General features: G+C 36.3%; 3 protein-coding genes across 3 annotated transcripts; 1 reads left to right on the forward strand and 2 right to left on the reverse strand.

Moving 5' to 3' along the window:
• Positions 1-13,672: 13,672 nt before the first annotated feature.
• On the forward strand, positions 13,673-22,857 carry LOC110719048 (probable pectate lyase 12). The gene is made up of 6 exons (XM_021897961.1): positions 13,673-14,064; positions 17,814-18,123; positions 18,674-19,063; positions 19,162-19,353; positions 21,485-21,687; positions 22,195-22,857. Exons 1-6 carry the CDS (start codon positions 13,934-13,936, stop codon positions 22,388-22,390), a joined length of 1,422 nt encoding a protein of 473 aa, XP_021753653.1. The 5' UTR covers positions 13,673-13,933; the 3' UTR covers positions 22,391-22,857.
• Positions 22,858-33,203: 10,346 nt separating this feature from the next.
• On the reverse strand, positions 33,204-36,244 carry LOC110719036 (transcription factor MYB27-like). Its single transcript, XM_021897949.1, has 3 exons — positions 36,077-36,244; positions 35,632-35,761; positions 33,204-35,247 (listed from the first exon to the last, which is right to left on the reverse strand). The coding sequence occupies exons 1-3, from the start codon at positions 36,189-36,191 to the stop codon at positions 34,644-34,646; spliced, it is 849 nt and encodes a 282-aa protein (XP_021753641.1). The 5' UTR covers positions 36,192-36,244; the 3' UTR covers positions 33,204-34,643.
• Positions 36,245-42,999: 6,755 nt separating this feature from the next.
• On the reverse strand, positions 43,000-48,916 carry LOC110719049. Its single transcript, XM_021897962.1, has 4 exons — positions 48,573-48,916; positions 48,324-48,434; positions 44,642-44,710; positions 43,000-43,341 (listed from the first exon to the last, which is right to left on the reverse strand). The coding sequence occupies exons 1-4, from the start codon at positions 48,717-48,719 to the stop codon at positions 43,291-43,293; spliced, it is 378 nt and encodes a 125-aa protein (XP_021753654.1). The 5' UTR covers positions 48,720-48,916; the 3' UTR covers positions 43,000-43,290.
• Positions 48,917-72,089: the final 23,173 nt, after the last annotated feature.

The raw sequence follows: 72,089 nt of genomic DNA on the forward strand, positions 1-72,089 counted from the left end.
ATATTGGTTGAATATTAATGCACAAATAAATCTATTATTGGCGATCACTTGAATTATAATCAAATTAACCCTAAATAAGATTATTAATCATCTCATTAAGCGTGATTACAAGTACCTATTCCCTTTAAACATGCATAAAAGGTGTGATCATGAAAAAAATAATAAATATCATCAAGCAACATAATAATAATCATTAAAATAATCATTATAAAATAATCATAATAAACAAAATAATAATCATCATAAAATTATAATTATAAAAACAATTATAAAAATAATCATAAATCATGTTAAAGCATAATAATAGCAAGATCCTAGGCATGATACTAACAAGATTAATAACAAACCCTAGCATGTCACTAAAAATCAAATCTTTAACCCTAACATGATACTAACAATCATAAATATTAGGAAGAACATAAAAGGCATCATACTTTTAATCATATTTGGTATTAAAGTTACCCTAGACATGATACTAGGAATATCATAATAACAACCTAAACATGATTTCTATATCATAACATCAATAAATCAATTAAAGTACTTACTTTGATGCCTCGTACCTCTTTCTAATAACAAAAATGCACACGTTAGTAACTTCAAGGAAAATAATAAACAAACAATTAAATTAAATAATTGAAATAAAGATTTGGGACCAAACCCTCAGAAATTAAAACCTTTCACGTCTAGGGCGAAGGCAACATCGAATATGACTAGGTGTATCTAGATCTAATGAATGCGGAATTTTGTATTTGAGAGAAGCTAGTTTAGAGAAGAGAGAGAGAGAGAATAATCAAGAGAATCTTGATGAGAGTTGGTGAAAACTGGTTATCCAAAATAGAGTTTTTAGCGCGTTATTTATAAAGAAAATCAGCCAAAAAGATAAAATATCAAAACAGAGTCTGGCGCACACAAAATTGAATTAGCGCCAACGCTGGCTATTGGCGCCAGACGCCAACATTAGCGCCAGGCGCCAATGCTAGCGCTAGGCGCCAAGCGTAACGTCAAGCGCTACAACTGGCGTTCGGCGCTGATTCATAAAATCACGTGTTTTCTTAAAATCTGATAAAAATTGCCGTACAGGAGGATAAAATCGTATTTCCCTCAAAAATGCTCTTTGATTTAAATTAAAACTCTGAAAAGTCAACAAAAGTCAATTTATCAATGCTAATTGAATTAGGAATGAAAAGAACCTTCTAGAAGAATCTAGAAGACTAAAACCATTTCTTATTTCATTAGGAATGATAAATCTATATTATTCCCTCCCCTGGATCATTGGGCCACATATAAGGCTCAAATCGGGCCCAGTTTAGTAACATGGCCATAACTTCCTCAATATTTATCGGAATTGGGCTTATAATATATCGTTGGAAAGCTCTTGTCAAGCCCCATCCAAATACACTACTATTGGACCCATATCATGGAACAACCAAACTATATTGGCTGTTTCCTTAAAAATAAGTTTTCAAAAACAGAGAGAAGAGAAAAGAAATTAAAACTATGCGCAACACTAAACTTTCCACACTTTCACTTCATTCGATTATGATTCAACGCAAAAGGTACTCATCACTAGGTTTGGTTTTGGGGAGACACAAATGGGTGTCTACACATGCCAGTAGCTCTGAAACTGACAAGGATCCGGTCTACACTATAGCAGGCGGGTTATCATGTGGTGGCCCAACTATCCAGGGCACCAAGCGCCATCTTTGAAAGATGGACAATGATGATGATGAGCAGGCATCAGCTAGCTCCACTTTCCCAGATGTTTTGATCACTGAGAAAGACAGGGGCAGCGTTCGTCGACCGCATGATGACCCGGTTGTCATTGAATGTAAGGTCGCCAATCAGCTGGTTGGGCAAATTCTTATTGATACCAGCAGCTCATTAGACATCATCAGTTAGAGGTGCTTGTAGAAGCTAAAGTATAAGCCCAGCAACATGCACCCGGTAAACCACCCCCTAGTTGGCTTAGGAGAGGGGATGGTGTACCCAGTCGGTAGGACAGATCTACCCATCCAGCTGGGAGAGAAAGGAGAAGGACGACACCTGATCATCAAGTTCTTGGTATTTGAGGAGCTGACCGGCTATAACATTATTTTAGGGCGGCCGAATCTCAACGAGGCCAAGGCAGTAATCATTCCTTCTCTCATGTTGATCAAGTATGAGAAGGATGACAGTTCTGTTCGTTCCTTATATGGGGATCAAAATACGGCCCGGGAGTGTTATCTCACAACCGTTAAGTCAATTGTGGCCTCAGACGGCCAAGGACAGGAACCAATAGCCCTTAACAATGTCAAGGACATCAACCCACCCCCACCAGTGGCCGGAAAGAAAAGAAACGCTTATCAACTGGTGGAGGTGAAGAAAGAGAAAAAATAGCAATCACTGACCGGTGAACGGTCAGATGAGCTTCGTCTCCAGCCAGCTGGTGAATATATTGATATACCTCTATATGATAGCCGTCCAGAGCGTAATATTAAGGTTGAGACGGCTTCTTATGCTAAGTTGGGTGCGGATTTGCATCTATTGCTGAAAGAATTCAAAGACATTTTTGCCTTTGAAGTGGAAGAGATGCCAAGCATCAGCCCGGATCTCATTGTCCACAAACTCGCCGTGGATCCAAAAAAGAAGCCCACCCGGCAAAAGAAAAGAAATCACGACGAGGAAAGAAGTCAGATGGCAGCTGCCGAAGTAAAAAAAGCTACTGGATGCTGGGTTCATTCGGCCATGTAATTTCCCCAACTAGGTGGCGAACGTTGTGCTTTAAAAGAAGCCGAATGGTACTTGGCGTATGTATGTTGATTACACAGACCTCAACAAGGCATGTCCAAAGAACAGTTATCCGCTTCCAAAGATCGACAATCTAGTCGACTCTACACCCGGTCATGCCTTGATGAGTTTTTTGGATGCCTATTCTGGCTTCCATCAGATACCCCTGTGGAAAAAAGATCAAGAGAAGATGGCCTTCGTCACGGATCAGGGGTTATTTTGCTATACTGTGATATCGTTTGGCTTGAAGAATGCGCCGACTACATTCCAACTGATGATTAATACAATCTTCATTAATCAAATTGGGCGGAATGTAGATGCGTACATTAATGACATGATAGACAAATCCAAGTAGCAGACGGATCACCTTGCTGATCTCCGAGAAACCTTCACCACACTCAGGCGGCATAAGGTTATGTTAAATCCTAAGAAATGCGTCTTTGGTGTTGAGTCTGGGAAGTTTCTCGGATTCCTGATTGATCAAAGGGGGATAAAGGCTAACCTTGAGAAGTTACAGGCGGTGATTGACATGAAGTCACCCCGCACTGTTAAGGAAGTACATAGACTAACCGGTTGCCTGGCAGCATTGGGGAGATTCCTCAGCCGGTCAAGTGACAAATGCCTTTACTTCTTCCAAGCAATCAGGAAGAAGACTAGATTTGAGTAGGGGATGATGATGAGGCGGCCTTTCATAAGTTGAAAGAACACTTGCACTCTTTGCCAAGGCTTGTTATCCCTCTGCCCAAAGAGACGTTATACATGTACCTAGCCGTCTCAGACCATGCTCTCAGTGCTGTTCTCCTTGCTGAGAGAGACGGCATCCAGCTCCCGGTCTATTTCATTAGCCATGTGCTAAAAAATGCTGAACTGCGGTACCCCATGGTTAAAAATTTTGGCCTTTGCTCTATATATGGCATTAAAGAAGCTAAACCCTTATTTTCTGGCACATCCGGTTGTAATCTACACCGATCAGCCCCTCAAGCGGCCAATTTCCACCTTGGAGTCATCTGGCAAAATGTTGAAATGACCTATTGAAATGCAAAGTCTTGAAATCACTTACGAACCAAGAAAGGAAGTGAAAGGTCAGGCGTTTTTTGACTTCATTGTCGAAATAACACGACCGATTCCTCCGGATAACATTGATCAGGTTTGGAAGCTGTATGTAGACGGGAGCTCGACAAAAAACGGTTGTGGTGCAGGAATTATATATGAGTCTCCTGAGGCGGACAAATTTGAATATGCACTACGGTTTAAGTTTCAGGCCTCAAATAACGAGGCGGCATACGAAGCCCTACTAGCCTGAATCCGCATGTGTAAGGCGGCAGGGGAAACAAAGATTGACACCTATTCTGATTCACAGTTGGTCGTAAGCCAGTATGAAGGAAAATATGAAGCAACTCATCCGGCTATGATCAAATACCTTCAAGCAGTCATAGAAGAGGCCGGGGCACTTGAAGAATTTTGTCTAAGTCAGGTGCCCAGGTCAGACAACAACCAGGCGGATGCATATTCCAAATTGGCATCTTTCGCCTGCTGTGATACGCCTCGGTTAGTCTTCTGGGAAATTCTAAAAAAAGAATTATATATGAAGAACCCATTGGAATCCCGGACCAAAGCTCTACCTGGATGGACAACATCTGAGCATATTTAACAGATGGTACGCTCCCTGATTCACTACAGGAGGCAGCCATCATAAAGAAGCGAACAGCAAACTTCGAGATGAGAACGGAGAGCTCTTCAAGGCTGGTTTCCTTAAACCTTTATTGAAGTGTGTTACCCCAGAAAAGGGGAAGGAAGTTCTCGAAGAGCTGCATGCAGGATACTGCGCCTCCATATAGGCGGCAGATCACTAGCCGTCAGATCTAGGCGACATTATTTTTGGCCTACCCTTGAGGCAGATGTTAGAGGTTTGGAAAACTTATCCGTTGCCCGGCTACTGATTTGACTACAATCCACAGCCTAGTCCCGTTTGCTAGGCATGGACATTCTAGGTCCTTATACGCCTACACCAGGCGGAAAACGCTATATTCTGGTGGCTGTGGATTACTTCACCAAGTGGGTGCAGGCAGAGGCGGTCAAGAACATCAAGATAAAGGATTTCATCTCTTTCATATGGAAGAACATCATCACCCGGTTTGGGGTACCTATATCTATAGTGTTATATAATGGCCCTCAGTTTGAAACGCCTCACCTCAAGACCTGGTTAGGAGATCAAGGGATCTCACATTGTTTTGCATCAGTCAGCCGCCCCCAAGCAAATGACCAAGTTGAAGCCTTCAACAAACTCATCTCAGATGGCATCAAAAAGAAAATTGAAAGAGCCGGTGGCTTATAGGCAGAGGAATTCATTCATGTCCTGTGGGGCATCCGGACAATTGCCAAAGGGGCAACCGGCGAAATCCCATTTCTCATGGTATACGGTGCTGAAGTCGTCTTGCCTATCGAATATTACGAGCCGACTCTTAGAGTCATGTTTTACGAAGAAGAGGCCAATTAGGAGGCCATGCGGCTAGCATTGGACTCCCTCCTGGAACGCAGGGGCAATGCTGCCTTGCATCATGAGATATACTGTCTGAGAATGACGAGAGTCTACAACAAGAAAGTGCACAAGCGCCCTTTGAAAGTTGGCGACTTTGTGTTACGAAAAATGGAGCCAACCGGTAGGGCAAATGAGCTAGGAAAGCTGACTCCTAATTGGGAAGGCCCCTACCGAATCTATGAAGAAGTTAGGGATGGCACCTACCGCCTGGAAACTCCAAACAGAAGACGCCTGCCCAGGACTTGGAATGTAGATAACTTAAAAAAGTACTACTTCTGAGAATTGTGAATTTTGTGTAAACAAGAAGTCTATTAATGAAATATTGCTTTTTGTTTTCAATTATATTGTTCTTTTTAAATTCTACTCCGCCTGGGTAACACTCAGACGGATCATCTATTGAAACGGCTAAGTTTGAAACTTAGTAGCAAAATTTAACGTCCTAGTGACATGTGGCTCCGACCAAATAAAACTAGTCACAAAAAGGCTTAGTAACTATACAACCGGTCTCGACCGAGACGAGAGGCCAATGGCCGGATGGTTGTTTATTTTACAAATTGCCTGTTCTAATATGGACAATGGCGTCCAGCGACACTTCTCTGGGTGCAATCGTCGCAAAGAGCAGCCTATCTGTTTGCTCTACGTACCTATGTAGACGGCAAAGATTTAACGACCAAATTGGTCAACTTATAGCCGTATGACCAGAACAGTCTAAAGAACGATCAAGTTCTCGAAACACCGGATGTCCTAGAACATCAACCGGTGATAATGGAGTTCTTAGGTTTTTCATTCCAAAATTGCACATTCTCCCATTGGGGAAAAAAGAGTTGTGTAATGGCTATTTAACCGTCTTGAAAAAGACATGAGGCCAATGGCTGGATGGTTATATATTTTAATAAATTCGCCGGCTCTAATGTGAAATATGGTGTCCGGCGGCACCCCTCCGGGTGAAATCGTCACATAAAGCACTCTATCGTTTGCTTTACGTAAGCCTGGAGGCGGCAAAAATTAATTTGGAACGAAATTAACCGCACAACCGTCCAGGGGCAAGAGCAGCCGGATTACTATTTGGCGCATGCTTTTCATAAGTTAGGAAAAATATCAAAAATATGTAGACTTGCAGTATATACGCAAAATTCAATTCAAAAATTAAAATCCAAACACAAATGCAAATATGTATAAAAACCGACTGAGTCGGAATATTTCATCAAATTAAAATTAAAATTGGCATGAAGGCAAAACAAGATTGTTAACCGCAAACACATCTGGTGCTGAGAGAAAATAAGAGTAATGTTACCCGACCCTATAGTTGGTAAAGTACAAAGATACTCGGCCTACAAGCCGGAAAAGAAAATAAATGGCATACTACCGTAGAAGTTGGAATGGCTTACTCAAGGTTATGGGGGTAGTTGCTGCTCCGGATGGTCCTGACCGGCAGGGAGGGCTCTTGATTGATCTTTAGCCGCTTGAGACTGGGTGTCTTGGTTTTTTTGGCACTCCGCCGGCTCCTCCTCATCATCTAAGACCTCATATCCCAGCTCAGCAGCCCAGTCTTTAAAGCGAGACGGAGCTGCCTCTCCCATAACTTGAACATCATACACCGTAGTGGCGTAATCATACCGAAGTTTGTACACTTCATAGTCTATGTCTGGATAGAGGATCCCCCAGGCTATCTTCAGGCGGGCCGCATTGTCCTGCTCATTCTCCTCCACCAGCCGGCTTTGCTCCTTAGCAATCTCATCCTGCTGCTGGTTCCTCAGGTCGACCAGCTCCACCCCCAACCGGGAAACGTCCACCCGGAGCTTTGAGTTCTCCTTATCAGCGTCCTTCAATTCCTTTAGATCAGATTGAGCATTCTTCAGTTTTAGCTCAATGTCATTGGCCCGGTTGTTGGCAGCATCGTTAGCAGCCGTCAGATTCCGGATCAGCTCCTCCTATTTCAACTATGCAGCTTCAATCTTTAATTCAGACATATAATTAGCATATTCAGTAGAGTTGAGGTTTTGAGTGACCCTCCATTTGGCGTCATTTACCTCTTCTTGTTTCCGCTTGAAGGGGCCCCGGAGCCCATCCATTCTCATCATAACCTAGAAAGGGACATCCGGAATATGAAACACTTAATAAAAGCAGAAGAAAAAATATCAGTGGAGAGTTGAGTTTAATTTACCTCCCCTAGATGGCCCATTATCTGTTTAAAATCCACTACCTGCAGATCAGGCACGGAGTTCTTCTCAGACTTGGTGAGGGTCCTCAGCATCCGTTTTGCAAACCCAGGAAGATCTGGCTTGTCGGATGTAAGATCTGCACCATAAGAAATACTTGGTGAGAGGGATGCAGCGTAGTTGGCACTCATTTGTTGCCGGCTGCTGACTAAACCTCTCGAAGGGTCGACCTTAGTCTTGACTCGCATAAAGTCAAGTGGCCAAGGAAGTTCAATCCTATTCTTACCTTGGGTTTGAGGTTGGGGTTTTGAGGCATCCTCCTGCTCAGTCGTTGTAACACCGGCTGCAACATTGGGTGGCTGGCCACCCTTCGATGCCGTACAGGCATCCGGCGCTTTCTTCCCCGAACTCTCTAAGCTTTCACTCAGCACCTTCATAACGGAGGGTGTTTTGACGCCGGTCGTAGGACGATCCGGATTGGCAAAGGAAGTTGACTGAGAAGGGTTCTTCTTCGCGACCTTGGCAGCCGGAGATTTATTCAGCTCATCTCCCTGTCTTTTGATAAGTTTGGAGATGGAGCGGGAACACTTTTGTTGGCACCCTGCAAAGGGAAGATCAAAAAGTTACCAGCCGGAAAAAACACTTAGAAGAAATTGAAAGAATATAAGACAGGTCAGGCGGTCATACCCCGCCTTTCTTGGCCTCTTTGGCTTCAACGGCTGCGCTTTTGGAAAGCAGGCTCTCCTTGCGTAGTTGAACAGCAGATTTGGCCGGGGTTTTCTCCAGGTCTACCATTCTCAAGGCGTCGGCTGCAAGGGGCAAACGGGAAGTTAGTCAAAACAATAAAAAGTTGGAAGTATAAAAACAAAGACGGCAACATTGTCGGATGCAAAGTGGATCTACCCTTGGGAAACATGGTGCTTAACCCGCAAGCAGACAGGAATCTTTCATCCTTGAAAAAGTCCGGATGAGGGATCTAGTTCTTTGGCACGATAATCTGAGTCCCATCCCCCAAGGGCTTAGTTGTGGTTTTGAAATAATCCGGGTCCATTATTTGCTCCTGGGCTCTAGAAGAGATTGCAAGAAGAGCACATTTTCTGCCCAGGAGAGCCGGTTCTTTATTATACCGGCGTAGTGTTCGGTTGTGTTTCAGTGTGGGAGAGGAGATCAAATAAAACTTCTCCTTCCACCCGGACCATTTGGACACCTTGTCCAAAGTCATTTGGTATTACGGCAAGGTGGTGAGAGTATACCACGCCCCATGACCGCCTGGGGCCTTGCTAAGATAATGCATATGAGCAAAGGCAGAAAAGTTGGGGTCTATATTCTGGAGCTCGCAGGCGGCAATATAACTCAATATATTCACCCACGAGTTTGGAGTGAGCTGCCAGACGCCCAGATCGTATCCCTTGAGGATTTTCCTTATTCTAGTATGGAAGGGGAACCGGAGGCTGGCTTCTATTACCGCCTCAAAGCAAACGAAGTAGTTGTCTGCATTTTCAATGTCATTCTCCCTGGCCATGACTGCATCCCTAGGCGAGACAATATCAAAGGGGTGTTTTTCCTTGAAGCCTTGAAGCCACCCTTCAACAAGGATGTATCACCTGGAAGCATCCTTATCTTCTTCGGGTCAGGGTTAGCAGAGGTCTTAGCCGGCTGCTGGTAGTCAGCCGCAAAATCGTCTAGATTGGAGCCAGATGCTTCGGCCCCCGAATTTCGGCGGAATCGTTGTCGCCTGCCTCCTCCCCTGATCCGTGAGAGGAGGCAGCCTCTTCACCGCCTACCTCCCTCACGCTTGAACTATCTGAGGATGAGGGAGCCTCATCCTTGGAACCACTCCTCTCCTCGAATTCCTCTTGTTCCCCATCCGGAACAACCTCATCCGCGGGCACTTCCCTAGCGTGCCGAATTCTTAGCTTAATAGTCGTTTTCTTAACTCTAGCCATTATGTCCTGCACAGACATAGAGAGGGAGGAATTCGAGGATGAGCACAGCAGTTCTGAAAGTCCAGAAAAGCACCCCTGTTCTAGATTCAGCCGTACCGGGAGACCGGCTGAATGTCCAAGGCAGTGCCGAGTGTGTGGATTGAGAGTTCATTTTTATTTTTAAAGACTGTGTATACAAACGGAACAAGAATGTATACAGATAAAAAAAGAAGAAAAAGTTGAAAGAGGGTACAGGCGGTTACCTTACTTTGATTATGAATTTTCTGAAAACTACAATAGACGTTGACCGGGTATTGTAATTGAGCACTCGGAAATCTTGAAAAATCTGATGCAGACGAATCAGAGTATCTATCTCTAAGAATCTCTCTTTCTCTCTCTAGAAAATCAAAATGATTGAAATAGTGAGAGGAGGAAGGGGGGTAAAACTCTATTTATAGAGGAGTGAAACGGAGGTATCCCCGTCACACCCCAGAAGGTGAATAGACGTAATTACTGTTCACCACTCACAGGGGGACGCGTGTCACAGGCGTCACGTGGCCCGCCACGTCACCCCTATGAGGGGCAAATGTTTAGGGTAAAAATACCCTAGACATGTGGACCAATGAGAGAGGCCCACGTGTCAAGCTCTGGCAGGCCACCATAGGCCACTCACCAGCTGACACATGGCAACCTCAGAGAATAATCAGAGTTGCGGCCTTCAAGGGCCCAATTCCCGAGAAATCCGCACTTTGCGGCGCAACCCATAAAATCTAGGTCAGGGTGACCTAGAGAGGGGCACATCAATGACCCTATAAATAGGGAGATATTCCCCCATTTTGGTTACACATTCAGTCATTTATTATACTTACTTTCTCTCTCATCAGAGAAAACTTGATCTCGGTGTCCGAGAAGATCCCATTTAATTTTCCGTCCATTTATCTCTTTTCAAGTTACTAACTTGATCTTCGGAGGTGGAGCTCCAACAACCCGGAGTCTCCGTTGCTTTTGCAGGTACAACTCAACCAGGCCAATCTTTGTGACGTAACTCTCCTAAGGGATAAAAACACCCAAAACACCATCTTTGTCTCATTTTTTCAAAACAATATCACCTTTTCGACTTATGAAAACAATCCTACCTTCATACCCTATATTCTCAAAAGAGGGTGAAAGCTGTAAAGTCTAATAAGAGAAGTAAAAATAGAGGAAAAGTAAATAAAAGAGAAAAAAAACACTTAGGGATGGAGTTAATTGGAGGAGAAACCGTAGGAGTGGGTCCCACAAACAACACAATTGAACGGAATTAGTTAATGGGAAGTGCTAGAAAAACTTTTGTCATCTTATGGGTAATTGTTCACAAATTTTTTAAAATAGGAGAAATTGGAGAAAATAATAAAATATGGAGATAATGCGGTTGGTGGAAGAACAAAAAAATTGTAAAAAACTAAAAGTAGTGTTGAGAATTGAAGGAGAGAGAATAGGGATTAATATTATTGAGTTCATTTGGTGAGAGAAATTAATTAAATACTAGATGAGTTCCGTGCAATACACAGATTTCTTTGAAATATAGAGTATATATTTTTGTATTCTTACGTATTAGAAAAATTATTGAGACATAACCATTAGCTGTAAATGCTACTTTTATAAAATTAATTTTGAAGAAGAACAAACCGAATGTGAAAATTTAAGCATATACATAAAAGTTAGATTTTTAATATACGATTTTAATTAAGCAAATAAAAAATTATTTTAAACTTGTAATATTTAAAGAAAAATAGAAAAAAAAATATGTACATCAAAGTATTTTGTTTGATGAAGTATAAGGTAAAGATGTATTAGATACCAATAGTGGGTGATAGAAGAAAAATAAATAAATTAAAGAGTATAGATAAATTGAGAGGAGGAAAAATTAAATTTGAAATTTGAAACCAAAGAAAATATAATGATGTCACATTTTTATATAGGCGGGAAAATTTTCTTATAAAGTTGCCACATGTTCAATATGATGTCAGCAGTTGTTCCTTTAATTTATTTATACATTGTAAAAGCTTTCCAAATAAGTAAATGAAACAAGTGTTTAAAAACGGCCGAAAAAAAAATTGGAGCAGGTCTTTAAAAATGAAAGGAGTACAAAACAACCTATTTTTGAGGTAATTTTTTTACAAATTTTCAAATTAAAAAAAAAATACAAAAACACAAAAGAAAACAAAGCTGAACGACCAAAATCCGTTTTCAGTTTGAAAAGTTGACAATCAGACCCCCCTAATCCCAGCCAAAAAAGCTCAGAAAAGTGACACATCAGCTGCAGTTATGAGCACCCAATAAGCAGGCACACTTGTCTTTCTTTACTACATAGTACATACTACATAATCTCATTCTGTTACCTTACAAATACCCAAAAAAATAATAATATTCGGAACACCAAAAACTAAAGAAGAAAATACCAAAATACATTAAAGAACCTTCTCAAAAAAAGCCTTTTGGTTTTAAATATCCTTGTTAATTTATCTTAAATTCATTGATCTATTTTGTAGTTAGCTTTTAAAAAAAAAAATCTATTTTGTAGTTATACACTTTAACACTTACTTCCTTTGTTTCTTTTTAGTTGACATGTTTCTTTAATCACGTTTATCAATGCATTTATTCAATTATTAAAATATTTAATTATCGATAAGTAAAAATTATAAAAAGTTCATATTTTGAAATTATGCAAAATGACGGATCGAACAGGATCTCACGTGACTATATTTTTCATTACGTATAAAGCACAAAACACGATCAAAGAGACGTGTGTGAATAGTGCTAAAGTCAAAACGTATCAACTAAATAAAAACGGAGGTAGTATATCTAAACTAATGCCATCCCTATGTAAAAGTCCCTTCATTTTTTTCCTACCGTGTATTCAAATACAGAATTTAAAAATATATATAACTAGTGAATAATGTGTGTAGGTGTGGAAAATAATATAACATACAAAAGAGAATGTGGAAGGGTTATTAAGTGTTACACTAAATAAATTTGACCCGTATTTTAATAAGTGTTACACACTTACACTTTCTTTTTGACAAAAAACTACATTTGAATATTATATCTTTCTTCTTTTATGATCCCCACATAAACCTACTACTACTTTTTTATTATTATTATTATAATATCTTTCATCTCACATTCATTATTTTTTTATTAAACTCCCTACTATTTTTCTTTTATAATTTTTTAGTACCCCAACTACCCTACTTACCTCTTATTTTATTTAATCAATTAAATTGTCTAAAAATATGTGCTGGTAATACTGTAATACTTATTAAAACACGGAGGGAGTACTATTTTGTTCTTGAATATCTTATATGCTTTGTATTAAATCATATCTTAGGGTATTACAAAGTGAATATGGGGCTGAAGACATAATATAGTCTAAGGGCCTGTTTTGATTGACTAAACTAAGTTGAGCTGAACTGAACTGAACTGAACTGAACTTATTAGAGATGAAATGAACTAAACTTATAAGAGCTGAATTGAACTAAACTGAACTGGATATTTTATGAGAGAAGGAAATTAAGAATTGAGCTGAAAATAATCTGAAGAGAACAGACCCTAAGACTCTAAGGTGTATATCAAAAAAAAAACTTCCTCTATTTTTTTAGTTGCATCACTTTGTAAATTGTGGATTTCTAGACAATTTTTAAAGATGAGAGAACAGAGAGAATAAAAAAAAATAGACCCATATGATAGAAGTGAGAAAGAGATAGTTTATTACTTATAAAAAGGAAACTAATGCAACTAATTTGAAACTTCCGATTCAGACGATGCAATAAAAAAATGAAGGAAGTACATAAAGTAAAGTGAATAGAAAAAATAAAAAATAGTTGGGGGAAGACTAAAATGAAAGTGTTTAAAAAGAGAGGGTAAGATATTGTTCATTTCACCTTATTTTTGTTAAACTCAAATTATTTTAACTAAGGGCCTGTTCTGTTACGTTGAAATTCAGTTCAGTTCAATTCAGTTCGGCTCAATTCAGTTCAATTCAGTTCAGTTCAATTCAGTTCAGTTCAGTTTCAGTTCAGTTCAGCTTAGCTCAGCTCAGCTGAGTTCAGTCAATGAGAACATATCCTAAACTGAAATTTTTTAGCACCACTTACAAAAAAATGTTGAGAACATATAATAATAATAATAATAATAATAATAATAATAATAATAAAAGGATAATTATTTAAGAAATCCGATAATTCACCATGATATCAACAAAATCGAGGGGGAGGACCAAACAGTCAAAGTATCACTATCCTCCATAATTCTAAATCCTCTCTTTTTTCACAGTTATTCCTCTTTCACTATGTAAAAAAGGTTCAAATTATAAATCATTATAAATCCTAGCACATTATCACATCACACTCCCAAAGTGTAGCCTCACTCTCACTCACTCACTCCTCACTAGAGGATAGCAAAAAGAAAATAATGTACCTTCTTCAACTATAGTAGCCTTAATCCACCATTACATTTCACATTAAACCCGATTACCCGGCCCGTTCATTTCTAATAGAAATATGGTTCAAAGAAGGTACATTGTTCAAATATTGGCTCTATGTTCATTATTTACACTAGGTCTGGGCCAATACAACTTCACTATTCCGGGACAGCACCCGGACCCGGAAGCCGTTGCCCGAGAAGTTCATAGGTAAGAGTATCATTTGACATTCTTCAACATTATTTTACGAGCATAACATCTTTTGTTAAGAATAAATCGAGTTATTATTGGCTATATTGTTGAATTCTACTCCGTAAGATACATTGCCCACCTATATATATGCAAAAGTAGTTTTAGCATATAAGGGGCATTTTCTTATCATTTTTATAAAAAACTGCTTTCCTAATCTTTTTTAATAAGGTTGTTGTGTATTCATTCTACGTACATTTTATGAATATTGATTGTTATCCCATTTTTAAGGTATTTTGGTTATTTCTTTGTTCATGTGTTGGTAAAAGATAGTCTTGGTTAGTTATATGTTAGTATCTTTACCAAAGAATACCCTGATTAGTAGTGTTCTACTTTATTCCTTAGTTTACGATCAAGTATATGTTTTTCATTTTGATATTTGAAATAAAAATGAACTCTGTAATAATAATGTACTATATAAACCAATGTTATATCAGAGCTATAATTTTTAACCTCCATCTATAATAAAACATATAACTTTGGTTTGTACAAATTTAAAAGTAGTGTCTAATGTCTAGTGTGCAATGTAAATTAAAAAGTTACTAAAATTGTGGGGATAGATAGAAAGATAAAGTTTCTTTAAAAAAAGAAAATTGAAACTTTTTAGAATATACATTTGGGTATATATTTGATACAAAGATATTAAAAAAATGCACAGCCTTACAAAGAAAAGTTGTGCCAATTACTAATTAAAGAGATTAGATTACATATGTCCAAAAAAAAAAAAAAAAAAAAAAGAAAGAGAGAGAGACTAGTAATCTGTACAATTTAAAGTTTATATGCGATATTAAACTTCATGCATTTTATTAATGGCTCACCAAAATCTAAAAGTAATTTTACTCGGTAGAACATTGGTAAAAAAAAAACTAAAAAAACACTAAGGGTCTGTTCTCATACGATTATTTTCAATTTAGTTCAGTTCAGCTTCTCATTTCTTTCTCTTATAAAATATTCATTTCATTTCAGCTCTAATAAGTTCAGATCAATTCAATTCAGTTCAGCTCATTTCAGTCAATGAGAACATGCCCTAAGACTAGGTTCACTTCACCCTAAAAAATAAGCAGAGTATTTAGTAAAAATAATTGTACGGAATAGTTAAGTAAAAATAAGTTTAGTTCATTAACAACAATTTTAGTTCAGTTAAAATCAATAACTTAAAAAAAAATATATATAAAAATAAAAAAATAATAATAATAGAGAATCACTAAAAATAATTTCAAAATATTTTTAGTTCACTATAAATAATTTTAGTTCAATAAACTTAATTTAAGTTCAACAAACATAAATTTAGTTTAGCAAAAATAAGGTGAAATGAAAAGGGCCTAAATATAGAAAAAAAAAATTAAGAAAATTCAAGAAAAACTAAAAAAAAAAAACTTCATTTCAACAAAAATAAGTTGAATACATGGGGAAAAAAAAAGTTAGTACCAACAAGGATTAATATTACTCGTATAATTAAGTTAAACATAAATAAGTGGAGGAAAATATAATGTTAATCAATTTGCAAACAAATTCCAGATACAAGTATATGGTTTTCTGCTTTATTTGAGATATTTATTTTAATGCTACATTGCTACGTACGTACTTCGTATGTCACTTTAACTTTTAGCTTTGGGTTATGTTTAGGATAATAGAATAGTGTTAACTGACCTCTTTATGAGATTATGGATTAATGAATCATACATTTTATTCTATTGTATAAAAATGATGAAAAAAAAAAAAAGAAAAAAAAAAAAAAAATAGTGTACTAGACTACTAGTGTGTAGTGTGTTTGAGGTTGGAATGTGAGCTTAGCTACCCTACATGGGGCGATGGGCAACTCCATGTTTCTTTGAGCAGTGTAATATCATGAAATCATGTCTAAGCTAATTTTGTCAGCAGAGTCGAGGACTAGCTATAGCCTTAGAATTCTACATTTCACAGTCTTTGATACGACAACATTCCAACCCTCTCTTCTTTCTTCTTCTATCCAGGTGTACGGGTACGGAATTGTTTATTACCCTCTCAGTTTTTTCTAAACTTTATTACCCTTTCCTGCCTAAGAAAAAAATTCAAGATCAGCTCGTTATGTGTGTGTTTAGCCAAAAAAAAAAAAAAAGTGTGTGTCTGGTCGTACTATGGACCGCTTGTAAAAGAGTAAAATAATGCTTATAACACTGGCTGAGTAATCCTTGTAATACTTCTCCCTCTGTATTTTTTTAAGTGTTACACTTATCAAGTCCGGTCGTGTTTTAATAAGTGTTATATTTTTTTTTTTAGCAAAAAACTACATTAAAATATTACATCTCTCTTCTCTCATGGTCCCCACCCAAACCCACTACTACTTTTTATATTATATCTTTCCTCTCACATTCATTACTTTTCAATAAACTATTAACTCATTTATTTTTATTTTTTTTACAATATTTTAATACTCCAACTACCCCACTTACCTCTTATTTTATTTAAGTCAATTTTTATTTTATTTAAGTCAATTAAATTGCCTTAAACTATATGTCGGTCAAACTGTAACACTTAAAAAAACACGAAAGAAGTAACTGATTAATCCCTATAACATTGATATATAGAAAACTGTTATAACATTGATGAAGTAACTGTTGTAACACTGATTGAGTAACCCTTATAACACTAACAAACACATTTAAGAATTTGTGATTCATTTAAGCTATTAAATATCATCTTTTGAAACTTGTTAATTAAAACTGCTAGCCCCTTTAATAAACTATAGAATATTGCACATTTCTAAAGGAGAAAACATGGATTTTTGTCTTTAATGATTTATTCATTGGATTTCCTATGTTAATAATTAGAAAAGTCACGTTCCTTCAAATAAAAGTTACTAATAGGGAGTAATTATGCTAAGTGATTATATCTTAATACATACATTTCTATATAATAATCGAGGGTGGGGTAGGATGTTTGCCTAATACGTATATAAAAGTCAAAACATGGGAAGAAAAACTGGATGCACTTGGAATCTGTAAATGCCTCTTTTTCTTTAAGATTTTGGCTTTTCTTTAGCTTCATATTTCACTTTGTTCAAACTTATTTAAATAATTTAACTACAACTTGGTACGTAGTTTATAACAACATTTGTACTCTTGGAGAACTAAAAGAGTCGGGAAGTGAAGCTAATTTAGGCCCCTATTCCAATAATTGTTAAGGCCAACTTATAAATTTATAATCTCTAACTCCCAATATAGTGCCCCTTATTGGGACACAAATAAAATTATAATGTGAATAACTGAATATGGATTGTTAGAGGTGACAATGTAGATAACTTGTCTCGTTCGAATAAATCAAATTTGATTGAATCTAGTTGGAATCTGAGTCTTGTTAATTAAATTATTGTGTTCATATAAAACGAAATTTGGATTAAGTTATTTTCGGATCGAGTCAGTTTTTAATACCTCTAGATAAAGTGTATCAGATCCTAACTTAGGAGAATTAAAGTTTCCTGAAAGCTGGTGTAAAGTTAAGTTAATCTAAATGTAATAACAAAAAAATTTGTACACCTATCTAGTGTACTCAAAAGCCTTTTTTGCCTAAGAAGTGAGTCATTACATTTATTCAAGCAAAATTGACATTAATAATATGAACATGCTAAGTTGCAATCGGAATATATATTAAGTTGAATATTGATGACAATTTCGCATGTTTAATTAGTTAATCTATACGACGAAAATAAACATTATTGTTTTCCTACGTAGGCTGGTGAATGTTTCTGTAACAAGAAGACATTTACTTGATGATGCTTCAAACTGCGCCACCGGCAATCCAATAGACGATTGCTGGCGATGCGACCCGAATTGGGGAAACGACCGTCAAAGGTTGGCCGATTGCGGTATCGGGTTTGGGCAGTATGCTTTAGGTGGCAAAGGTGGTGAGTACTACATAGTCACTGACCCTTCTGACGATGATGTTGTTAATCCAAAGCCTGGTACACTACGCTATGCTGTTATACGAACTGAACCTCTTTGGATCATCTTCGCTTCTAATATGGTTATCCACCTTTCTCAGGTATGCAACTCTTGTATGTTATACCAATATTAGTCTTTTTTTCATAGCAGTCATGCATATATAATAATACTTCGTAAGACGTACGTATGCTTCATAATTCAATTTATCATTTCATTAGAATTTCTTATAGTAGTTCGTATCAATCATTTAATCTGTCATTGTCTCCATTTCTAAATCTAATTGATTAGAGACTGATTTAGAAAACCAATTTTTTTTTTTTAAACCATAGAAAATCTAATTTAATACTCCGTAGTAATCATATTTGCAAAGTGTGACAATGGTCGAATATAATACATGACAATATTTTGGCTATGTTAGGCCACGACAGATAGATTAATCAAAATATTAAATTGGCTGAGCCTGATAAGATGCCGAAATTAACAAGGTAAAACTTTAAGCTAAATTAAGCCTTAATTCTAATAAAACAAGACATAAATGGTCAGCAAAAGTCTTGAATCAATTTCATCTATCAAATTTCATTGTAAGCACAATTTTAGTACAAAAATTTAATTTCTACTTGATTAAGGCTGGTTTTTTTAATGTGTTGTAGGAGTTAATCTTCAACAGTTACAAGACAGTAGATGGGAGAGGGGTGGATGTACACATAACAGGAGGAGGATGCATAACCTTGCAATATATTAGCAATGTAATTATCACCAACATCCATGTCCACCACTGCCACCCATCTGGTAACACCATGGTCCGAGATAGCCCAACCCATTATGGTTATCGAGGTTTGTCCGATGGGGATGGGATCTCTATATTTGGATCTAAGGATCTTTGGATCGACCACTGCTCGCTGTCTCACTGTAAGGATGGCCTCATCGACATTGTAATGGGCTCAACCGCTATCACGGTGTCCAACAACCATTTCTCCCACCACAATGAGGTTATGCTTCTAGGCCATAGTGACACATATGAGCCTGATACAGGAATGCAGGTACGTAACATCATATAACACTAAGGAAAATAAAAAACATTATCATGTGAGATGAGACAGACTGACAAATAACTACGTGATTTATCAATATTTAACAGGTTACAATCGCGTTCAACCATTTTGGACCGAAGCTAGTACAGAGGATGCCAAGGTGTAGAAAAGGGTATATACATGTTGTAAATAATGATTTTACACAATGGGAGATGTACGCAATTGGTGGTAGTGGAAATCCAACCATTAATAGCCAAGGAAATCGTTTCATTGCTCCTTTTGATCGTTATGCCAAAGAGGTAATACTTGCTTTAAGCCTCTAACCAAAGCCGTTTCAATAATCTTGCTAATTTCTGATTTGATTTAATTATTAAACTGTTTTAGATGTCATGTTATTTAACTAATAAAATCGGAGGTGACATTTAGGCCCCGTTTGGTTTAATGTAAAACATTTTCAATGGAAAATTAGTTTTCATGGAAAACATATTTTCAAGGAAAAACACAATTGCAAATTAGTTTTCATTTGTTTGGTTACATATAAGAAAAGTCCAAGAAAAATAAAAAATAAGAGTGGAAATGTAAGGATGAATGAGAGGGAAGTAAAAAAAGAGGTAAGGAGGAGAGAGGAAAATGTGGCTTCCCTTGTTTTTGGAAGGAAAATGTTTTTCATCATTAAGGATGGAATTTTCCACCCTTGAAAAATTGTTTTCCACTCCTTAACAAACCAAACAAAGGAAAATGGGAAAAAATGGAAAATTCACTTTCCATGAAATTTTCCATGAAAACCTTTTACGTCAAACCAAACAGGGCCTTAAAGTCGTAGACCACGTATCTATTTTGATTTAACATATTTCTTCGTTGTTTGTGGCTTGAATTATATACAAGTACCAAAGTAAAAGGTTCTCTATGTTAAATACTATAATAATATTCATTGATCATGTAAAAGTGTAATTGAAACTATGTGCATGACAACTAAGTTTGAAGGCGAGGTGAATTTGTTTAATTTAAACAAAAAATTATGGAAAAAAAGCACTTGCTCTGTTTTCTTGAATTTTACTCAAACTATTGTTGATATGTAAATCAAGAAAAGTGAAAATAGAGCCCACATATGTGAACACTTTTGTATTAATAGGAGAGAAATAGAGCTAGAGTAAAATATTTTTAAATAAAAGTTAGAATGCACAAGGTGATTAAAAGCTTATTATAAAAGGAATAGGGTAAAAGTGATTAAAAAAAAAAATTGAAAAAAAATGATAACAGATGAAAACAAAAAGTAAATACGGTAGGTTTTAAGATAATGGAAGAGGTATTAAATTTTAAATTATGAAGTTTGCCAATATGTAAAATGATAACTAACTTCGACGTGGGTCCCACGATATGATTAAAAGTCATTTGTTTTTGACTTTGTTTGAAATTGAAGGTCCCGTATCTGATAGTAGGACCTAAATTATCGTTGGATACCATTTTTTCCAATAACATTGATGAACTTTGTTGTTGTCCTACCTCCTACGTATGAGTAAAGGGGAGTCCGGGAGTGTGATTGTGTGAACATGCATTAGCACTTCCATTGATCTAAAATTATTTTATCACTTGGCTAGCTAGCTAGTGAACTATTTGCATGCATGTTTAACTTTAATTAAATATTTTACAAAAAATAAAAAAAATTAAATATTTTACAAACTAATCATAAAATACATAAATTTCCCTTCTTTCTCGGTTACAATATAAGTTGAACTTGTCAGTTATGTTTAGCCTATGTCATGAAAAGACCAATAATAAGGGGAAACTAGAGAAAAAATGTAAACTATATAAAGTAATTAAGTAATTATTTTGTAATTGTCAGTAATCTAAAATCTTGCAAACGATTGTATTCTAATGAAAACTACTTTATTGATAATGTTTTTTTTTTTAGTATATATATATATATATATAATCGATATATTAGTTTTGCCATTGTAAATGAGGTAAACCTTACTAAATACGAAGTATAAAAATAGAGTAAACTTATACAAAGCGGTATATAATAAGAGTGTTTGTTTTACCAACAACAGAGTAAAGTGAACAAAAAGGACAAAAACCCAATCAAGTACTTCTAAGTCATTTCTCCAAAATCAATTTATAAATCAAAAGCTATACTTGTGTATCTTATTAATTCCTCCAAAAAAAAAAACCAATAACTGCCTTAATCCAATAATCACACATCAATTGATCAATACATAATTGAAAAACAACATATCTTCATTATAATGTTACATCAAAGTCACATATCTTCATTATAATGTTACATCAAAGTCGATTTTCCATCATAGAAAAACATGTTATAGGAAATTCTATATCATTGTGCACAATACAATATTACGTGCATTTACACGAGTACATTCTAACACGATAGTATAATGATGTGGGGATAAATTGGAAAAATGGATGCAGGTAACAAAGAGAGTAGGAACAGACGAGAAAGATTGGAAGGGGTGGAATTGGAGATCAGAAGGAGACGAAATGGTTAACGGTGCATATTTTGTGGCGTCAGGAGCGGCTCTTGAAGTCCAATATGAGAAAGCTTACAGTGTGGAGCCCAAATCTTCTGCCTTCATTGACCAACTTGTCATGCATGCTGGCGTTCTTGGTGACAGGTTTATCATCTTTCCTTTTCTTTTTCTTTTTAAGCATCTTTCTCTTGGTATATTATTAATATTATTTTAGTGATTAAAATATTATTTTCGTGATTAAAATTGACTTTTAATTTACTATTCTTTCCGTCTCATGATACAGTATAGTTCCTGTTTTTCTATTTTGGAGAATTAAAATGTTATTCCTATTTCCATGTTTTAAGAGTATATAAAGATCATTATATCCTCACTTTTTAACTTTATTTATTGTACTTTAACCTATAGAGGATACTTATACGAAGTAGGAAATTTATAAGTCCAAAAACAAAATTTAATTGTAGCCAACATAAAAGATGTGGATATGTTAATAACATTAAAATTTATTGATACACAATTTTGTTAAACATTACATAAATTTTAGAATTTTTTTTTTCTTATTTTGTTTAAAGCTCTTTTTAATTGCATTTTATGTCGTTTCGTATTGTCTCGTGTCATGTACTGTAATAAATATGTTGTGTTTAATCAATGCAGTAGACACAATCTAGGAAAGTGGAGTGCTGGACCAGGTGACAAAACAGGATTAGACTCAGATGATTATGATTACAGCGATGATTATGATGGAGCCACACCTACAAATTCATCCCCAACTTACACTCTTCTATTCCTTTTGTTGATGTTATCATTTTGTTATTTGTATGGCATCCCGCCTAACGTCGATTTTCTATGACAAACATCTTAAAATCGAATTAGTTCTTGTCTGTTACTTCTAACTTTGACAGTAATGAGTAAAACTCATTATGTCTCTTAACTAGGGCTCTTTGTCATTACGGAGTACAAACTTTCTTATATAACTTTGTCTTTTATCAAATATCAGGGCTTAATATTTGGGCTTTTGTATATAATTCGGTTATATTTCGGTTCTTTTTTTTTTTAACCCAAACAAATCATAAACCATATTTTTAAAGTTTCCCAAATCGAACCATTAAAAAAAATTTAAAAAAAAAAACAAATTAATAATTCGGTTCAATTAGATTTTAAACTAAATTACTTTCACCCCTAGTTTATATATTTTTTCTTCTCCTCTATATCTCTCCTATTCTTGAAATTCGTGTCCTTCGCTCATGTTCCTATATTAGGTAGAGCGCCCCTCCGATTGTGGGTGATCTTAGGATTGATTTTCATCACTTGCCCTTATGCCTTCCTTAAAAAAAATGTGACATGAGACGTGGCACTAAAATTAATTATTTTGATCGTGCAATAAGATAGGAAAAGAAGAGAACATAAACAAAAAAAGAATCATGTTGAACATGAAGATATATATAGGGTGTGTTTTATTTACCTAATTTTTACTAATATGAACTTATCTTATCTTATTTTAATTCATTAAAACTTATTTTAATTGTAATTTGAACTTTGGTGACCATCATCAACCCTTATTTAAAACTTATTTTTCCTGAATTTATCAACTTATAAAGTTTGAAATAAGTGAAAATAAGGTGAACATAACTTATTTTTAAAGTGTATATTAATCTCCTATTTCTTCTCCTATAGCTTCCTTCTCCATCTCATTTATTTTTACCACCTTTCCCTCATGATAAAAACCATGCGTTGCAATAAGAATCATTATATCAATCAACAATTATAAATTTATAACTTGACCACAAAGGTAATAAATGTATTCATATTGAAAAAGGATGACAACTTGACAAGGATATCAAATAATTAGGCCACATCTTCTATTTTTATTCAAATCTTCACATTCCAAAACTATGGAAATTGTTCTTTGAAAAAGGCTCTATTTCTTGAATATATACGTAGTATATAATAAGCCACTACAAATTAATAAGCTTCTAATTTCCGCATAAAACCAAATTATTCCCATGACTATGTAATATAAGTAATGGTTACACTTTCATTATATATACGATTATTGAAGTTGGTCAAGCGTGAGCAAGCATGGGCAAGCTAGAAGGATAATTTCCAAAGAATATATTTGCATATAATTTGGTGTCTAAATGAACTGAATGATCTTGGATATAGTGGATATGTTTGGTGATGTAAAAATAATTAATTTGCATCTCATGTTATCCATATTTTATCCTTCTTTAATTTATAATCTCACTTTGAATAGCTTTCTTTTCCCTTTTTAGGAAGTGTACACAGCTTTGAGGACCGATCTCTGACGTCCAAAACAAAACCGGATATAAAGTTTGGATTACAAAACTAATGTACCTAAGATAAATTTGATAAGTTGCATTTGCATATGATTAGATAAAATAAACCTATATGCCTCAAAGCCTCATCCAAGCCGCTGACCATACAAATGGAAATTACTCATTTTATAAGGCGGGATGTTAGGATGTGCACTACATAATCAGTGACGAAGTCAGGATTTTTACAATGATAGGGTACCGTATCATCTAAAATCCTTTTATTGAAGAAGGTTCATAATACCAAGACTCAAAATTACTTAGCAATCTTATTTGTCAAACCTTTATTATTCAAAAATACATCAAATTGTTCCCCTATTCATGTCAAGGCTTTAAAATAACCTCGCTCATATTTTCTTAGATCTTTTATAATAGGTTTGGAATAAGATAGATCTTTCGTATCAAATAGGTTTATCCAAAATACTAATTATTAGGATTTATAACTAATAATTCAAGTATACTCATACATGTAAAAAGAAATGTTAAAATTAAACTTGACTAATTTTCAAGTTTTGAAAGCATATTATTACATCATCAATTTCATTATCTTAGGTAGAAAAGTAATCTTGCCCAATGTGATCAAACTTTTATGTTGGTAAGTTTTTGTGTTATTTAGGAAATTGGATAAATAGGACATTAAGAGAAAAGGGAAAAAAAAGGGGGGGGGACATTAAGAAGAATAAACAATAATGAGAGGGAAAAAAAATAACAAAATGTTGGACAAGAGATTAGAACTAGAGCTGTCAATTCGGGTAAACGGGTCGGGTTTGAGTCGGGATAGTGTGAGTTGGGTCATCTCGGGTCGAGTCAATACGGGTTAATGTCATAACATATGCGAGTCGGGTCGGGTTGGGTCATGCTTGAATCAGGTCACATCGGATCATAAATCTTATCGGGTTTGGGTCTGGTTTAGGTCGGGTTAGTAAAAGGTCGGGTTACATTCAGGTCGGGTTAAATTCGGGTCTTTACGGGTTTAAACAAGTTAGAGTCGTTCTCGGGTTCGAGTCGGGTTCGGTTCAAGTCAATTATTTGCGGGTTATAATCAGGTCGGGTCATTTTCGGGTTCAAGTCGGGTTCGGTTCAAGTCAATAATTTGTGGGTTATAATCAGTCGGGTCATTCTCGGGTTCGGTTCAAGTCAATAATTTACGGAAAACATGTTTCTTCCTTGAAATTCATCCCTAAAAACATGTTGTGAAACTAACCTCTTAAAATTCAAAGTGAAATATTGAAGGAATAGAGTTAGGATTCAATTTCCGTTCCAATACCAACATGAGATAACGACATATACATATTGATTTAATAAAGTTGGGTTGAATTTGGGTCGGGTCAATAAGAAGTCGGGTTGATTCGGGTCAGTTTTGTAACAGGTCGCGTTGAAATTTGAGTCGGGTTTGTAGCAGGTCGGGTTAAATTCGGGTCGGGTTAGGAACAGGTCGGGTTGAATTCGGGTTATGACGGGTTAAAACGGGTGTTGGTCAATTTCGGTTCAGGTCGGGTTCGGTTCAGGTCAATAATTTACGGGTTACATTCGGGTTGTCTTTAGGTCGGTTAATGTTCGGGTTCGGGTCTCAAATACTAAGGTCAACTCGGGTCTAGGGTTGGTTTCAAGTCGGGTTAGGTCGGGTTCGGGTCACCATTTTTTTCGGGTTCAAGTGGGTCGGTTAATAGGTCGGGTTGGGGTTGGTATCTTGGGTCGGGTCATCTTTTGACAACTCTAATTAGAACCCATGACCTTTGATTGAAAAGGTAAAGCTCTAGCCACTAGGCTACTAGTAAGTTGTACCATAATGATGCACTTTATATTCTATTTAAACAAATTTTACAAACATTTAAAAAAAAAAAAAAAAAAAAAAACCTGACAGGGCACGTGCCCTACAAGACACACTGTGGCTCCGCCACTGTAAATAATTTAGTATAGGATGTACAATACATAATTTAGTACGTGTATATCCGAAATGACAATATAACGGGAACCGAATATGAAAAACAGGTTAGTGTCAAAGAGTTACGATTAATGTAATTCGGTGATTCGACATAATAAGAAATATGTTTAATTAAGCATATCATTTAATTTAGTGTTAACATTTCCATCTTGAATTAACATTTAAAATGCACAAATTTTTATATGCGGACTGTTGTACCGTGCGGCAGGGGTTACTTGAGTTTCTTGGTCAGGGGTTACTTGAATTTTCAGGGTTACTTGAGTTTTCTGGGGTTACTTGAGTTTCTCGGTCAGGGGTTACTTGAGTTTCTCGGTCAGGGGTTACTCGAGTTTCCGGGATTACTTGATCGATTCTCTCGGTCAGAAGTTACTCGATTTTTTGGGGTTACTTAAGTTTCTCGGTCAGAGGTTACTCGAATTTTTCGGTTCGGGGTTACTCGAGTTGTCAGGGATTACTCGAGTTTCTCGGTCAGGGTTACTATTTGAGTCACAATTTTTTGAATGCGGTCTGACCGAGAAACTCGAGAAACCCCTGACTAAGAAACCCGAGTAACTCCTGATTGAACAACCCTTAACTGAGTGAACCCCTCAAGTAACCCCTGATCAAGTAACTCCAGTATCTCCTGACCGTGTAATTCAAGTAACCCTGACTGAAAAACTCAAGTAACCCTTGAATGAGTAACTCAAGTAACCCCTGAATGAAAAATTAAAGTAACCATGACTAAAAAACTCAAGTAACCCCTACCGCATGGTGTGGTCTGCTGCACCAAAAAATTGTTGTTTAAATGTACTCAACCTATTAAAGAGGGATAACCAATGCGATTTTTTCACAAAATATCCATGAGTTATCAATCACTTGATATAATTCACCATATGCCCATCAAAATTTTCATACTCACCACGCATGTACCCATGAGTTTCCCGAAATTGTCACTTAATGCATGCCCTTAATAATAAACAAGACATTAAGGTTAATTATGCCATCTAACAGCTTTTAATTGATTCAAATTTAAATTAGGTATTTAATTAATTAATATAAACTTTAAAAAATTATGTAAAAAAAAAAAAACCATTACCCCATCCCAACTACCCTTCCCCGTCCCAAATCCAACCTGTCCCCTACCCTCGTCGGCGCGTAAAACTCACCCGCGCCGACGCCGCCCCTCTTGGTGTCGGTCGTGCCACCCCTTTTCCCCTGAATTAGTATACTGTACCCTACCCCAAATTCCCCTTCCTTCTCGCTCGAAATCCTTACAAGAAACCCCATACCAACTAGCCTAGACCACCCATCCATTCCAGGACTCCACGCCACACCCGCTGCGGTGGCCTCGCACTCACCATTGTCCCACCTCGACACCCCTCTCCGGCCCCCTTCCCCGCATAACACATTGAAAAACCCTCCCCTACCCCTGAAACCCCCAACCACCCTTCCTCCTATCCTCGAATACCCTAGCCGCTAGGTTTCAGGGTTGGGTGAAAGGTGGTAAGGGTAGGGGATAGTGGTTTAGGGGGAGAAGGGCATGTAACCCCAACCCGTATTTTTTATAACTATTTTTCAATTACTTAATTAATTATTTATCACAGTATTTCTTAAAAATAGCATTTTGGTAAATTAATTAGTAATTTTAATTTTTGGACCAAAAAGGTATTCGGATTTTGGCGCCAAGTCTATTTTCAAGCTTAATTATTATTTTGGATTTGGATAAAATTAATAATCCATTTAAATTAATTACAAAAATTAAAGAATTATATAATTATAATTTTGGATATTTATAATATATAAAAATTTGATTTTTATAAATATATTTTGGTTTTTATGGTATTAAAGAATTTCCTAAATTAATTATTTTAATAAACCAAAAATTATTATATGATTTTTGGATTTTTGCAATACAATATATGATTTTTATTAAATGATTTGGTCTGAAAATCTGTAAAATAAAATTAATTTTGATTGATTTAATTATCTTACCTTATATATATTAAATCTCTAGATTTTCCTATTCCAATAAAATAGTATCTTACTTATATTTGATCATGTATATTTTGTTACTAAGGGCATGTTCTCATTGACTTAACTCAGTTGAACTGAACTTATCTGAACTGAACTGAGCTGAACTGAGCTGAATTGAACTGAAATGAATATTTTATAAGAGAAGGAAATTAGGAGCTGAAATGAACTGAACTAAACTGAACAGAACTGAATTGAACTGAGTTGAACTGAACTGAATTTCAACGTAAGAGAACAGGCCCTAAGTCTCATATATATACTTCTGTAAGTAAACCTTTTATTCCTTAAACCATATTCATGACCTTGCCCTCGGCTAGTGGTGGTCAGCGGTAGTTTGTTTGGAGGAGTGAATATTAGAAAATGTATTAGAAAGGATAAAAGCGTTGAATACATGCGAGGGTATGTTCATCCATTTAAATTGATTGCCTTCCATGTTTTGATTTCCTTGGTATACAAAATTCTTCCTCCAAAAGGAGAGAGGAAAAGAGAACTCTATTAGACTACAAAAAAAAAAATAAAAAATAAATAAATAAAAAACTCTTGATTTTTTTAGTGCTTATTACTCCCAAAAATCAAATTTTTAACTTTTTATTGACTTTTCTTGACTTTGACCAAGCAAATTGGGTATTTGAGTCAGGAAAAGGCTTTCGGGCCAAACTGATAGGGATGTAATGAAAATTAGGCTAATATCATCTAAAGGCTCAATGTTAAAAGCCAATTTGGAGGCAAAATAGGTAATTTAATTTTTAAAAAGAGTTGGCATCAAGAGTTGTGGGATGCAGCCATAACTGCTCCAATTTGCCTACAAATGGAAGTATGAAGATTAAAAGAAGGATATCAACAAATCAATCATCAACAAGCATTTCATTTCTTTTAAGCTTTCTTCTTAGCATTCGTAGTTTTCTTTGGCTTAGTAGCCAAGCAATAGTTTAGTTTTCTCTTAGAATGTATTGAATACCATTCGTCTTTTCTAATTGTATGATCATAGAGTTAACCTCTCCTTCAACTTATACAATCATAGACCTAGACTCTATCCTTTAATGCATTCGTAGCTTTTGTCATATGTTTATCTACTTAATCTAACTTGTTTTACTTTCTTTGGAAAAGCTTCCTTATTGTTTGTGTGTTATGTTAGCAAGGTTATCAATGTTTGAAACCGGTAACTCAAGGGGCAGCCACCTAATACTCCAGAACAAGATAGAATATTTAACTTGTTGGCAAAGAACAATATTTGCCTCAATAATGCTCAATCTCATCTAGTTGGACAATTTTGGTATTCAAACGATTTCATCCATACAAATTGGTACATTATTTTTGGTACATCATATATCCAATTCACTCCAATTTTCCTATTTAAAACTCTGTAATGTGCAATATCTAGAATTGTTATTTTCCATATTTTTTTGTATATGATAAAATGTTCAATCATATAATAAGTGAATGCATGCTATTTGAAAATTATTTTTAAAAAATATCAATATTGTTAGGTAGAAAAAGATAGAGTATTTAACTTATTAGCAAAGAACAATATTTGCCTCAACAGTGCTCAATCTCATTCAGTTGGACAATTTTGGCATTCAAACGTAGGGGTGTCAAAAACTTACCCGGTCCGAAAGGTTTACCTGAAACCGAACTGCTTTCGAACTGGTTGTACCTGAAAAGTTCTCATCCAAATCTAATTTGGAATCAATCCGAAGTTAATTTGAAATCGATATTACCCGGAAATTTATGATCCAAACCCAACTTAGTATCGACTCATTATTTATCTAAAACCAAGAAAACCCGACAATTTAAGACCTAGATTCGATTTAACCCAAAGCGAAATCTACCCAAAACCAGTTACACCCGAAAAATACCTCATTTTACCCGACCTTTTTTTTACCCGATTCAAAACTACACGCAACCCTACTTACCTGACCCAAATCTTAGGAGTTAATTAGTTTACTATTTTTTTTATTATAGTGGTGACCGTGGGATTTTGATTATAAAGTGTTGTTAATTGAGGTTATGTTAAATTGTTAGTAGAAGAGAGAAATTCTACTAACAATTAAAAATGGGATTGATAGGATTGAAAGATAATAAAATACTTATATAGAAAATAGTTCTATAATGAGTTTAAAATTACATGATTGATTTGAACTGATATCCAACCAAATTAGAAATGACCTGATTCAAAGTCTATCAAATCCATTTTGACCCAAATAAACCCAATTAAATATGAATCCGAGCTTAATTGAACTCGATATGACTCGACCCGAATACAACTTGACCCGTATTCGATTTGTACTTGATCATACCTTAGACCCACCTTTGACTCGAATATAATTAATTAACCTTGATCCGACTTGATTGGTTTGTTAGGATAAAATGACCCGTCAGTACCCGATCCAAACACTCCAACCCATCATGGGCTAACCCAAACTCCATCTGGGTACTCGATTTGACACCTCTATTCAAACGATTTCATCCATACAAATTGGTACATTGTTGTAGACACCCAAATATGTCTCCCCAAAACCAAACCCAGTGATGAATACCTTTCATGTCATTTGATTATCGAACAAAGCGAAAGTGTGAAAAGTCTAGTGACGAGGATGTTTTTTTTAAAATATCTCTTCTTTCTATTTTTGAAAATATTTCTTTTCTTACATTATTTATGAAAAACGTGCATTCCAGTTTAGTTTGGTCCATAATAAGGGTCCAATAATAGTGTATTTGGATGGAGCTTGAAAAGACCTTTCCAATGATATATTATAAGCCCAATTCCGACGAATAATGAGGAAGTTATGACCAAAATACTAAACTGGGTCCGATTTGGTTTTTATATGCGGCCCAATGATCTAGGGGAGGGCATATTATTAATTATCATTCCTAAAGCTAATAGGATTAATCATAGTCTTCTAGAATATTCTCTTAAATCCTAATGGAGTTAGGATTGATAATTATGTTTCAATGAGTTTGAAATTGAATAAAACTACTCCTTTTAAGAATTCTTGTTTTGTACGAAATGGAATATATTCATATTTTATTTTTGTGCATCATAATCTTTATCCAAATTTTATATGGTTTGATAGATCTTGAAATTATCTTTCCAATTATATATTATAATATTAAATCCGAGCTATAACCAAAAAGATATGAATGGAATATGAAACTCTATCCAAAACTGACACCCTTCCACTATTTCGGCCATATCTTTTTATCTACAAAATATTTTAATCTGACTCTAATTGAGATGGATATTAGACTTCAATAGCTTTCTAACGACATATTATATGCCTTATTTGGACTTTTGGATCAAAAGATATGATAAAAACAATAACGCGTGAAACTGATTATTAGTGCCTGACGACAAGCATTAGCGCCTGGCGCTAAGGCTTGGCACCTAGCGCTAACCTTCAGCGCCTGACGCTAATGTCCAGCGTCTGGCGCTAATCGAGTTTTATTCTCGTTGAAACTCTGATTCGTTTTCATTCGACTGATTTTCTCTATAAATAACCCTCTTAAAATTCTGTTTTCAATCATCAATTATCATCAATTCTTCTCATCAACTCTCATCAAGAATTTCTTGATTCTCTCTCTTTCTAAACCAATCATTTTTCATACAAAATTCCGCATTCACAAGATCTAGACACACCTAGCCAAATTCGAAGTTGCCTTCGCCTTGGACGTGAAAGGTTTTAATTTCTGAGGGTTTGATCCCTAATCTCTATTTCAATTATTTAATTTAATTATTTGATTTTATATTTTCCTTGAAGTTACTAACGTGTGTATTTTTTTATTAGAAAGAAATACAAGGCATCGAAGTAAGTACTTTAATTGTTTTCATTGTTATTATGATATAGAAATCATGTCTAGGTTGTTATTATAATTCCTAATGTCATGTTAGGGTGTTTTGATTTTCCTAGTATCATGTTTAGGGAAAAGGTTATAATATCAAATATGCTTATTATGATTCCTGCGATGCTTCCTATATTCTTTCCTAATATTCATGTTAGTATCGTGTTAGGGCTATATATTTGATCTTTGATGTTTAGTGACATGCTAGGGTTTGTTATTAATCTTGTTAGTATCATGCCTAGGATCTTGCTATTATGCTTTAATATGATTATTGATTATAATTATTATTGTGATGAATATTATTATTATGTTGCTTGATTATATTTATTTATTGTTATTGCTTGATCACACCTTTTATGCATGTTTAAAGGGAATTGACACGTGTAATCACGCTTAATCAGATAATTAATAATCTTGTTTAGGGTTAATTTGATTATAATTCAAGTGATCGCCAATAATAGATATATTTGTGCATTAATATTCAACCAACATAGATAAACAGGTTTAGGGTTAATCCTATTAATTGCATGTTAGTCAGAAAGCGCACATGAATACGATCAGAATAAAGTAGAGGCCTATTATTAGGGCAGGTTCAATCTCTTTTAGGTTGGATTTGAACCTTCATCCTTGAACTACCAGTCATGGTTCCAGACCTATTGGAGTTGACGATCTCCTGGATCGTTAAGGGGTGTAACCTTCACCCTGTGAACGGTTTACAAGTTCCTAAAACTTGTTGGCGACTCTTTTGCTCTATCTTCTTTCCCTTTGGACGCCACCGCGCGTACTTTAGTGTATGATCACAGTGGGGTTCAAGCTAGGGATAATGCTTGAAATATTCCCTACAATTATATATCTAATTCACTCCAATTTTTTACTACTTAAAACTCTGATTAGTGTGCAATTTCCTGAATTGTTATTTTCCATGATGTTTTTTGTAAATGATAAAATGTTAAATCATAAAATAAGTGAATGCATGCTATTTGAAAATTATTTTTAAAAATAGGAAATTTGTCTAGAAGGGGCATACATGTTCACAATTTTGTCTGGAAGAACCTTTTATGTTTAAAATGGTCTAAAAGGACCTTATAAGTTGATTTTGTTGTTTGGGGGAACCTTGAGGTCAGAATCCCATTGACTTTTTCTCCGACGTTGACCTCTCACGTGACCTTAAATATTGACACCCTTTTCTTTTATTCCATTATTTCCCTCAAATCCCCTTAGGTGGTGTTTGGATGCAAGTATTTGATTTCAAATTCAGAATTTCAAATATGGTATTTCAAATATAGACATTGAATTCCAAAATCTTTGTTTGGATAAACTTAGAAATTTCAAATTAATATTTTTGAATTCACTATGTATTTTGAAACTATGATTAATTCACTATGTATTTTGAGTCACTATGTATTTTGAGGCCATGGAATTTCAAATTTGCATGCCTCTGTTTTTCTCTCTCTAAAAATTATGCTCTAACTAGAAATTAAATAAATCATATAAACCAGAAATTAAAATAAGAGGGAGTACTTTATTGAAATGCCTTAGTATTGAAACCCATTTTTAGAAGGTGAAGGCAATAGTGAAGGATTTACAGTGTCAAGAAGTTGCAAGCGGGCTTGTCGACAGTGGCAACGGTGGTGAAGGCAACAGTGGATTTGAAATGACATGTATTAAAGCTGGATTTAAAATTCTGAAAATTTAAATGAAATATTCAAAGACTGGATTTGGGTGATATCCAATGCAAATACTTATAAGGAAAAATTGCCCAGAATAATCCGATCTTTGGGCCGTTTGCTAAAAATAATCTCACCTTTGGATTATTTTGAAATAATCCGACTTTTATACCTCTTCCGCTTTAAATGGTCCTAACCGGTCATCCAACTTGTTATTACAAGTTACTTGACAAGTGTCAGCCAATAATTGGTAAAAAAAAATATAGAAATAAAAATAGGAAAATAAATAAAATTAAATAAAAAACAGAAAAATAAAAATAAAACCCCAGCCCAGATTCCGGCAGCCGCCCCTGCCACCGGCGTCCCTCCTACCCATCCACAATCTACCTCCCCGATTCCGGCCATCAACTCCCTTCCTCTTCCCGATTTTGGCCATCCCCTCCATTCCCATCCACGTTTTTGGTCACCCCATCAATTCTATCCTCCCCGATTTCGACCACCCCCCTTCCCTAGCCCACCAACGAAACGACGAAACCACCTCTCCTACCTAGCCCAATCGCCCGAAGCCAACATACTTCCCTTCCTAAGTCCCGAAATCCCACCACCTCCTCTTTTCCAACCCCGAAATCTCAAGGGAGATGGTATTTCGGCAATGTTTCGATTCTCCTGATGGTCGTGATGGGTACTATTATTCGGTGCTAGGAATGGGAAAGGATGGGGTTCAGGTGGTGGGCTAGGGAAGGGGGCCAGGACGATTTCGGTGGGTAGGCTGGGTGGGGAGGTGGGGAGGTGGGTGGCTGGGTAAGGAGGTGGTTCCGGTGGTAGGTCTGCCGGAGAGGGTAGCCTTTTTTTTTTTAATTTTTCAATTATTTTTTTTATTATTATTTTTTAAATTTTTGACCAGTCACGTGGTGACACGTGTATAAACAATCCCAACTCACAAGTAGTAACCTGTTTAACCAGTTTCAATTTACTTGGGACCATTGAGAGCGGATTGAGTATAAAGGTCGGATTATTTAAAAATAATCCAAAGGTGGGATTATTTTTAGCGGACGGCCCAAAAGTCGGATTATTCCGAACAATTTTTCCTACTTATAATTCCCAAACAAGCAATTTGAGACAATTCCATCATTTGAAATGAAATGATGGTTTCCAAACAGACCATTATTGTAAACACTTAACTTTTTAATTGAAAAGCCGCAAGCCGGCATGTACATTGAATAATTTCATGAGAATAGAGTATCATGTGACACATAAAATTTTTTTAGCAAGCTTTTTAATATATAAAAAAAGTACAGATGATTTACATTAATTAAACAAATCCATATCCCACGTGGTATCTAGGAAATCCCATGCACTAGCATCTTCAATACACCACGTCGTTGGATAACTTAAACATAAATCTGGTAAACCATCGCTTATCTCCCAACACCCTGGATTGTATTTATCAGTTTGATCCACATCCCTTGATACCGTGTTCAACCAATCCGATACCCGGTTTTCATAAGGCGAGCTTGTGATCATGCAATCGGATAATCGGTTTGTATAACACAAGTTCGTGTTCATACAATCTGATAGTCCCTTCACTTTGTCATTACAATCAACATAATAATTACTAGTTATGGCTTCAATGTTTTCATCGGTAGATTTCGTGTTAGTATTGTTACTACTTATTTGTGGAGTGATCATATTGCCTTCTTGGATCAACATATCTAACCGATTGGAATAGTTGTTTCTTTCCTCACTTGAAGAAGATGTTTCTATAGACGATGAAACGTTACGTGTAGGGGATGAGATTGAGTGGTTCAATAATGAAAATTGCATTTGCATTTTCTTCCTCAGATGAGTTCTCCAGTAATTCTTCACCTCGTTGTCAGTTCTTCCTGGCAATCTTCGAGCAATCTTAGCCCATCTATCACAAAACAATTTCAATCAATTTAATAATTTTCCACATGAAAATTCGTAGAAATAATCCTTACAAGTTAAATACGTAATGGCCATAAAAAGGCGAACGTTTCATAGGCATGGCGATTGGTGAAAGTGATCCAATAAAGAAACGTTAGAAATCTAAAGTGGATACATAAAAACTATGGCAAGGATTGACCAAGGATGATACGTGCTCTACTAAAAGGTTATTTTGGTAGTTTTCACAAAATATTAACTAAACTACTTGTAACATATGCGATTTGGAATTAGTAATGTTTTGATATGATGTAGGTGATAAAACATAAAACATGTGACATTTTAAAAATTTTGTCGAACACACTTTCAAAGATATTTAAAACATAAAACTTACTTGTTACCCCATCTCTGATGTAGCTGAAGTATTAGCAACTCCTCTTGTGAAGTTATAGAGCCATGCTTTAGACAAGGCCGAAGATAGTTCAACCATCTTAACCTACAGCTTTTCCCACTCCTACTTAACCCTGCAAAACATTGAAATATAAAATGTAAATCATCCATGTCAACAATACTCGTAGATAGATAGTTTTATTTATTTAGAACGAGAATTTGGTACGCAATCTAATAATGAAGAGATATTGATCCACTTACTTACAAGTGTAAAGTTTCATACTAAAATCAATTAGTGATCATAAGAGTACTTCCAGTGACATATAAAGTGGTATTTTCATTTTTGATTTTCTAATATGACTATATGAGATAAATATAAACGACAAAGGAGTTTTAATAATACTTCATGAACCAATATCATTTACAATGATGCATTAGCAAACACTAACCTGATATCTTAGCTACTGTATCCCATCGCCGTGCACCCAAAACCGCGACCAAAGTTTTGAGTCGCTCATCTTCCTCTTCGTACCAAGGTCCCTTGCGTAGATTTTCTTCCCCCATTGTTGGTTAACTGTTAACAAAACAAATATCTATGATAGTAGCAAACAATGACTATGAATCGTCTGAAGAAATTGAACTCGTAGATGAAGATGCTTTGCTAAGAGCTAGTTTAGCTATTTATACTAATGAAATAATGGCAAAGAACATCACAAAAAAACTTTTAAGACTCAGTAATCTTACCTGGCAACAATTATAGGTGGATTAACACCCAAATTTATATGAATACATAAATAAAAAGGTACCCAATTGGCTCAAATTGAACTCATGGTGATAATCATACATTAATTATCTAGTATGTCATCTTTTGGACATGGACTAGTACATAAACATTATTAGATTAGCTTCCTTTTTGCATCATCCATTGTCGCTTTTGGCTATTGATGTTGTGTAATTTAATGTTAATTAGCGAGTTTTTCGTGTGCTTAGGTACTTAATTAAGTGATGTAAGCTCCGCAGCTCTTTAAAGATTGCGTATATTTGGTAGTCCACTTGACACTTTAAATCATATTGTTTAATCCTAACATATGATATGAAAGTGTAAGAAATTATAAAATGAGATAAGATAGCTTAGGATAATATTCAATGAATGATGAGCCACTGGCGATTTGAAGAGCTAATATCGAATCTACTAAATCTGATCTTATGTGCTTCCATCATTCCTTTATTAGGAAATTATCTGAAATGGATATATTTGATGAGTTAGCTTTGTGAAATTGTGTTATTAGAGATTGGAATTCCAAGATCATTGCCTATCCAAACATATTCAATAATGGTAGTAGTCATTGTGCTTCCTTAATATATTGTATTTGTCGTGTTATATTTATCATGTTGAATTATAATTGTTAATTTCAACCCATGATGTTAATTGGGACTAACTGAGATATGAGGTTAGAGTAGATAGCTAGCTCTTCGACTTTCAAACATGGTTAGGGGGCAAATCTAACCAAAATAAACGGGTTTTATAGCAGTGGTAGACGCCTAAACCCGTAATTGTTTTATAGCAGCCGCCTTTGCTGTGTACTTTGTAGTCACCAGACTCACCAGTCACCACCAACGTAATGTAACCAGGAAAAAGAAAGGGGATGAATTTGACCAGATACCCCTTTATAGATTAAAAGGTCAGTGGGTCGTAATGTAGTAGCAGCCATCGTAATCAAGTACTGCTCTTTCTAAGAATCCAAGCGGGTTGTTTGGTACATGGGAGTTTAGGACGAGAATGTGACTTATATAATACTGAGTAGAACGAGCTCACATGATTTTTTCATGGTTTGAGACTAGAGACCGGGAAAGAGATTCACATTTGGGAATATATGCCCTCGTTTCCCAACAAAATATTACCGAGGGATCAAAGTATTAGAGGATGAGGATGAGGATTGAGAGGTGAAAAATGACTAAAATGCCATTAAGGAATGGGTAAGAGGAGAAATCTAGTATATTTGACAAAAAAAAAAAAAAAAAAAAAAAAAAAGAAAAAAAAAAAGAGAGAGAGAGAGAGAGAAATCTAGTATGGATAATTTTGTAAATATTGGTCTTATTTTTATAGATTCCCAGCTGCAAATTCCAATTCCTAATCCCAATCTATATTGTTCAAACTCTCATTCCCAAATACCAAAGGTAGATTAAAAGTGTAAAAAAAAAAAAAAAAAAAAAAAAAAAAAAAAAAAACACTTTTCATAGCCCAAACTACTTTGTAATGTAATCAATATAGCTGGCACTCACAAAAGTCACAATTTGCCAAAACAAGCCAGGAAAGTGTGAGATAAAAGTTAATTGTGCAATGTATAAACTATATTAAGATAAGTAAAATTAAGAAAAACTAATAATAAAATAGTAAAACCTAAATAAAATGTAAAGCATATAATGCTCCTAAATTTTCTATCACTATTTATTTAGGATGAGTTTTTCCTATATAAACTGTAATTGATATCATTTTCAATATAAGAGAATATAATAAAGAAAACATATTCTTCGGTATTATTTCATTTTCAAGAATAAATATAAGTAGGTGCGGCAGCTCTACTCGTTTCTCATATAGTTTATAAATATTACTTATTAATCTGATCCAATCACCCATTATACTTCCGCTGTCTCCAACAAATTTGGTATCAGAGCCGGAATAATTATATCATGGCTTCCAGTACATCAACACCATTTTTCTCTTATTCCCAACCGACACTTCCTATCTTTGATGGAGAACATTATGACTATTGGAGTAGTCAAATGCAAACATTCTTTATATCCCAAGATTTATGGGAGCTCGTGGAAGGAGGCTATGAAGACCTTCCAGAAAATCCTAATGAAGCACAATAAAAACTACACAAGGAAAACAAGAAAAAAGATGCACTTGCTTTACGATATATTCATGCAGCCGTGAGTAAAACTATATTTCCCCGCTTATATGGATTGAAAAAATCCAAAGAAGCTTGGGATACATTAAAACAAGGATTTCTAGGAAATGAAAAAGTTGTTGCTGTTAGATTACAAAATCTATGGAGAGATTTTGATAACCCGGAAATGCAAAAGACAGAAAATATCTAAGTTTATTTTTCACGAGTCACGGAAATAGTTAATCAAATAAGAAGTCTCGGTGATACATTAGAAGAAAAAAGAGTTGTTCGAAAAGTATTAAGAAGTATGACAGAAAAATATAATTCTGCCACATTTATAATAGAAGAGTCTAAGGACTTGTCAACTCTCACAATGCATGAGTTGATGGGATCTTTGGAATCACATGATCAAAAATTGAAAAGAAATGCAAATACCGATCAACTTGTAGATCAAGCGTTTCAATCCCAACTTAACATATCAAACAAACAATATCAAGGAGAGTCAGAGAAAAGAGGGGGAAACCAAAGAGGACATCAATATGGTAGAGGTCGTGGTACCCAAAATTTTAGCCGTGGCCGAGGACAAAGTAGAGGAAGAGGTAGCGGACAATATCAAAATTATCAACAAAGGTCAAATAATTCTTGTCGTATTTGTGGTAAGTCTAACCATCAATCATCTGAATGTTATTTTAAATGTAAGAGATGTCGTAATTCAAATCATTCTCAAAAAGATTGTTGGCATCAAAATGGAAATAATACAAATGAAGCGAATTTCACCGCTAACGCTGAAGGTGAACAATTATTTCTTACGTGCATGGATGCACAAAATAAGTCTAGCAATTTATGGTTTCTCGATAGTGGTTGTAGCAACCACATGACAGGAAATAAGGCCATGTTCATCAAGTTAGATATGGGTGTAGCAAATCAAGTCACCTTAGGTGATGGAAAAAAGGCAAACGTCGAAGGACGAGGAGTCATTGCTGTTAATAGCAAAGCAAATAACACAAAATACATACATGATGTTCTTTATGTGCCTAATTTGACACATAATCTCCTAAGTGTTTGGCAACTTGTTCAACGAGGATATTCAGCAAATTTTGACAATGGGGAATGCATTGTTTCGGACAAAAAATCTGGTACTATATTGGCGAAAGTACAAATGGCTGATAATAAAGTTTCCCCGCTTCATATGCCACAAAAGAAGCTGGCATTGCAAGCAAATGTTATGGATGAATCTTATCTATGGCACTTACGATATGGACACTTGAACCAAAAAGGATAACAATTATTGAAACAAAAAGACATGGTCGTGGGATTACCACACATTGATAGAAATATTCAAGTTTGTGAAGGATGTATATATGGAAAAATGCATCATCTTCCATTCCCAAAAACTTCATGGAGAGCTAAAGCTCCTCTTGAATTAGTACATGCAGATATATTTGGCCCCACAAGAAATCGTTCTCTACAGAATAAGAGGTATTTTCTATTATTTGTCGATGATTACACTCGTATGATGTGGATATATTTTATTGATCAAAAGTCAAATGCTTTCAATGTATTTCTCCAATTTAAAGCATTAGTTGAAAGACAAAGTGGTTATATGATAAAGACATTGAGAACTTATAGAGGGGGTGAATTTATATATAACCCTTTTATGGAGCATTGTAGAAATGAAGGAATAAAAAGACAATTGACAGTCTCACGAACACCTCAGCAGAATGGTGTAGCAGAGAGAAAGAATCACACAATTGTAGAAATGGCAAGAAGCATGATGGAAGAAAAGACTCTTCCTAAAACATTATGGGATGAAGCTGTAAATACAGCTATTTACATACTCAACCGTTCACCAACTAAAGCAGTTAGTAACAAGACTCCTTATGAAGCTTGGAATGGTAGAAAACCGGTTGTTAGTCATTTAAGAGTTTTTGGATGTATTGCATATGCCTTAAACAAAGATCAAGGTAAAGACAAGTTCGATCCCAAAGGGAGAAAGTATCTTTTTGTGGGATATAGTGATGAATCAAAAGGCTATCGTCTCTTAGACCCACAAGCTAAGAAGCTAAGAAGACATGGGAGCTTGTTGATCACCCTGAAGGTAAAGATATTATTGGTCTAAAATGGGTTTATAAAACAAAACTAGACCAAGACGGAAATATTCAAAAACACAAAGCAAGGCTTGTTGTCAAAGGATATGCTCAAAAATCCGGAGTTGATTTCAATGAAACATTTGCTCCAGTAGCTCGTATTGAAACCATTAGGACAGTGTTAGCCATAGCTGCACAGAAAGAATTATATGTTTATCAGCTTGATGTGAAATCCGCATTTCTGAATGGTGTATTAGAAGAAGAAGTGTATGTGGAGCAACCACACGGTTATGAAATTCAAGGGCAAGAAGATAAAGTTTATCGTTTGCATAAAGCGCTCTATGGGCTTAAGCAAGCGCCAAGAGCTTGGAATAGTAGAATTGACAAATATTTTATGAATAACGGATTCAAAAAGAGTCCAAGTGAACCATCACTTTACATTAAAGAAAACAATGATGGGCATTTTCTCATTGTTTGTCTTTATGTTGATGATCTAATCTACACTGGAAATGATATGAAACTCATTAATGAGTTCAAAGAGTTTATGATGCAAGAATTTGAAATGACAGACTTAGGACTCATGAAATACTTTCTTGGAATTCAAGTTACGCAAACCAAGGGAGAAATTTTCTTTAATCAAGAAAAATATACTGTGGATCTCCTAAAGAAATTTCATATGGAAAATTGCAAACCAGTGAATACTCCTATGGCATTGAATGAAAAATTAAGTCAAGATGATGGAGCTAGTAAGGTCGATGGTAATGTGTACAGAAGTTTGGTAGGTTCTTTACTATACTTAACTCATACAAGACCTGACATAGCTCAAGCAGTGAATATGGTATCAAGATTTATGAATAATCCTAGCAAATTACATTTTGTTGCCGCAAAAAGGATATTACGATATCTTCAAGGTACTAAGAAAGTAGGTCTAAGATACCAGAGTGAAGTTGATAAAGAATTGATTGGTTATACTGACAGTGATTGGGTTGGTTCCATTGATGATCGTAAGAGTACATCACCCTACATTTTCTATTTAGGCACTAAGATAATATCATGGAATTCAAAGAAACAACAAACAGTAGCACTTTCTTCTGCAGAAGCAGAATACATGTCTGCTACTGAAGCAGCATGTGAAGCAGTTTGGGTACGAAGAATTTTAAAAGACTTGGGTCTTCAGCAAGAAAGCCCCACGATGATATTTTGTGACAATATGTCTGCTATCGCTATGACAAAGAATCCAGTGTTTCATGCTAGAAGTAAACACATTGAGATTCGACATCATTTTATACGTGAATTAGTCAATGAAGAAGAAATACAGCACGAGTTCATCAACACTAATGATCAGCCAGCAGATATGCTTACCAAAGCTATAACAACAGAAAAGTTCGAGAAATTTAAAACATTATTAAACATTGCAAATTAAGAGGGGGAATTTGTGAGATAAAAGTTAATTGTGCAATGTATAAACTATATTAAGATAAGTAAAATTAAGAAAAACTAATAATAAAATAGTAAAACCTAAATAAAATGTAAAGCATATAATGCTCCTAAATTTTCTATCACTATTTATTTAGGATGAGTTTTTCCTATATAAACTGTAATTGATATCATTTTCAATATAAGAGAATATAATAAAAGAAAACATATTCTTCGGTATTATTTCATTTTCAAGAATAAATATAAGTAGGTGCGGCAGCTCTACTCGTTTCTCATATAATTTATAAATATTACTTATTAATCTGATCCAATCACCCATTATACTTCCGCTGTCTCCAACAGAAAGCAGGCTACCCTTTTTCTTTGCTCATTGCCAAAAAATAAGTTTAAAAAAACGGAGTAACATTTTGGCCTAACATACCAAAGCTCATATATAAGCCAATTATATCATGATGTCAACAAACATTATGACTGAACCGAAAAAGGAAACCCAGATAGATTATCAACGCCCAAATTGTTACTATAAGTGAATAAGTCTATTACCCCTCAAGAGCAAAAGTAAAGGAGATCATCCTTACAAGAAGAAAACTCACTCCCCTGAGTAATTTCAAATGTACGAGGTATACTATTTAAGTACTAACTTGGACATTGAGGCTCTTCCCTTAGAAACCACACCCTCATCTTGCAAGAACCTGTGTCAGAATCGAAGACAGGAATTGCAAACACTCCTCCCATAATTAGGGCACCCTTACACCACCCAAAACTACCCATAAACCAAAAATGGGAACGACCTACAAGGAGTCAAGGAGTTTACTTAATCTAGACATTATAAATCAACAATACAGCAACTCATTCTCTTCAACAAAAACATTTGGTATATTTAAAAGGAGATTATGATATTTAGGGCATAAGTGATTGCTTTATAATAATACGGAGTAATTAAAAGATTTCTAGTAATTCAGGACAAAAAACATATTTACCAACAAAATTTCACCATCGTAATTCAAATAATAGCATATTACATTTATGTAACATCACGCTGAGAAAAATCTTTGACAGATGACACAGATAAACAAGTAACTCCACAATGAAACCCAAAAGCCTATTCAAGTATACCTGACAGGTTATCTTCAGCTTTGTAACCCACAGCTCATCTACTTGAAAAAAATATGCAGTACCGACAACCAAGAGTCAGCCAATAAGATGGGACCTCCGCAATAATTCTTATTTCTCAATGTTAAATAATTATCAACGATCAATGAATGACTTGTTCATCAGATCCACCGCTGAATCCATAAACTGCATACACAGCCATCAATAGAAGTTCAGCCAATAGCACGAAATACACAAAAACTGCATACAGAGGCTGTTTGCTTGTTTCTAATTGCAACAGTATCTAAATAATCTAATAAGTGGTTGTTGCCTTGGGGGGGGGGGGGTCGATACAAAAAATGAAGCTGGCTGGCTAAACAAGATGATGAAAAACTCCAAAAAATACATGAAGGTTACAAAGACTGAGCACATGATTCTTTCTCTGTTACGTGATACATATTTTTTTTGTAGCATAGAGAATAGAGAAGTGAAACTTCTGCTGCATAGAGCAAATATCATATGCGAATGGAATGGTTTGCTTTGCATCTATCAGCAATGAAACTTAATCAATCTTCAATAAGAGAGAAAAATCAGTGGCTTAAGAACACTCAATTCCAACTCCTGTGTTGAGACCTAAAATCTTGGCCAAGGTCCTTCCGACTGGATCAACATTCCCCCCCCCCTCTATTCAGAAGGATCACTGCCTCTGCCCCAACAAGTTTTCAGCAATATTTTTTAAAAAATTGTTAGCGTCCTATGAAAAAGAAGCAATATCTTCAAATCAAATTATTCACGCCACTTTTAACTCGAGATTATATTGTTAAGAGGGTTAGTCACCATGCCAACACTACATATGCATTCTTGAGTCTTAACCCTTGGGGAACAGCAAAACAAGCCTTATAAACTACATCAATCCTTCAACAACTATAAGTAGAGCCACATAGGCATGCTGTACATGACCTCCCACTATTTTCTTCCGATACATGGCATACGAAGAATAGAGGTGCAACAAATATTTTAAAATGAAGGCCAAATAAATCCAATTATCCATAAGCAAGTCTCCCATACTCACAGAATTTGAGATCATTTTTCTATGAGGATGCTTAAACTAACCAACTAACCAACATATTAGAAGTCACCACCAACTAACCAGGAATCGGCTAATCCTCACTACTAACAATAAAAGTTATAAAACCTCTAACCAGGTTGTTTCCTCTCTGAAACAATTCTGCAACAATTTCCCCTAAAGTACACTATTCCTTACTACAAATCTCCACGTAATACTTTCAACTCACAAAGATATAGAATAGGAACTAGCCCACCTCAAAATACTTTAAATGGTTGACATCTGAAACTATAACCACACAGCAACCTAGGTATGTTCCATATAGACAAATTATGCCTTAGATAAAACTTAAGAATAGCAAAGTTTAATAAATGAAACTCGGGGACAAAAGTAGAGGATATATATATAGCTATCGTAACTAAGAATGATTTAGTATTTTACCTTCCCAATATTCTTGAGTTCCCGCCCAACTGGCTCCATGAATTTCAAGTCAACTTCTATAGGCCACACCTGAACACATAGCAAAATGCAAACATAAGGGTGAGGATGACATGAAAAACTAGAAAAAGACCATTATAATCAACAGATTAAGGTTTAAGATATAAAAAAAGGGAACACCAAGAAAATATAATCTGCACAAAGCAACCTTGCCCCATCTAGAAGCAAATAATAAGGATGAAGTGCAACAGGTCGTTAGCAACAATTTGATAACTAAAGATATGAGAGAAGGTGTTAAAAGACAAATTCTCTCTTTAATAAGCAAATCTTTTGATTTTAGGGCACAAACTCCAACAAATTAGACCTCATGAAAAAAACAAACAAGGCTGAAGATAAAGTTAAGCAGCACAAATACATGCAATAGATGTCAAAGGACTTGAAACAGAACACAGTCCTCCCCCCCCCCCCCCCCACCCCCCACCCCCACTTGGAAGTCGTAATAAACTGCTATTGTGGGAAAGCTGCAATCCGTGAACTGCCATCCATTGGAATTCATTCCATTAGAGCCAACAGACGTCCTAACCTTGAACTCAAAGTTGGAACCCCATGCCACTCTGTTACGAGATTACAGGTGTACATCTCTAGTTTGAACCCCATGAACTCAAAGAAAGATTTATTGCTGAAATATCCATCAAGAAAAGCTTTAAGCTTAAACAGAAGCTTTGGAACAACCTTATCAGATAACAGCCTTATGTCAAATGTCTAAGACTTGAAGATATATGCTTCTCCTTTTTTACACTTCTGCTAAGCAAAGATTAACCTCTCAATCAATATATGCTGAAAAATGATGCTGGTAGAAAGCTCACTGACAACAGAAGATAGGAAGACATAGTGACATTTCAATAAGATCTATTTGGAGGCTTTTCGAAAACAAGGTAAGTGCCACAGATAAATGTTTCCAAAGAATAAGAGCATAACTCATCAAACCAATCTAAGGCAGGGAGATCAAGAAGCCTTTTTTAGTTTTTTCTATGAGCGACAATATGGATTCATAGGCAGATGGGTTTCACACGTTCAACAATTCCTGGCATAATGCAGAGGAAATCACTGAAACCATTCTTTTTTTCAGCAGGAAGCTCTGTATTCAAGTTGATAACAATTCAACTTGACTGATTTCAGATACTTATAACCTTGCTCATCTTAAGGATTTCAGACTTCTCTCTTGCTACAAGTATCAATAACAAGCCATCACTTCCCCAACTGTTTTGTGACATGCTTCGTTTCAGCTCTGCCAAGTTCTCAATATAGTCATAGGGAAAATGGAATTCTATATCCAAGGAGCTAAAGAGGTAGGGAGCCTCTTCTTATCTCTTTGTATTGGTAATGGAGTTTTGTCTCAAGAGAGTTCAAAGGATAATCAGAAAACCAGGGTTTTACAAGTCATTGAGGATGTTAAGAACTCAAGCTGGCCCATCACAGATATGAGAATGAGTAGATAATTGATAGTAAACAAAAGTTATATTCAGCTGCAAACTTAGGGAAGCCTTGACGAAGTTTGATGTTTATTGGGGACATCAATACGAAGACATGACAGAAATCAGTTACCTTCCTGGCTACAATCAGGGGATATTACCCACCTGGAAATCAAGAGTTCCCTTTACGCCCTACTAACTAAGGAGAGCAGACAGTGTAAGCTTAATTTCTAGCATTAAAACCAGAATGCAGGCTGGGGAAATACATTAGGTTTTAAGTGGAACTCAATATTTCTGGTGCAGTATTCTTGCCATTGTTTAGTTTAAGCTTTAGCTAGTTATTTTTATAGAATGAACTTGAGACTAACAGAGATAGATTAGTGGCCTGAAGCAATGTAACTATGACAGGAAGGAAGGAGGTCTAGGACTTAAGGAAGTGCTGGCTTGGAACAAGGCCTTCCAAAGCAAGAATTGTATGGGAAAAAGAAAATGGTTCGAGACTTTATGGAAAGCTTTGCCAAGAGGAAATAGCATCAAAGGAGGCTTGATATTATCTGTTGGCTCACCGTGTTATAAAATTACTACAGAAAGAATGTCTGCCTTGATAAGTTGATAGAATATCAGATTTGAATGGTTCGAGAGAGCATAAAGAACAAATTTAAAATTGTTTTGAAACAAGCTAGAAAAGGTGCTATGATATGGGTTCAGACTAATTCCAAGCTTACTAAGACTCAATGGTTACAATACAGTGAGGTAAAGCCAGATATTAAACCACGATATGGAATATGAGACAGCTAGATTGTCACTGCATGTAACGACAATTACATGCGTTACATGCGAAACTACAGAAAGATGATATTTTAAAGCAAAATAGGTAGCAGTATACTTTAATAGAGATATTCTTTGATTCATTAATATGCTAAATCCATGTTACATGGACTCACCTAGGAGTGTCGAATATGGGTACTGATCTGAGCATCCGGTGTGGAAGATCCAAAAAAATTAGGACACACGGACTCGGCTACAGGGGTTAAATACTTAAATATGGTATTATGGCTTGGTGTTGACAGCTAATATGGAGTATTGATACATATGTGAGAAACTTAATCTCTCTCCTCAACTAATTTTTTGTAATATCCCAAGCATAATTGGATCCATGGAAACTAATCTCCCTCCTCAATTGATTTTGTGATTTCCACAGCATATCTGGATCAATGGGTGTATGGTGTACAGCTTTGTTTTGTTTGATACAAGCTAACTTTTCTCAGAAATAAACAAATTTGAACAACAGAAAATTAGTGGTGGACAGAAACTGCATCCAACCTTTCCTTAAAACATAGCCTCAAAACATTTTCTAACTTCAGTTAACTATAGCTATAATGGAAAAAACATAAGCATGTCAAATTCATTGAACAAACTACAAAGACACACATGGATAAAAAAATATGATGCAACTTTATGCATGTGTTTTACACTACTCAAATTTACATTCAATTTCCATATCTTAAAACCGAAACAAATTACATTCAACTTGAGAGGTGCTTTCACCTCAAACTCCCAGTAACTGGGATCTTTAATGTGTACCTTTTTGTAATCCTCCTACTAATCACTTATTAGAGGCTGTAGAAAACACCAAGCAAATGTTATTTGGAGATCATACTACCTTATTACTAATCCAATTACATAACACCTCAAGATATTTTGGTGATCCTTTTGACGTAGCTTTATGATTATCATCACTTCACTATTCGAAGCATACACGAAGTCATCAATACACCAATCCATTGAGACAAAAATAGTGCCTTAAAGATATCAATCATCGCCATATAAGAAGAAAGTACTATACAACAAACAAGGGAAGGAGATTTTCCCACAACTCCACACATTGTACATAAAACAAAAAGAACTCCATAACAAAGTTATATCAAATAGACAAAAACCTAACTTATTTTCTAATATTGTGCACGACAAACTCTCAATCTATGTCCTTATTAAATACAAAGCGTACATCATTAGTAATTTTTAACAAAACCAATACATAAAGTTATATACAGTCATAATTGTTGAACATAAAATTGCAAAATCTTGATATATTTTTGAACATTTATCAAAGAGGTTAACAGTAAAACATCAATAATTGATTAAATAGGAAGTTAATTAATCAGATAAAAAAAAAAAAAAAAAAAACTCAAAGTAATAAACAGAAAAAACACCTTTAAACCAAGCAATTTAACAGGTGTAGCCTGACCAGGAACAATGCAATCTGGTCCTGCAGACTCCAATACAGCATCAACGGCTAACCCATTTCCCACTGGATTTGAATCCTGCAAATCAAATTACATGAAAAAAATAGCTAAATAACTAACAAAATTACAACCCAACTTTCATCTCAAATTCATAGATAAAATTTTGTGAAAGAAAAAACCCAGAAAAATTAAGGGAAAAACGAAAGAGAATGATACCCTCATAATGGAAGCAGCGTAATTGGAAAAGGGATTTTGGGGAATGCGAAGAACAGGGGAATGGTGAATTTTGGGAATGGGTTTCCCTTGAGAAGCCCTCCAAGGTGCATCCTTTTGAAGCCCAGCTCCACCTCCTTTCTTTGACATTTCAATTTTATTTATGGCAAATTTGTCTTAATTTGAAGCTGTTTTTTATTTTAAAATTATAGAAGAAAGAAAGAAAGTGGTGGAAGTTTAGAGGAAGAAGATGAAGTTCTGAGATAAATTTTGTGAAGTGAGGATTTTGGGTAAATTTAGATTAGGGGACTAATAACTCCTAGTCTCCCTTTTTTTTTTTTTTTTTTTTTTTTTTTTTTTTTTTTTTTTTTTTTTTTTTTTTTAGCTATAAAGAAAAAATCTAACTACAATAGTAAGAAACAAACAAAACAACAAATGTTATCGTCGAGCACAACCAGCTAACCAGTGAGCCGGAGAAACCCAGGATCGAGGAATTTTACTAATTTGACACACCAAAAAAGATTCAACAGCCGCCTGCAATTCCAAAATGAGCCACCAAACCGAAATGTCCATTGAACCTGAATTCGGAATCAAAAAGTCTCCTATACTTGTGCTTTGAGAAATCCCCTATTTTGCAATTTTACAAAGATAGCCAAATTTTAGTTCAAGAGAAAATTTTACTTTAATGAGATTCTCTTAAAAAAAATTGTACAATAATAACTAGGAAAAATTGTCAAGAATAATCTCAACTTTGGGGCATCTGCTCTTAATGGTCGCTTTCGATGGTCCCAAGTGACCTGTAATCGGTTAAGTTAGTAATTTTTTAAGTTTAATTTACACGTGTCACCACATGATTGGTAAAAAAAAAAAATTTTAACTTTAATTTTGTTTTAAGAAATGATTATTAATAATTAACATTTATTAACTATTTTTAATTTTTTTACTCAAAAAAATTAAAAAATAAAATGGTTTTTAACACTACAATAATAGAACCGACAACTTCACCCCTCTCTTTCCCCCTCCTAAATCCGACAACCCTTCCCAACGGCCACCAAAAACGACTGCCCTTTTACATACCCATTTAAAACGGTCACCAAAAGCGGCCGCTTACGGTCAAAATTGATTTATTTAGGGCCAAAATGGTCGATTGCGACCGTAAGTGGTCGATTTAGGCTCGTTTTTGTGGTTGTTTGAAAAACGAAGGGCCTTAAATTGTGGTCGTTGGGGGTGAGATTGTCAGTTTTTGGGAGTGGAAGGGAAGGAGGGGATTTCCCGGTGGCTAGGACCGGTAACGGGAGGGTTAGCTAGAGGTGGGGCTATGGTGGCACCGTGGTGCCGACGGTGGGGCTAGCGTGGCTAGGTTAGGCTTAGGGTTTACTTTAATCCATTTTTAATTTTTCTTTTTTTTTCTAAACAAATAATATGGTGACAGGTGGCACAATGGACATCACTTAACGGAATTTTGGACGGCAACTGTTAAGTGGTGGTAAAATCATATTTTTTTTAAACAGAAATTTCACCAAAGCCCCTGAGTTATTTTTTTATTCACCATATACCCATGAAAATTTTCAAATTCACCATATACTCATGATTTTCAGAAAAATGTCATCAAATACCCAAATGACTAACGGACGTCAACTCTAGTCATTAAAGCTAATTATGCCACAAGGCATACTTTAATTGGTTCATTTTTTAGTACAAAATATAATTTTATTTTAAAAAATTCAAAAAAGAAAAACCAAACCCCAACCACTTTCCCCACCGCACCACCACCTCCATGGCTGCCAGCTCTTTGCCCCCACCCCCATCAGCACCCAACCCACCCACCGCCTGTATGGGTGAGCATGGGACGGGTACCCGTACCGTTAGTACTAACGGTTCGGGTACCCGATAACCAATATCGCTAAAAGTGATATCCATAACCCGAACCGATAAGTTCGGGTACCCGGACTTCGGGTACCCGAATTTTCGGAACGGTTATCGGGTACCCTATAAAGTATCCAATAGTGATAATTAAACTTAAAAAATTAGTTATTATGATATTTTTTTAACACTAATTAACAACAATACCACATGATCTTGGCCAAATTATTATTAACATTACTAATTATTGATATTTATAGTGATTATGAAGTAATGTAAGAGTTTAAATATTGAAAAGATAGATTTAAGTAGGAAAAAAAAAACAAAATAATTGCTTATCGGAACGGAACGGGTACCCGTTAATTTTAAAATGATACCCAAAAACCATACCCGATAACAAATTATCGGAACGGGTACCCGAACCGTTATGGTTATCGGATCGGGTACCCTAATTTTCGGAACGGTAACGGAACGGGTTTTCAGGTTTTCAGTTTTTTGGGTAGTTTTGCTCAGCTCTAACCGCCTGTCCTCGCCATCGCGCGTCGGCGTGAAATGCGCCCCTGAACCGGCGCGCCTGCGCGGAATCTTCCCCTGACCCCCCACTCGTTGGCGGCGCTTCCCTTAAGCCTCCTTGTCCACGCACCTAAAAACCCCTATTTTCCTCAAAAAAACCCTCCCCTCCTCACCGTCGGCGTCCAAACTCCCCTCCCCGCGCCGACAAACTCCAAATCTAGGGTTTCAATTTTGGGTTTTTAGGGTTTCAATGTGGTGGTTTCGGCTAAGGTGGGACGCGACGTCGTGGGGTAGAGGGTCTGCTGCCGGTGAAGTGGTTTCAAGGTGGTGGCCTGGGTTACAGCGACAGTGGAAAGGCAGAAAGCGGTTTACGATTCAAGCTAAGGCAATGAGGTAGAGGTGGTTGGGTGCGGGGTTGGTAGGAGGGTGGCGCCGGTGTGAGGCTAGTGGGAGATGGCTGGGCGCGCAAGGTTAGTCCACCGCCGGCGGAAGGTGAGTGGTTGGTGGTTTTTTAAATAAAAAAATTAAGTTTTTTTTTTATTAATAGTTAATCAAATAATTTTAAAATAAAAAACCAATAAGATGCAGCCACATGGCAAATATTAGCCCTAATGACTAACAGAGTTAATGTTCGTTAGTCATTTGGGCATTTAGTGACATTATTTTATCAAACACAAAGGCACATGGTGAATTTGAAATTTTTCATGGGTATATGGTGAATAAAAATAATAACTCAGGGGCATTTGGTGAAATATCCGTTTTTTTAAACTTTCGATGATGTTATTATTATTATTATTATTATTATTATTATTATTATTATTATTATTATAGTAGAGTTAAAACTCAAATTTGTGTTTTTTTGTTGTGTTAAAATTCAATATTTCTAATTTTAAATTCTATGAGTTTTTTTTAAAAAATGTTGTACAATAATAATTACAAAGTAAGATGTATTTTGTTTATTCCATTAGTCCTAATTTTTTTTTTATTATTTTTGTTAAAATGCTAATACAATTAGTCAATACAACGGAATGTCCAAACCTTAGTTTTCTTCATTGCAATTAATGTTTAGCCAACCTCCTTGCCACCCTCTAAGATTGTAGTTCATATTGTTTTACTTCGTAACTATAAATACCATGATGTACACAAAAACCATAAAAGAGTTTTATATAATGGTTGCACTACTATAAAAGAGTTTGTTATTTACAGGGTAAAGTAATATCCCCTAATCAAAAGTATTACCTAAGTCCTCTAACTAATGCGGATAGGGAAGTAGGGTCGAATCCACAGGGAAACAAGTCTTTCTACTCCTAATTAATTATTATAATCTAAATTATCAAAGTAACCAATGTTGTTGTAATTAAAGACTATACTGAAGAATATGATCAGAGAAAATAAAGTAGGGAGAAATTAAATATTAAAAGGCCTAGGGCATAGGTTCACTAATAAACAATATTCCAGGGCAAATCATAATAAACAATCATCAAGCATTGATTAATCAGATTATAAAGGGCTTTCGCTACGTATTATAATCACAGAGTTAATTTACCGGTATTAAATCTCATCTGTCGAATCTCGATTTAACCATTTATAAATTAGTTCGCTTATTGAAACTAAGCCTAAACATCAATTCTCATCTGTCGAATCTCGAATTAATATTGCTAAACTCATACAATTAAATCTGGCCAAACCTAATTCCATAGCATTAAATCAATCAATAGGAAATTAACCAAGCATTGATTATCAACAATCACAAATTTACCCCTTCATGTTATTTCTTAGATCCCCATAAACCCTAGAAATAAAACTACTCAAGCATAATTAAATCTAAACTAATCAAATAAATAAAGCAAGACATAATGAAAGAATTAAGTAAAATAACTGGAATTAAAAGAGGAGAAATTGTTACCAAAAGAAATCTGGATTAATGAATGTAATTAAAAACAATGTTGAGAGAGAGAGTTTAAGAGAGAGAAAATATCCTAAGTAGAGAGAGAATCTAAAAGAGAAGGTAAACAAAAATTACGTACAAAATTCGTACTTAAACACTCCTAAAACAAAACCTTAAACAAAACTAATCAGGTCCTTAGAAAAACACGCGCCCGATCGGGCGAAGGGCCGCCCGATCGGGCCCGCCTTTTTTATTACGCCCTTGCTGGTGTGTTGCGCCCGATCGAGCCTACGCTCACCCGATCGGGCGTAGCTTCTTCCTTGATACTGCTTTGCGCGCGCCCGCCCGATCAGGCGTATGCTTGCCCGATCAGGCCCGGCTTCTTCTTCGAGGCTTGGATTTCGATTGGGCTCGATTCCTCGGCCCAATCCGGATTTCCTCATCGGGTCTTGATTATTTGATCAAATTGCCCGGTATCACATACCGAGCCCTTAATCACCGGCTCTCACCGGTCCTGGGCTTCAAGGATGGTCGTGTCCTCCTAACGCTCGTAGTCGCTTCGTGAAAAACCTGGTAAACGCTCCAAGTGTGCAATTTCCTACAAACTCAAGCAAAACTACAAAAACACTAGAAAACACAGATTAGTAATAAAAGTGGCCCCAAAGAGCCAAAAACACTACTAATTATGACCATGGGACGGGGGTAAAACACCATATAAATTGGACATATCAGTTATACTTCGTTGTATTTTATAATGTATGATATACACATACGTTATTTTTACTGAACTGAAATCAATTTTACTGAACTTAAATTATTTTTACGGAAGTGAAATTAATTTTATTGAACTAAAATTATTTTTTCCGAACTTAAATTAATTTTACAGAACTGAAATTAGTTTTGCTAAACTTAAATTATTTTTGCTGATTCTCTGTTATATATCTTTTTCGAAATTACTAATTTTTACTGAAATGATATTAATTATACCAAACTAAACTTAATTTTACTGAACTAAAATTATTTTGCTGAAGTATAATTTTTTTTACTGAATGTTATTTTTACAGATAAATCGTACATCGCACGTGATTCATCTAGTGAATATATTATAAAATACACTCTTCGTTTTAAAATACTTGCTCCATTTCTCCATGCACGGAGTTTTAGGAGAAATGGGAGAAAGTAATAAAATATGGAGGTACCGAGGTAGGTGGAAGAATAAAAAAATATAAAAAGCAAAAGTTGTAGAAAGAATTGGAGGAGAAGGAATATGAAAATAATAAAATATGACGTATGTTGTGTAGGCGTTGCTTGAAGTGCGCCTACGTTAAAGCATGTTGTGAATATGCTTGACACTCATAGCAAGTGGGAATTGACATTACGATTAGGGACAAGGAATTGAAAGTAGTGAGCCGCCAACAAGTTTTTAAGGAACTTGTAAACCGTTCATGTATGGATCATAAAAGGCAAACATGAATAAGGAACAACGATAGGCAACAACGATTGACCCGTGAAGGTTACACCCCATTCATAATCCATGAGATTACTAACTTCATATGGTTCGGAACCACGAAAGGAGGATCGGGGATAATGGTACGAAGTGAGCCATTGAGTCACATTCGCCCATATTGGCCTCTACTCGATTCTTATAGTGAAAAGTAATCCCTACGATCTCAAAGGCATACAAACAGAGATTCAATTCGCTCCAATCTATTATTAAGCTAAATTGGTTGAATATTAATGCAACACATTATTCTGTAAAATTAGTGATCACTTGATTAAATAACAAGATTAAAAAGGAACCTAAACCGGTTGTCCAAATTATCTTATTAGGCGTGATTTTCAATTACATATTCTCTTTAACATGCAATATAGTGATAAAAAATAATAGAATAAACATTAATATTGGAGGCAATTTAACAATAAAACTAATAGAAATAAAAGGAACATAATTCTTACTTTGATTCTGTTTGCTTGCAACTATAAAATAATAAACGAGTTAGTAACTTCAAGGAAATAATAAAAAAAAACAATAATTAAATTAAATTAAATAGAGTTGATTTGGGGCCAAACCCTCAAGCAGTTCTACCTTTCACGCCTTGGCTTAAGGACAAAACCATGAGTAAAGTATGGACTCCTTGGAGTAATTGAAGAAGGAATTTTGAAAGAAGAAGGGTAGGCTAGTGTTTAGGCTAGATCATAGAGGAGAGAAAAATAGAGAATTAATTAATGCCCCGTACATCAAAAATGAGAAGGTATTTATAGAAAAAATGTGCTAAGGGAACACACGGAACCCTAAAAGATAAAAACCCTAAAAAAATGCACCGCGACACAGCAATGTATATCGTGACACGGGAAATTCCACCGTCAGACGGGGAACATTCCCGTGACACGGTGTACTGTTATGTGACGCGGGAAATATTTAGTGAACGGGGGACAAAACGCGTTAAGGGTTTACGCGAAAGGACACGGAGACCCCCGTGTCATAGAAAGTGCCCCGTGTCACGGGGAATCCCATCGTCAGACGGAACAGTTTCCCGTGACACGGTGGACAAATGCCGTGACGCGGGAGTCTTGGTCCGTTTTTTTCGTCTAAATTCATTTTTAACCCTAATTTCGTTCAGCATTTTAAGTGCCGATTGATAATTTCAGGCCATTTCTGATTTATTATTATTATTTGGGATAAAAAAAAAAGAAAATAAGTAAATAAAATATATAAAAGGTTTGGGCCAAAATAAATAATAAAACAATAAAATAAAAAAAAGGTTTGGGCTGAAATTAAAAAACTATGCTTTGACTAAACATCAAGACTGATCCATGGACTATTTAAAAATTGAATTTAGTTAAATACGATTTTTTAAGCACTCTCGGGATTAAATACTGAACCCGACCAATAGTGGCGGTGAAAAGTTGTTCATCATCGGGTTTGGTTTTGGGGAGACATTTTTAGGTGTCTACAGAAGCCCCCACTTTGACTGAGTTTGTAGAAACGTCAGTTTCGAAAACGATAGTCAAAGTAGTTGATTTGGACGGAGAATGATTTAAGACGTTCTGCGATCCTAAATCACTCTGTATACGCCAATACCTGCAGAAAAATGTTAATTCCACAAATAAAAGAGTAAAGGGATAGAATACGTATCTGACACCAGTGTATCGGTGACAATGAGTTTGGCAGCTTCCTATGCTTGAAGGAATCCACCAGATGACGTTCGTTGAAATGCTTTCCATGCCTGAGGAAAGCCGACTGATGAATTTGATAGTTTTCTAAGACTGAAGAAACCTACCAGATGATACTTTCCATGCCTGAGGAAAGTCGACGTATGATTTTGGTGTCATTCTATGCTTGAAGAATTCCACTGATGATGCCTTCCATGCTTATGGAAAGCCGACTTGGCGGTTTTCTATACTTGAAGAAAAATCCACTAATAACGCTTTCCATGCTTGAGGAAAGCCGACTTGGCGGTTTTCTATACTTGAAGAAAAATCCACCGATAACGCTTTCCATACTTGAGGAAAGCCGACTTGGTTGTTTTCTATACTTGAAGAAAAATCCACCAATAATGTTTTCCATGCCTGAGGAAAACCGACAACTGATATAATTGCTGAAACTTGTAAGTGTATGATGGTTCAATTATCCCCGAACGTGGGCCGCGGATGATTCACACCTTCAAGTCGATTATCTGACCATATTAGGTGTTTAAAATGTCGACAAATTGACTCTGAAGCTTGCTAGGGGTAAAACGGTAATTTTGATACCCTTTAAATGTCAGTTAAAATTTTCCGCGTAATTTTAATAAGAAACAAACTGTCCAATTTGTGCGGAAAATCGTGCAATTTTGGTCAAAATGCCAGGAATATTCGCTGACAGCTTCAAGGAGAGTGCAGGACAACAGAATGGGCGCCGCGCCACGTGGAAATGTCCCGCGACACGGAGCAACAATCCCGTCAGACGATGCATTTCCCGTGTCGCGGGATTTAGTTTTTGCTCAAAATGCTCACGCGCCACGTGCACCACACCATGCCACATGCGTAAACACCGTTACTAAGTAACGGAAAATGTGGAACGAGAACGGGGGTGTGTAACGGGATGCTCTTCTCTTTAAATTTGAGCTTCCTTTTGCCATTTCACTTCATTTTGATTGCTGTCATTTTTATCTTCTCAACCTTTCATTTCTTTCCTTCTTTTCTCTTATTATTTTTTTCATTTTGCCTTGCTCAGTCCACCGTGTCACGTCGTCTCTTCACCGTGACTCGCGCCGCACTACCGTGTCGCGGCGATCTGCTACTGCTGCTACCCCTCTTTTTTTTTTCTTCGCTACGCGTTTGACAAATACCGTGACGCTTTTAAAACCACCGCGCCAAGGTGGTGTTTGCTGTTGGTTCAAGCTCACTACTGCCGCTTTTGTTAGAGTTCCACCGCGACACGGATTTTGTTACCGTGTCACGGCTTGTAGTGCCGTGCCGCGGAGGTATTGCTGCGGTTTTTCGAGCTTTAGAGCTCGATTCTCCACCAAACTCTCTCAAATTTCTTGCCATCTTACTTATTTTCGAATTCCTACAAAGATCCATGTAAGTTTTCTTGCTTTTTGTCTCGAATTTTGCTTCAAGTGAGTAATTTCATATAAAAACCCTTGAAAATCAATTTGGGGATTTTTGATTTTGAGGTTTTATGTTGAAATTCTTGCCATGAATTAGCTTGTATATCTATGTATGTGTGTTTGTGAGCGGTTTGCGACAAAAATTGCATGATTTGGTGAAGAATTGAACAAATCCCCCTTTTTTGGTACTACTATTCTTTTTGTTCTTTTGCACTTGAAATGGTGTGATATATTGGTTGTAGATTTTGTAAAATATGCCATGATATGTTGATCTATTGTTTTTGTGCAATTTTGAAACATGTTTTGTTTTGTGGATGTACTACATTGTCATGGAGAACATAGTATCATGCAATTAGGAGAACATAGTATTAGTTCGTCATGGAGAAACTAAATACTAGAAAGAATTCCATTATTTTGCTAATTTTTAGCCTTGAGGTAAAAATTCAGCGTATAATAGAAAATGCAACTTAAAATAACCGTTAAGCTATTTGGAATAAATAACTAAATAACCTAGGAAATGATGCTAAGCATTTAGATTTTATTTCTGTAATAGCATGCCTAGACAACGGGATCACGATCTTTCCACTCGTAGCCGGCGTCAGGCTTTTCGGGTGGATACTCCCACAGTTCCTGAGGGCATGGACGACGATGCCCTAGAGACCGAGCCTCGTCCTTCTTCGAGTAGAGGCAGGTGGGTTGCACCTCCGTGGTCGTCAGATGAGTTGGTTTTCTACCGTGAGAACCACGTTTCTCACCGTCCACTTGCCGACATAGTCGATGGCACGCTTGGCCATCACGGTTCTAGAGCTGGAGATTTGATTCCTCGACTTCATGGGATTATCACGAGGGATCCTGTTACAAACACCTTGTGGGAATCTGCTGGTTTAGTAGATTTTTATTCAGCGATCGTAGGGTTTTGCAGCCCCCCGGGTTGTGGCGCGACAGTCGTTCGCGCGTTGTTGGAGTATTTTTGGGATACTACCAACACTTTTCACTTTTATTGGGGGAGATGACAATGACCCCTCTAGATTTTAGCATGATCCGTGGTCTACGCTTCACTGACCGGGCCATACAACAGATGTCTGATTTTTCTTGGGGGGCGGCTGAGGCAGCCAATTTGTTAGGTCCGATCGTTCAGCACATCAGGACTCAGCCGGTGTCTCGAGGTAGTCCTAGGAGCGGGCGATCAGAGTTGACTTCTGTTCTGGCCCGTGGTTTTGACATGGATGAGACATCACCTGAGCAGCGAATGCGGATCTTCATTTTGATTCTCGTTTCCATGACTCTTTCTCCTGATAGGAGTTCACGTGCGCTCGTTTGCTACCTTCCTTCTTTGCTCAGGATCAATGATATAGGATCCTTTAGCTGGGCCAGCCTTGGGTATGCTGATCTTCTCTTGTCATTACGTCATGGCTGTAGGCAGCTGAACGACCAGGCCCCTGTCACTGTCTACAGTTTATGGAGGGTCGTAGAGGTGACGATCTTTCGTCTTCTTGTTTTAGTTTAATTTGTTCGACTCGTGTGCTCAAAGATTACTTTTCATTGCAGCTATGGTTCTATGAGTAATTTCCGAGACTGGCCCCTCGACGGCGTCGTGGAGCGGCCCATGACTTCCCTGTCGGAGCTAGTTGGCGTGACCGATGCGAGTCACGAGTGGAGTCTGCCCCTGCGTTACGCGGGCTGCTACGCCGAGGCACCTCTTCTGTTGGTGTAAGAATTACTTTTGTAGCCCGTTATTTTATATCTTGACGTTATTTTTGGCGTTTCATTGCAACTTTTTATGGTTTTCAGGTTGCTATTGATGTCTAGTATCGGCCTTGGGTTAGGATGACTAATCTTCCCAAGGCCTTGCAGCTTTCGGCATACCGCACTATTTTTGTTGGTACTGGACGCTTTGTCTGGTATTTGGGGGAGCATGTCGTTCGTCAGCACAGTGGTGATCGCTTTGTGGTGCCCTTGTCTCCACCGGAGTCGATGCTGGACTCACGCTTGCTTAGGGAGTTGATAAACAGAGGAGAGCGCTACACTTTTCCTTGGCAGGAGCTTGTGCGTATGGAGGGCGATTATGTGCAGTACTTGCTTCCCTCCTTGGCTTTTCCACCCCGTCTTCCTGAGGTATGATTTCTTTTGAGAATTTTGTTGCTAGTCTCTGTTTAAACCGTCGAATAACCTGATTATTCGATCGTATTTTCAGAAGATTATTCGCCGTGTGGGGAAGACTGAGATTCCGCCTCAATCTGTCCGCTACCCGGGGCGATCGGTATTACTGAGGACCATATTGCTGACGCGCTAGAGGGTTTTAGACAGGCGCAGGTGTCTTTGCCTGATGTTTTTGAGCCGGTAAGCTTTTTTATACATTATTCATCCCTTTTAATACCGCTTGTTACTGATTTTTTCTTTGCTTTGTTCTAAGCCTACTCACCCGGAGATGATGGGCTTCATGAAGCTGGTTGACGCTTTGAAGTACTGCATCATCAAGCTTTAGCGTGGTGCGAGTTGTCGGGCGGTACTGGCGATGTTCTTGAGGTATGTTCACTTTTTTTTCATTTTTACCATTTTTTCTATCTATTGCCATTGACATCTTTTGATTTTGTGTCTTTCAGGAGCGACGGAGGTCCCGCTCGCGCTTGAGGCATAGAGGCTCGGACGAGGGGGAGCCTAGTCGTGGCAGACGATCTCCTGAGGTTCGACGGCATTCTTAGTCTCAGCGGGAGCCTCAGCTTTCTAAGTCATTTTAGGAGGCTCAGTGGCAGCAACCTCAGTCTTCCCAGCCGTTCCAGCACTTTCAGGGTCAGTGGCAAGGACAGTCATTTTCACAGTCTTCACAGCCTAAGTTCAGGCCAGTTATCACTCCTGTGGATCAGGGCTTACACTCATCTCCATCGTCTGGGGCGCTTCCTCCATCGATGCCAGGCTTGTTTTCAATTCCAATGTATGGGGCGATGCCTCCACCGACGCTTCCTACCTCTTGGAGTCAGTCTACACCGTTTGCTAGTTGGATGGGTCCTGCTTTGAGTTTGACTGCTACTGGAGTTACAGGGACTAGTAGGGATACTACTCCTCGTACCAGGATGATGGCGGAACTCTTTGGCTCACCGCTCCCGTATTCACAGGCTGGAGAAGACACTGATCCTCCCTCTTCTAGTTCTACAGATTTTTGACCGAGGGTCTTTATTTGTACTTTAGTTGGTGACACTTGACACTGCTTATGCATCATGACTCATTTTGTACATTATTCACAATTTATGCATTTAGTAGTGTGTGTTAGTGTGTGCTTGAGACTCATTGTGTGTGATTGTGTATTTATTAATGACGCGAAAAAAACGTAAGTGGAGGGTACCGACCTTCCCCAAAAGAAAAAAGAAATAAAAAGATAAGAAAAAAGGGATAAGTTTTACAACTCCTCCTAAAATAAATAAGTATGGAAATGGGACAAGGTTTACAACTTCCCCAAAGAAAGAAAACAAAATAAAATAATAATAATAGAAATAAAAATAAAAATAAATAATAAAATAAAATAATAAATAATAAGGATAAATAGAAATAAGAATAAAGTAATAAAAATATTAAAAAAAATAATAAAGATAAAAAAACATAAAGATAATTATAATTAAAAAAAAAGAAAAAAAAAATTGAGAATTTTATTAGGAATAAAACTCTCGAAAAACAGAATTAAAAGATAAACGGTGAAGATAAAACAATAAAAATCAGGATAAATATAGGAAAAGGATGGAAAATGAAAATGTGTGGGCACCGCGACACGGCACTGTACACCGTGTCACGGCAAAGGCTGCCTTGTCGCGGGAATTTTCCACCATGTCACGGTACGCGTATTATGTAACGATGTGGTTTACGCGTATAGAAAGATAGATTCTGAGTATTTCCGAGCGTTTTTGCTATAAAATAGGACCAGTATATTCGTGATATGCATAATTACGAAACATAAAATAATTAGAATGTCATATTTCAATAATAATGTCTCGGAATTTTGATAATACATTGCGCGACTGGTCTTATTCTTTGACCAATGCTGACTAAAGAGAGTTGAAATTGTTTCATGTCAGGGGTTTATTAGCCCTGAGACATGTAGCGATTGAACATGATTTTCTTAGGGCAACATTAGACTATTGGAGACCTGAAACACATTGTTTTAAATTTGATTACGATGAAATTTGTCCCCTGCCGGAGGAATTCGGTGCCATCTTTGGGTTTCCTGCCAGAAATCTTATTGCCATGCCTACTCTACATGAGTATTATTACCAAGACTTTGAACGCCATCTGAATCTGACAGATCCAGATTTGAATAGATGGTGTGTGGTAATGAGGTAGACTTAGAAAAACTTGCAAATTTATATTTTAATCGCCCTGTCTATGAGTTTTATCATGTATACCGTAGAAGGGCTTATATTTTTTGCATGTTTAGCAAGATTTTATTTGCAAACGGTAGGGTAGGACATGCTTGTCTAGCATTTGTGCTTGAACATGTTGAATCTGGGAGATCTCCTATGCCTACGTGCCTTGGAGAAACTTTGTGCGACCTTGACGAAGCAAAAGCTGATCGGAAAGTCGTCAGGAAGGGCTCTCTAGTACTGCTGCAGGTAAAAACGCGCTCTGAGCAGCCCCCGTGACAAAAAACTGGCACCGTGTCACGGTGCACTTGTGTAGTGACACGGTGCATTCTGCCGTGTCATGGTGGATTCTGCATTTTTTTATGTTTTTTTATTTTGCAGATTTGGTTGATGGAGCGTATAGAACTTTTTGAAGCCCCCGATAATATTGAAAATATGGTCCCAACGATCTAGTCCGCATGAAGAAGAATTACTCTATGAACATGTCGTATGAAGATTGGAAGAATTTCTTTGCAAAGAGAGAATTTTCCATTCGTTGGGTGGTGCCTTGGTGGAGGCTTACTAGGATGGTTGGTACGAATGATACTCTGTATTGTCGCGTTCCTAGTATCTCAAGGCTGACTTTTTACTGTCCTTCTCGATTGATGCGACAATATGGACTTGAACAAGTAGTTCCACGCTATAACGATAGTCCTCGTGAAGTATCGTTGCATGAAAGTAACGTTCACAAGTACTGGGCTTATTGGATTGGAAGACCTTTGTGGACCGTTTTTGCAAGTAACCAAGCTCCTCCCCCCTTATCTAGTGCATACAAGACATGGTTGAATCCTAGAAGTAGAAGGGATCGAGTCGGATCACGCAACTTTGATGTGAAGGGTCGTCTTGGGATTAAGAAAGCGCCTCCTAAAGATCGTCTAGGTCCGAGAACACGAGGGATTGAGTTTAAGACTCCTATAATGCCTAAAAGGAAGAATTTTGTGAAAGGAAAGGGTAAGGAGAAGATGGTTTATAGAGAGAAGCAACCAAAGAATTCTAAGAAAGATGAAAGGGGTGAAAGTTAGGGGTGTGACGGTTCGGGCTACAAAAGACACATTAATGGTGAAGGCCGACCTAGTTGAAAAAGAGAAGGAGGTTCCTAAAGTGAAGAAGGATTAGATTAATATTGCTTTGCTTATATGATTTATAATTTTTATTTTTAAAATAAGGTGCATGATGCCGATAATTGTAGTCACATTTATTTCAATAATAATAGCATATTTATTTTCACCTTAAATAAGAATTACAACCACTTATATATATATATATATATATATATATATATATATATATATATATATATATATATATATATATATATATATATATATATCCGAGTCAAGAAGTCGGACGCAATGGAAGAATAAAAAAATGTCGAACAAATAACAGAATTCGCAAAGTCTGCGTCGCGAAAAAAAAAGAAATCGCAAAGTCTGATAATCCACCGTGCCACGGTGAAAACTGCCGTGACACGGTGGAATACCCCGTGGCGCGGCATTTTTTTTTATTTTTTTTTGCTGCAATTCCACCGTGCAACGTTGGAAACTGCCGTGACACGGTAGAGATTCCCGTGGCGCGGCAATATTTTTAATTTTTTTAAATAAAATTTATGGGAGAATACCATCCGACTTACTCCGAAAAAAACCCGACACAAGACTACCCTAAAATACGGTCATGAAATGGTGCACGACTAACGGAAAAAGTATGTGAACACGACATGTGAGTGATTAAGTGAAGATTATGGACACGTGTTATGACCGTATAGCTAGACGGGACACCAAACCAGACATACGAACCACATAAGCATGCACGAAGACAAAAAAAAAGTTGACTGGACAAACCTCCTGGGCACTGTGTCACGGTGCTGACTGACGTGACACGGTACAGAGCACCATCAGACGAGGCAATGTACCGTGCCACGACATTGCACACCTGACGCGGTAGATCTGTCGTGACACGGTGCGCAATTCTAGGCCTAAATTTGCGTATTTTCCAGATTTTAATCAGTTTTAGTCCGTACTAATTACTATGTGGAAATAAAAACCCTCGGTCATGGGTTAAACAAAAAGAGCAAACACATGAGGGTTAGCACCAAACAAACCATGTAGCATTTAGTCACGATGATGTAAAAAAAGAGTTCGCAACCTAAGGTCAAGATCTATGTTCAACTATTGGTCAAGCTTTGGGTATCAAATGGCATTACTAGAATCCGGGAATATAACAACATTTTTTTTCATATTTTACGACGGTTTTACTAGCCGCTGTAATATTACGACGGTTTTTTAAACCGCCGTTGAGTTACGACAGTTTTTAAGCCAATAAACTGTCGCAAAAGACACTAAAAATAATTATATAAAAAATTAATATTTACGACAGTTATAAACTGTCGTAGATTTAATTATTATTTTTTAAATAAATAGTATTTAAATACCAATTCAAAAGCCCACACAAAACCCTAAACTACCTTCCGCCTTTTCTCCTCTCTATTTCCCCTCTCAATTTCTCTCACCTCCCCTCCCCTCTCTTTTTCTCTGTTTTGCTCTCCTCTTCCCAACCTTCTCTTAGTTTCTTTCTCCTCTCCTCTCCATTTTTCTCTTTCCTCTTTGTTTCTAATGTGAAAAGAAACGAAATTCATGGTCAAATTTTTTTGGGTTTATCAAATTTCATGTTTTAAGGTACAATTTCGTGATGTTGGAGTTCATTTGGTCAATTTCGACCATAAAAATTCTAGATCTGGAGTTTTTATGGTCGAATTTGACCATGAAAATCCATAAAATAAATTTTCGAAGGTATGCTCATTTTTTTTTTGTATTTTTTCCGTTTTTATTATTGTGGTTATCGTTTGTTCTCTAATTTGTTTTTGTCTAAATTCATAATTTTGTACTTAAATTGCCGTTTTTGTTTCGTTAATTTTCGTTTTATGTTGGTTATTTGTGTTTATTTTCAATAATTTGAAGTTAACTTTGATTTTTGGGGGTTAATTTCCTTTATTTAAAGGTTATTATTGTTTATGTGCTTAATTTCATTTACTTTATTCAATTTGGTGGATGTTTTATTGTTTTTTTTTCGTTTGATTTTTTCGTTGCTTTTTTATTCGAATTTTGTAGTGTTTTTCGATAATTCCTGTTGTTCATTCATTTTTTGTTCGTTTTTATGTGCGGTTTTTTTTTTATATTTTTTGACATATATTTTTATTTGTATGTGTTGTTATTTTTAGGTATTTTTTAGATCTTGTTAGGTTTCATTTTAATTTTGATTCTTTTTAGGTTTGGTTTAATTTTGATTTTTATGCGTTTTTTTTGTTTTCTTTGGTGGTTTTGGGTGGCGTTAGGTGGATTGTGGGGGCGGTGGGTGGTGGTTCGTAAAGGAGATGATGGTGGTTAATGTTTACAGTGGGTGAAGGGGGCTGGGTTGGTGGGGGTTTTTCTTTTTTTTTTTTAAATTTTTTTATTTATATTGCGACGGCTTTTGACCGTCGCTAAAAGGAATTTTGCGATAGTTTTAAACCGTCGTAAATTTGCAACAGTTATAAGCTGTCATAAGCTAATTTATGGGACAAAATTTAAAACTGTCGTTGAAATTAAAAAAAGCCGTCGTAATTTTTTTTACGACAGTCAAACTGTCGTAAAAATGAAATTTTGCGACAACTTATATAGCGACAAACCCATTACTACAGTTGGCTTTCGTAACTATTTTTAGCAAAGGTTTTAATCATTTTTGCGACGGAATTTGGCTGTCGCAAAATTGCTAATTTCTTGTAGTGAGGGTACCATGGTTAAGAGTTTGGACGCGTTAGCAAGGCAGCCTCCCTTGAGGGTGTATACCAACGGGCGGCTCCGCGAGTTCGTGATGAAATCGAACTCGACTCCATGGTTTGCGTTGATTAAATAACTCGGATGAACCCTTATTGCCATGAGCGTTTTTGGGTTGTGTAGACACCTAAAATGTCTCCCCAAAACCAAACCCGATAATGAACAACCTTTCACCGCTATTATTGGTCGGGTTGAGTATTTAATCCTTGAGTGATTAAATCCATATTTCCATTTCATAAACCAACCCAACTTCTAGCCCATTTCCCCAAACCATAACTTATTTCCCTCTTTTCGTGCCTTTAAACCCAAAATAATTCATTTCGTGTCCTTTTAATAAAAACGTTTAATCTAGTATATCTTGGTCCATAATCTGGGTCCAATGATTAAATATTTGGATGGGGATTTAAAAGATATTTCCAACGATATATTATAAGCCCAAATCCGAGTTATAACGAAGAAGTTATGACCAAAATATTAAATTGAGCCCAAACCAAACCTAAGCCCACCTTACTTACGACCCAATGATCATGTGGAGGGTCCAAATTATTTAATCCCATTCCTAAACCAATTAGTATTAATTGGAAACTTCTATAAGTTTCTAAAAGATCCTAATTATCCTTTTTGAAAAGATAAGATTAAAGAGTTTGAAATTGAATAAAACTCCTTTTTTTTGAAAATCATATCCGAATTGAAAGACGTTCAAAGATAGACAGATATTATTTTTGTGCCTAAAAGTTTTTATCCAAATTTATGTGGTTGTATATCCCTTGAAATTATATTTCCAATGATATATTATAATATCTATTCCGAGCTATAACGGAAAATATATGACTAAGATATCAAACTCTATCCAAAACTGACACCGTCTCACTATTTCATCCATATATTTTATTCTATAAAATATTTTAATCTGATTCTAATTGGGTTAGAAAGTATACTTCAAGAGCTTTCCAACTATATCTTATTTATCTTATTCCGATTTTAGGATCAAAAGATATGATAAAACAAAAACTGCAAAAACTGCAGTCTATCAAGTTTTATTCCGATTTGTTTCGGATCTTATCTTAATTCTTCAACCCTTCTTTTTTCTCTATAAATAGAGGTCATATATCCCCTTTTTCAATAATCAACATGCTTGATCAAAAAATAATTCTCTTCTCCCTCTTTAGCCTAAATACTAGCCACCCTATTCTCTCAAAATACTTCCCCTAATTAAGCACTCCAAGGAGTTCATACAATACCCAATGTTTTACACTTAAACCAAGGCGTGAAAGGTATAATTAACTGAGGGTTTGGACCAAATCAAATCTATATTTATTTAATTTAATTTTCATTTGCTTTATATTTTTATTGAAGTTACTTACAATTTAATCATGATGTAGCAATTTAAAGGAACGCGCGGAATGTGAGTAATTAATTAATTTAATTACTCTTATTTTCTTTTCTTATTGCTAGTATCATGATTAGGTTATTTTATATTTAATTTGACTAATGCTATTATGGTTAATTGATTTCAATATGAGTGTTTATTCTATTATTTATTGATCACCACATTGCATGTTTAAAGGGAATATGTAATTGAAAATCACGCCTAATAAGATAATTTGGACAACCGGTTTAGGTTCCTTTTAATCTTGTTGTTTAATCTAGTGATCACAATATTTTAGAATAATATATTGCATTAATATTACCAATTTAGAATAATAATAGTTTGGAACAAATTGAATTTTTGTTTGTATGCCTTTGAGATCGCAGGAATCACTTTTCTCTATAAGAATCGAGTAGAGGCCAATACCGGCGAATGTGACTCCATGACTCACTTCGTACCATCATCCCCGATCCTCCTTTCGAAGTTCCAAACCATATGGAGTTAGTAATCTCATGGATTATGAATGGGGTGTAACCTTCACGGGTCAATCGTTGTTGCCTTTCATTGTCCCTTTATCGTGGTTGCCTTTAATGATCCGTGAACGGTTTAACAAGTTCCTTAAAAACTTGTTGGAAGCTCCCTACTTTCCTTGTCCCTAATCGTATTATGTCAATTCCCACTTCCTATGAGTGCCAAGCATATTCACACATGCTTTAACGTAGGTGCACTTCAAGCGACGCCTACAATTTGGCGACTCCGCTGGGGAAGATTCTTGGTTATTTATCGATTTGAGTGATCGGTATTTAATTAAGATGAGTAGATGAGACTTGAAAGATTCTTGAATTGTATTCCTGCGATTTAACTGGCACTGTCACATAGGCATATGCTTTTTAGGTTACTGTAGGCGTCGCTCGAAGTGCGCCTACGTTAAAGCATGTGTGAATATGCTTGGCACTCTTAGGAAGGAGGAATTGACATATACGATTAGGGACAAGGAAAGTAGGGAGCCGCCAACAAGTTTTTTAAGGAACTTGTAAACCGTTCACGGATCATAAAAGGCAACCACGAATAAGGGACAACGAGGGCAACAACGATTGACCCGTGAAGGTTACACCCCATTCATAATCCATGAGATTACTAACTCCATATGGTTCGGAACCACGAAAGGAGGATCGGGGATGATGGTACGAAGTGAGTCATGGAGTCACATTCGCCCGTATTGGCCTCTACTCGATTCTTATATTGAAAAGCATTCCTGTGATCTCAAAGGCATACAAACAATAATTCTATTCGCTCCAAACTATTATTTAACTTAAATTGGTTGAATATTAATGCACACATAATTCTAAAATATTGGTGATCACTTCAATTAATAATAAGATTAAAAGGATCCTAAACCGGTTTTTCCAAATTATCTTATTAGGCGTGATTTTCAATTACATATTCCCTTTAAACATGAAATATGGTGATCATAATAAAAATAAAACAACATGAATATTAAAACCAATTTAATCACAATTCCAATAACATAAAATCGTTAGAAAAATAATAGAAATAAAAGGAGCATGACTCTTACTTTGATTCTGTTTGTTTGCAACTACAAAATAATAAACGAGTTAGTAACTTCAAGTAAATAATAAAACAATAATTAAATTAAATTAAATTAAATAAAGTTGATTTTCGGGCCAAACCCTCAAACGGTTCTACCTTTCACGCCTTAGCTTAAGGACAGAACCATGAGTAAAATATGGACTCCTTTGAGTGCTTGAAGAAGAAATTTTGAAGTGAAAAGGGTAGGCTAGTGTTTAGGCTAAAGCATAGAAGAGAGAAAATAAAATTAGAGAATTACTCGGTGCCCCGTTCATCAGAAATGAGGGGGTATTTATAGGGAAAATGTGCTGAGAGAGCACACGGAACCCTAAAATGATAAAAACCCTAAAAAAGTATCACGTGACACGGTCAAACTATACCGTGACACGGGAAGCTCCACCGTCAGACGGTACACTTTCCCGTGACACGGTACACTTTTGGTGTGACGCGGGAAATTTTTCGGAAAACGGGATAAAAAACGCGTTAAGGGTTTACACGAAAAAGACACGGAACGTCCCGTGTCACGGCAGACCTCCCGTGTCATGGGAAATCCCACCGTTAGACGGGAAGGATTCCCGTGACACGGTAGGTACCTGCCGTGGCGCGGGAAATTCCAGCCTGTTTTTCCGTCTAAATACATTTTTAACCCTAATTTCCTTCGGCATTTTAAGTGCCGATTGATAATTTCGGGCTTTTTCTGACTTTTTATTATTTGGGCTAAAATAAGAAAATAATTAAATAAAAATAAATAAAGGGTTTGGGCCAAAAATAAATAATAAAACAATAAAATAAAAAAAGGCTTGGGCTAAAAATTAATTAAAAAGTTTGGGCTGAAATTAAAACTATGTCTTTACCAAACATCAAGACTAATCCATGGACTGTTCAAAAATATGAATTTAATAAAATACGATTTTTTAAGCACTCTCAGGATTAAATACTGAACCTGACCAATAGTGGCGGTGAAAGGTTGTCATCATCGGGTTTGGTTTTGGGGAGACATTTTTAGGTGTCTACAGAAGCCCCCACTTTGACTGAGTTTTAGAAACGTCAGTTTCGAAAACGATAGTCAAAGTAGCCGACAGGGACGGAGAATGATTTAAGACGTTCTGCGATCCTAAATCACTCTGTATACGGCGATACCTGCAGAAAAATGTTAGTTCTACAGATCAAAGAGTAAAGGGATAGAATACGTATCTGACACCAGTGTATTGTTGACAAACGAATTTGGCAGCTTCCTAAGCTTGAAGGAATCCACCGAGTGACATTTGTTGAAACGCTTTCCACGCTTGAGGAAAGCCGACTGAAGAATTTGGTAGTTTTCTAAGCCTGAAGAAACCTACTAGATGACACTTTCCATGCTTGAGGAAAGCCGGCGTATGAATTTGGTGTCATTTTATGCTTGAAGAATTTCACCAATATTGCCTTCCATGCTTGAGGAAAGCCGACAAAGGAATTTGGCGGTTTTCTATACTTGAAGGAAAATCTACCGATAATGCTTTCCAAACCTGAGGAAAGCCGAATTGGCGGTTTTTTCTATACTTGAAGAAAAATCCACCGATAACGCTTTCCATGCCGAGGAAAGCCGATTTGGCGGTTTTCTATACTTGAAGATAAATCCACCGATAACGCTTTCCAAGCCTGAGGAAAGCCGACTTGGCGGTTTTCTATACTTGAAGAATAATCCACCGATAACGCTTTCCAAGCCTGAGGAAAGCCGCCTTGGTGGTTTTCTATACTTGAAGAAAAATCCACCGATAATGTTTTCCAGGCCTGAGGAAAGCCGACGATTGCTGAAATTTGTAAGTGTATGATGGTTCGATTATCCGCGAACGTGGGCCGCAGATGATTCACAATTTTAAGTTGATTATCCGAGCATATTAGGTGCTTAAAATGCCGAAAAATAGACTTTAATGCTTGCTAGGGGTAAAATGGTAATTTTAGTCCCCTTTAAGTATTAGTTACAATTTTCCGCGTAATTCCAGCGAAAAATAACCGTCCAATAACCACTAAAAATCATTCAAACTGGTCAAAAACGCCAGGAATATTCGCTTACAATGCGCAGAGTTGCCGTGCCACGTCACCTTTTTTGCTGTGACACGGTAACTTCTCCCGTCAGACGAGATGAAATCCCGTGTCACGGGAATATTTTACATATATTTTTTTTTTGCTGTTTGAATTGGTCAACACGTGAATCATTATGCTTTTTATCGACGAATCCAAGCGCGCCACGTCATCAGTGTACCGTTACACGATAACGGTAACCGTGGCACGGAGAACGGGGTTCGTAACGGTTACTTTTTTGGCTTTAAATTCACACTTCTGCTTCATTTCTTTCACCATTTAGCCATTTCCTTATTCATCTCCTCTCTCTATCTTCTCCATTTTCATCTTCTTGCTCACACAAATTGCAGCGCCACGGTTAAGAAAACCGACTGTCATCCGGCCTCACCGTGACATGGTAACGGCAACCGTGACACGGCGGATCTGTTTTTTCTTTCTTTCTTTTTTTTTTTTTTTCTTCTGCTGCGAGCTGCTGCTACTGTTATTCGCTGCTGCTTACTGCTGTTGCTGTTTACTGTCGGAGCTGCCGTCGAAGTCACCGGAGCTCCGTCGCCTGTCAAGCTCACCGTGACACGGGACAGCCTCGCCGTGTCACGGATTCCGTTGACTGTGTCGCGGCAGTCTGCTGGTGGCCGTAGTTTTTTTTTTTGAGTTTTTGGTGCTCGATTTTCCACTGAATTTGCTCCAAATTTTCGCCATATTCCACATTTTCAAACCTCTACAAAGATCTATGTAAGTTCTTCTTAATTTGTGCCTCAAATTTTCCTCAAATAAGTAATTGCATGAAAAACCCTTAAAAATCAATTTGGGGATTTTTTTATTTTAAGGTTTTATGTTGAAATTCTTGTCGTGATCTTACTTGTATATGTATGCATGTGTGTTTGTGAGAAATTTGAGACAAAAATTGCATGATTTGATGGAGAATTGAGCAAATCACCATTTTTGGGTACTACTTTGTGAAATGATGTTCATGTTACTTCTTGTACTTGAAATGGTGATAAAATGGTGGTAAACCTTGTGAAATATTTCATGATGTGTTGATTCATTGTTTTTGTGCAACCTCGAAACATATTTTGCGTATGTACTATATTGTCATGGAGAACATAGTATCATGTGCTAGGAGAACTGTAGTATTAGTTTGTCATGGAGAAACTAAATACCATACTACCATAATTTTGCCAATTTTTAGCATGGAGGTAAAAATTTAGCGTATAATTCGATAAATAACTAATTAACTTAGGAAATGATGCCAAGTATTTAGATCTTTATTTTTATAAATATGCAACTTGAATTAAATGTCTTAGGAAGTGATGCTAAGCATTTAGATTTTTATAATAGCATGCCTAGGCGACGAGATTGCGATCTTTCTACCCTCGGCCGGCGTCGGGCTTTTCGGGAGGACACTCCCACCATTCCTGAGGATATGGACGACGATGCTTTAGAG

The sequence above is a fragment of the Chenopodium quinoa genome, unplaced genomic scaffold, assembly GCF_001683475.1.
Source record: "Chenopodium quinoa cultivar QQ74 unplaced genomic scaffold, ASM168347v1, whole genome shotgun sequence".
Lineage (NCBI taxonomy): Eukaryota > Viridiplantae > Streptophyta > Magnoliopsida > Caryophyllales > Amaranthaceae > Chenopodium > Chenopodium quinoa.

What these genes read in the sequence shown, in the direction of transcription:
- LOC110719048 (XM_021897961.1), top strand. Translation starts at nt 13,934, where the DNA reads ATGGTTCAAAGAAGGTACATTGTTCAAATATTGGCTCTATGTTCATTA. An exon ending in TGGTTATCCACCTTTCTCAG is followed by an intron (nt 18,124 to 18,673) that starts GTATGCAACTCT and finishes AATGTGTTGTAG; the next exon opens with GAGTTAATCTTCAACAGTTA. An exon ending in TTGATCGTTATGCCAAAGAG is followed by an intron (nt 19,354 to 21,484) that starts GTAATACTTGCT and finishes AAATGGATGCAG; the next exon opens with GTAACAAAGAGAGTAGGAAC.
- LOC110719036 (XM_021897949.1), bottom strand. Translation starts at nt 36,191, where the DNA reads ATGGGGGAAGAAAATCTACGCAAGGGACCTTGGTACGAAGAGGAAGAT. An exon ending in TACAGTAGCTAAGATATCAG is followed by an intron (nt 35,762 to 36,076) that starts GTTAGTGTTTGC and finishes AATGTTTTGCAG; the next exon opens with GGTTAAGTAGGAGTGGGAAA. An exon ending in CATCAGAGATGGGGTAACAA is followed by an intron (nt 35,248 to 35,631) that starts GTAAGTTTTATG and finishes GTTTTGTGATAG; the next exon opens with ATGGGCTAAGATTGCTCGAA.
- LOC110719049 (XM_021897962.1), bottom strand. Translation starts at nt 48,719, where the DNA reads ATGTCAAAGAAAGGAGGTGGAGCTGGGCTTCAAAAGGATGCACCTTGG. An exon ending in ACGCTGCTTCCATTATGAGG is followed by an intron (nt 48,435 to 48,572) that starts GTATCATTCTCT and finishes TTTGATTTGCAG; the next exon opens with GATTCAAATCCAGTGGGAAA. An exon ending in TTAAATTGCTTGGTTTAAAG is followed by an intron (nt 44,711 to 48,323) that starts GTGTTTTTTCTG and finishes CTATGTGTTCAG; the next exon opens with GTGTGGCCTATAGAAGTTGA.